The sequence below is a fragment of the Mustelus asterias genome, chromosome 4 (genome assembly GCF_964213995.1).
Source record: "Mustelus asterias chromosome 4, sMusAst1.hap1.1, whole genome shotgun sequence".
NCBI lineage: Eukaryota > Metazoa > Chordata > Chondrichthyes > Carcharhiniformes > Triakidae > Mustelus > Mustelus asterias.
This window is the reverse complement of record NC_135804.1, coordinates 96,507,619-96,579,707: the sequence shown is the minus strand read 5'-3', so window position 1 is coordinate 96,579,707 and position 72,089 is coordinate 96,507,619. Positions and strand designations below refer to the sequence as shown.

Below are 72,089 nucleotides of genomic sequence, written 5' to 3'. Positions count from 1 at the left end.
CTGGAGCTGTGAAGCAGCAGTGCTAACCACTGTGCTACCGTGCCGCCCTTTATTTTTGCTACCAAATAAACCTGTTGGACTTTAACCTGGTGTTGTTAAACTTCTTACTCTCATTAGCAGGAACAGGCAGCTGTACTTAAGATACACTAGTGAGCACAACAATCATTTGGATCAGGTGTGTATACATTTGCATTTGCCTACCTCAGTGTGAATGGACATGGGCGGGTCATGAATCGCAAACCCATTATTTGCTGTGAGGTTTTGGCATTACAAGGTTTATTAGCTACGAGTAGCAGAATTTATTCAGCATGCACAGCTCGGTCGACCTTTATCTCTTTTTTTATATTTGTTTGTTTAACATGGTTTTTCAGAAGAATCTTGGAGGTGAGACTGATCAGGAAACTGTGGCTGTGCGATTCTGAGAAACCTGCTCTAAATTTATTGTGTGCAAATACGACTGAGGGTGGTGACCACATCTGTTCTCCTTGGGACACACAGTTGATTTTGTTCAGCTCCTAAATTTCAAGGCATTTCATAGAATCATAGAAACCCGACAGTACAAAAAGAGGCCACTCAGCCCATTGAGTTTGCTCTGACCACAATCCCACCCAGGTCCTTCCCCCATATCCCCACACATTTACCCACTAATCCCTCTAACCTACACATCTCAGGACACTAAGCGCAATTTTTAGCATGGCCAATCAACCTAACCCGCACATCTTTGGACTGTGGGAGGAAACCGGAGGGAACTCACGCAGACACGAGGAGAATGTGCAAACTCCACACAGACAGTGACCCAAGCCGGGAATCGAACCCAGGTCCCTGGAGCTGTGAAGCCGCAGTGCTAACCACTGTGCTACCGTGTCGCCCCTTTCCTTTAAAGTGTCCTTTCTTGCCATGTGATTAAGTCTCTAGAACCTGATGTGAGTTATGATTCAAGGGGTTATTGCAAACAAGAGAAATTTTTTTAAAACACTTATAGTATGCCGTAGAACTGGATTCCAGATGATGTACTCATTAGCAGGAACAGGCAGCTGTACTTGAGATACACTAATGAGCACAACAATCATTTGGATCAGGTGTGTACACATTTGCATTTGCCTACCTCAGTGTGAATGGACATGGGCATGTGATTTCCTTTCCAGAAATTTCCTTTCTAGGGTCCACAGGGTAGACAGAGAAACAGTTTTTCTACTTGTAGGGAATTTAAAAACCACGACCATAAGCATAAGATAGGCACTAATAAATCCTATAAGGAATTCAGGAGAAATCTTTTGACTCAGAGTGGTTAGAACATGGAACTTGTCACCAGAAGAAATAGTTGAGGCGTCAAGCATAAGGTCATTTAATCGGAAGCTGAGGAAGTGTCAATGCACTATTATCTGAATGGCTATAGATTGAGAGAGTGGAGACCTTGTATCCTTGTGCACCAGTAACTGAAAGTAAGCATGCAGGTGCAGCAGGTGGTGAAGAAGGTAAATGGTATACCAAAAGAGAAAATGCTGGAAAATCTCAGCAGGTCTGGCAGCATCTGTAAGAAGAGAAAAGAACTGACGTTTCGAGTCCAGATGACCTTTTGTCAAAGCTAAAAGGCATTGAAAGTGGGAGATACTTATTCTGTTGGGTGAGGGAATGGCAGATGAGTCATAGCCACAAAAACAAGGAGAAAGGCTGCTAATGGCAGTCTATAGAGAGAATAAAAGGTACAAATGGCCAAACAATACCCTACAATATATATATCGCCCACTTTCAATGCCTTTTAGTTTTGACAAGGGGTCATCTGGACTCAAAACGTCAGTTCTTTTCTCTCCTTACAGATGCTGCCAGACCTGCTGAGATTTTCCAGCAATTTCTCTTTTGGTTTCAGATTCCAGCATCTGCAGTAATTTGCTTTTATCCAAGCTAAATGGTATGTTGGCCTTCACAAGAGTGGATTTGAGTACAGGAGCAGGGATGCCTTGCTATAGTTGTACAGGACCTTGGTGAGACCACACCTGTAATATTATGTGCGATTTTTGTCTCCTTATCTGAGAAAGGATTGTCTTGCTACAGAGGGAGTGCAGTAAAGGGATGGCAAGGTTGACGTAGGAGGGGAGGTTGAGTTGGTTAATATTATATTTGCTGGAATTTAGAAGAATGAAGTGGAAGGGGGGGTGTTTCTCATTGAAACCTATAAAATTCTAATAGGACTAGACAGAGTAGATGCAAGAAGGATGTTCCTGATGATGGGCGAGTCCAGAACCAGGGTTCACAGTCTAAGGATACAGGGTAAAACATTTAGGACTGAGATGAGACATCTCTTCACCCACGTGAGCCCGCGATTTTCTCTACAACAGAAAGTAGTCGAGGCCAAACATTGTGGCCGGAATTTTACCATCCCACCCACCACGGGAATTGGAGCAGGCGAGGGACAGAGCGTGGGAACGTCTGTTGACCTTGGACGGGATGTTACGATTTCAGGACATGTGAGGCCATAAAATCCCACCCTGTATGTTTTCAAGAAGGAATTCGATATTGCTCTTGGGGCTAAAGGGATCAAGGGATTGGGGGGGTGGGGGGCGGAGTGGGGTGGGGGGGCGGGGGGGGGGGCAAGCGGGAACAGGCTACTGAGTTGGATAATAAGCCATGATCATAATGAATGGCGAAACAGGCCTGAAGGAATGAATGTCCTACTCCTGCTCCTATTCTTTATGTTTCTATGAAATGTATAAATGTTTTATTATTGTGGATTAGGTTCACGGACCCACCCTACACAGGTAATGTGAATACATACAACCAACCTATATAAACATGTGCATCTTGAATCGACAAACCCAATGTTTTGTTTTAGTCCCAAAAGAGAAAATGCTGGAATGTCTCAGCAGGTGTGGCAGCATCTATAAGGAGAGAAAAGAGCTGCTGATGTTTTGAATCCACATGACCCTTTGTCAAAGCTAAAAGGCATAGAAAGTGGACGATATACTGTAGGGTGAGGGAATGAAAGATGAGTCATAGCCACAAAAACAAGCGGAAAGGCTAAGAAGTGCGAATAGCTGTCCATCGGAACAAATGCGACGGAGGCGAACAGGCTGAGAGAAAGGGATGGAGTCCTTACAGGATGTAGGGCGTGAAGAGCTGTAGTCCAGATGGCTGTGGGAATTAGTGGGCTTGTAATGAATGTTGGTAGATAGTCTATTGCTGGAAATGGAGACAGAAAGGTCAAGGAAGGGAAGTGTCTGAGATGGACCAGGTGAAGGTGATGGAGGGATGGAAACTGGAAGTGAAGTTGATGAATTTTTCCAGGTCCGGACGAGAGCATGAAGCGGAAGGGGACCCAGGTAGGCCTGGAACAAGAAATGCCCCACATACCCCATAAAAAGACAAGCGTAGCTAGGACCCATGCGGGTACCCATTGCTACACCTTTGATTTGGAGAAAGTGGGATGAATTAAAGGAGAAATTGTTTTATTTTAGTTTCTGATTGTACTCATCAAGGCAAAGAACTGTGTGATGAAAAATATAAAGTCTCTCATTTCAGCACAGCTAGATTTGGTTTAAATCTCCTTGATAACATCTGTCAGAACCTAACCTTCCAAGAGCAACTTGTGTTTTTTTTGTGCGAGATTTGAATCCACATGCTATATAGATGGAAAGTCAATATTTAATTCATGGTATCACCCATTTCCATATTCATCTTCATGCTGGCATTGTGCCAGCTGTTAGCTGCATACCCACCACTGCACCAGCTTGGACACATTATCAAAACAATATATAAAAAGCAAAATACTGCAGACTGTTTGTATCTGAAATACAAACAGAAAATACCGGAAATACTTAACAGGTCCAACAGCAACCGTGGAGAGAAAAACAATATTAACATTAAAGATCTCTAACTTTTCATCAGAACTGGGAATAATTAGAAATGTAATAGGTTTTGAGCAAGTGGAAGGGGTGAGGGTAGGAAGAGAAAGAAAATGTCTATGATAGGGTGGAAGGCAAGAGAGATTAAAGAGATAAAGGGTTTCATAGTACAAGGCCAAAGGGAGTAGTGATGGGAAAAGAAAGGAAGATGTGTCGAGGTTTTGTGGCTTAGAGGTGATCTTATAGAAGTCTATAAAATAATGAGGGGCATAGATCAGCTAGATAGTCAATATCTTTTCCCAAAGGTAGGGGAGTCTAAAACTAGAGGGCAAAGGTTTAAGGTGAGAGGGGAGAGATACAAAAGGGCCCAGAGTGGCAATTTTTTCACACAGAGGGTGGTGAGTGTTTAGAACAAGCGGCCAGAGGTAGTAGTAGAGGCAGGTACAATTTTGTCATTTAAAAAACATTTAGACAGTTACACGAGTAAGATGGCTATCGAGGGATTTGGCCAAACGCGGGCATTTGGTACTAGCTTAGTCGTTTAAAAAAAGGGCGACATGGACAAGTTGTGCTGAAGGACCTGTTCCCATGCTGTAAACCTCTGTGACTCTATAACTCTGAGATGAGGTGTGAATGATGGATCCTGGTTAACTGCTGTCTAAAAGCAAAGTAGAAGAACGAGAGGCTATTTGAGGGCAAATCCACACCTGGCATGTGGGAGGCTTTTAAAGGCCAGTCAATTAAAGAGAGGAACAGGTACTTTCCCACAAAATGAAGGATAGAAAAGGCAGGATTTGGGAACAATGGATGACAAGGGAAATGGTAAGCTTAGTCAATAGGAAAAAGGAAGCATACAATGGTTCTCGGCAACTAAAATCTGATGAAGCCCTTGAGGAGTGTAATGAAAGTAGGAAGGAACTTAAATGCGGAATTGAGAGGGCTAAAAGGGGGTCATGAAATGTCTTTAGCAGACAGGGTCAAGGAGAATCCCAAGGCTTTTTATGCATATATTAGCAGCAAGAGGGTAGCAAGAGAAAGAGTAGACCCAGTCGAGGACAATGGAGGGAAGTTATGTGTGGAGCCACAGGAAGTGGGTGAGATCCTTATTGAGTACTTTGTATCAGTATTCACCAAGGAGAGGGACATGACGGATGGTGAGGTCAGGGATAGGTATGTGAATGCTCTAGAGAATGTCAATATATCAGAGGAGGAAATGTTGAGTATCATAAATTACATTATGGTACTCAAGTCCTCGGGACCAGATGGGATCTATCCCAGATTACTGCAGGAGGCAAGGGAAGAAATGGCTGGGGCCTTAACAGATATCTTCACATCCTCTTTGACCACCGGCGAAGTTCCAGAGGACTGGAGAATGGCCAGTGTTGTTCCCTTGTTTAAGAAAGGAAGCAGGGATAATCCAGGAAATTAGAGGGTGGTGAGCCATGGGGAAACCTTTGGAGAAGATACTGAGGGACAAAATATATGCACTTTTGGAAGAAAATGGACAAGTTAGTGACAGGCAGCATGGTTTTGTACGGGGAAGTTCATGTCTCACAAACTTGATTGAGTTCAGTGAAGCGGTGACAAAGATAATTGATGAGGGAAGAGCTGTGGATGTAGTTTAGTAAGGTGTTTGACAAGGTCCCACATGGAAGCCTGGTGCAATAATTAAAATCACATGGAATTCAGGGTGGGCTGGCTAGGTGGATACAGAAATAGCTTGGACATAGAAGGCAGAGAGTAGTGGTGGAAGAGTGTTTTTCAGAATGGAGATCTGTAGCAGGAATCAGGTATCTCTGTTGTCTGTAGTATATATAAATGATCTGGGGGAAAATGTGGGTGATCTGATTAGTAAGTTTGCGGATGACACGAAGATTGATGTAGTTGCTGATAGAGCTGGGAATTGTCAAAGGATGCAACAGGATATGGATAGATTGGAGACTTGGGCCCAGAAATGGCAGATGGAATTTTATCTGGACAAATGAAGGGGATACATTTTGGAGGATCAAATTTAAGTGTGAATTATACTGTAAATGGCAGAACCTTTCGGAACATTAATATACAGAGGGATCTGGGCATGCAGGTCCACCGTTCCCTAAAAGTAGCAACAGAGGTGGCCAAGATGTTTAAGAAGGCATATGGCATGCTTGTCTTCATCAGCCGGTGCATTGAGTACAAGAGTTGGAAAATCATGTTGCAGTTATATGAAACTATGATTAGGCTGTATTTGGAGTATTGCATGCAGTTCTGGTCCCCACACTACCAGAAGGATGTGGAAGCTTTGGAGAGAGTGCAAAGAAGGTTTACCAGGATGTTGCCTGGTCTCAAGGGCTTTGACTATGAGGAGAGGTTGAATAAACTAGGATTATTTTCACTGGAAAGACAGAGGCCTACAAAATTATGAGAGGCAAACACAGGGTGGATAGTCAGAGGCTTTTTCCCAGGGTGGAAGTGTCAATTACAAGGGGCACAGGCTCAAGCTGAGAGGGGGAAAGTTTAAGGGAGATGTGCAGGGGAAGTTTTTCATGCAGAGAGTGGTGAGTGCCTGGAACATGCTGCCAGAGGAGGTGGTGGAAGCAGGCACATTAGCAACATTTAAGAGACATCTGGAAGGGTACATGAATGGGGCTGGAAAAGAGGGATATGATCCAAGTAAGGGCCGAAGGTTTTATTTTTAGTTTAATTAGGGCATCATGATCGGCATGGGGTTGGAGGGCCAAAGGGCCTATTCCTGTGCAGTACTTTTCTTTGTTCTTTAAGACGGAAGATAAAACTAACCAGCAAGGAAAAGCAAAACATGAGTAGGGGTTATGATCGAAAATTGTTGAAATTAATGTTGAGTCTGGACGGCTGCAAAATGCCTCAACAAAAGGTGAGGTGCTGTCCCTCGAGCTTGGGTTAAGCGCAGAAGGCCAAGGACAGAAAGTTCTCTACCTTGCTCCCATTCTGAATTGAAAAGACAAGCAGTTGGAAACTTGGGGTAATGCTTGGTGACTGAACAGACATGTTCTGGAAAGTAATCACCCAATCTGCATTTGGTCTCCTCTGTTTAGAGGCGAATAAACCGTGAGCAGCAAATACAGTATACAAAATTGAAAGAAGTACAAATAAATCACTGTTTCACTTGGAAGGAGTGCTTGGGGCCTTAGACAGTGAGAAGGAAGGAAGTAAAATGACGGGTGTTACATCTCCTGTTGTTGTGTGAAAAGGTGCCATAAGGAATGGCAGGGGATGTGTTGGGGTGACTGAGGAGTGGACCAGCTTATCACTGGTAATATGAGGAAAGAGGAGAGGAGAATATGTGTTTGATGCTGGCATCAGGCTGGAGATGGCAGAACTGGTGATGTTAATCCATTGAATATGGAGGTTGGTGGAGTGAAAGATGAGGACAAGAGGAACCCTATCATGGCTCTGGGAGGGAGGGAAAGGAGTGAGAGCAGAAGTGTCTGAAAAATAGATCAGACAGTGTCGAGGACTCTGCCAACAACGGTGGCGGGGTAACCTCTGTTGGGGAAATAGGAAGACACATCAGAAATACTAACATGGAAGGTTGCATCATCCATACAGATGTGAATGAGAAGGAGAAGCACAGAGACTAGAATAGAGGCCATACAGGTAGTGCGAGATAATATCAGCCTTGACAAGTATTCTGCTAACCTGGAGCTATATTCCCACCCTTACTCGGCATGTGTTTACTTGGAGCTGCATATCCACTCTTGTACAGACATTGCGTCATCCTACAGATACATTACTATTATTGTGTCAGGGTGGATAGCAGGGAACAGTGAACTCAGGAGGAAAGTAGGGTGAAGAATGGGGTGAGGCACTTCTAAATCTCTGTAATTGTAAGGCAAAGTTTGTCAGTAAAATCTCAGGAATGTAAACTAATTCCAGGGTGGAAAGGGCAGGACTGCCTTAAAACAAAACTGTAAAACTGAATTCAAGTTACAGCCTGGTGAGTTCGTTGAAAACTCATAATTATTATCACAAGGTCATGTCCCAAGAACCATTGTTTGCTCAACCATCTTAAAACTACTCCTGTTGCTGTATCAAATTATTTCTTAAAGTCATTACATCCATTTAAACTGGTCAACTGTTTCAAGTGTTGATCTCTTTGTTTGAAGAGCTTCCTGATATCAATTCCAATTACCTTTTGCTAGTTTAAATCTGTGCCCTTTTGCTCATTCCCACAACTTAAACTATACTCTGACTTTACTTTTGACATATGGTTTGCTAACTTATACATCTCTATAAGGTCACCTTTCAGATGTCTCCTCTCCATTGCTGTGGATCTGGATTCACATGTAGGCCAGATCAGGGATGGATGGCCAGACATTAGTGAGCAAGACGGGTCTTTACAACAATGGTTTCACCATTAGACTTTTCAGATTTTTATTGTGTACAAGAATTGGGAAATTATGTTGCAGCTATATAAAACTTTGGTTAGGCCCCATTTGGAATATTGCATGCAGTTCTAGTCACCAAACTACCAGAAGGATGTGGAAGCTTTGGAGAGAATGCAAAGAAGGTTCACCAGGATGTTACGTGGTCTCGAGGATGTTGGTTATGAGGAGAGATGAAAAACATAAGAATTGTTTTCACTGGGAAGACAAAGGCTGAGGGGAGCCCCAATAGAGGTCTACAAAATTATGAGAGGCATAGACAGGATGGATAGTCTGAAGCTTTTTCCTCGGGTGGACGTGTCAATTGCAAGGGGGCACAGGCTCAAGGTGAGAGGAGGAAGGTTTAAGGGAGATGTGCGGGGGAGGTTTTTCACACAGAGTGCGGTGAGTGCCTGGAACACACTGCCAGAGGAGGTGATAGAAGCAGGCAACATTTAAGAGGCATCTGGATGGGTTCATAAATAGGGAGGGAATAGAGGGATACAGAACGAGTAAGGTCAGAAGTTTTTTCTTAGTTTAGTTAGGGCATCATGATCAGCACAGGCTTGGAGGGCTGAAGGGCCTGTTCCTGTGCTGTACTTTTTTGTTCTTTGAATTCAGACTTCAGTATCTGCTGTGGTGGGATTTGAACCCTGGTCCCTCGAGCATTACCCTGGGTTTCTGGATTGCTAATCCAGTGACAATATCATTGTACTAGTTTTCCTGAAGACACTGTTGATCATTGTTGTTTAATTAACATTTAATTAAACCATTTAATCATTAATGTTGAGGAGAAATATTTCAGTTGGCTTAGAGCAATGATTTTCGATTAATCCTTAAATAGGTAGATGACACTTTCAAGCGTATATTTTAGCCCCAATGAGGCTACAACTAGAGTATTACATTCAGTTCTGGTCACCAGATTTTAAGTGACCAGATATTAGGGTCCTTGAGTGGGTGCAGAGGAGATTTACCAAAATGGTTCCAGGTATGAGGGATTTTAACAACAAGTTTGGAGCCAACAAAATTGATGACAGTTTTGATCGAGGAGTACAAGATTTTATAAGTTCAGATGAGTGGAACAAAGAAAGCTGTTTCTATTAGCTGGTTGTACAAAGACAACAAGACACAGATTTAAGGTATTGAACAAGAGACAGAAGGGAAATGAGAAAGAATATTTTATGCAATGAGTTGTAATGACCTGAAACTTGCTGTCTATGAATGAATGGTGGAAGCCAAGACAATGAGTTGAAAAGGAAATTGGATGGGAAGTTGAAAACTTGCAGAGCTATGGAATGGGATAGAGGGATAGGACTGACTGGTTACTCTGCAGAGAGCTGGCATGGACTTTATGGGCCTATTAACCTCTCCCTGTGCATTTATTTGTGAAAGATGTAACTGGCATAGGATTTAGATGCCCACAGGTTCTGGACACCTTGAACATTCTAATAAGGTTTGCCCCATGCATGCTTCACTCCGTTTTTCGAGGTCTACCCCAGACCCAACCAGCAGTTCCTAAAAGGGACTGCTGGTGTCCACTGACAAAATGCAAGTAATTAAATATGGATCTTTCCTTCCTGTTTGCATTCCGTCTCTTCATTGTCTGCCATCACCCCGACCGCCCAACAGGATCTACCAGGGGGCAGACATTCCAGGTGCGCAGCACATTTCATGCTGCTGTGTGGTGTGAAATTTCTCAGCCATTATGTCTTCACAGACTCTGGTGTAACCTTTCACCATCAGTTCTATAATTCCACAATGCAAATATACAGCTTCAGGTAAACTCTGTCATGGGCTTTGCTGAAATGGAGTCAGATATTAGATTAGGAACAAAATTAACAACAGACCGATAAGGAAAATTAACACGAATGTAGTATCATTATTAGATTCTCACCCTGTTCCCATGATGGAAACATTAGATTAAGGCAATGAAATACTTCCACGTAACAAGTTTGAAAAATTTAGCAATACAAAGTTACCCACCCATGCTAATTATCTGCATAGAATATTTTTTAACCATAGTTTTCTCTCCTCTCATGAAAAGGTTGACTCATAATGGAACAAATGCTGACATGCCTTCCAGGGAGGCTGTTGTTCATTTGCAAGTCTACAAAGTTGATCAAGTTTGGGAGGGAATGATCATAAATCTTGTCCATATCCTGGTGTTTTCAGCATTGGTTCACAACTCACAATCGGGAAGTAATGGACAATAAATAAAATGGTTCTACCGTGAATCTCATTAAAGGGGGCAAGTATTGCTGGGGGTGGGGCCAGAAAATCACCCTGACCTTACAAAACTGATTTATAAAGAAGTGCACGTACTGTTTTCAGAGTGACTTCTAGCAATCCCTTTGAAGACTGTTGGTTTGGATACTCTAACCTAATTATCCTAATTATTGCCATAGAAGACCAAAATTACATTGTTCTAAACAGATCATAGGACATTGACATCATTAAAACATTAATAGCAAGATACCATGGATGCTGAAAATTTGAAATATAGACAGAAAATACTGGAAATACTCAGCAGGCCTGGTAGTATCTGTAGAGAGCAAAACAGAGGGCGAAATCTATCTAGAAAATGGCAGTGTGTTAGTTCTGGTGTGAAGAATGAAGTAATTCCCATCAACGGCACCAGCGAGATTTTGGACTGAATCTTATGCCTCATCGGTAATAATTTTTATGCCCACAAGAAGTTCGCCATACCTGTGGACTCTTCCGTCTGATTTGTCCAACCCGCAACAACTTTACCTCTGCAATCACTGGTGAGCTCCATATAAATGGCACTCCAGCACTCCCCAGCACTTATTCCAGATCTGTCATTCCTCAAGTCTCAACTGAGTAATCAATGTTCCCTTCATTTTCCCTATAATGAACTGATGCCATGTCCCTTCTCTGGCTGGCAAGTAGCCGAACAGGCTGAACCATGAACATGCAGGGTCACGTGGGTGCAGTCAATTAAACCTTGCAACTGGGGCAAGCCTGCTAAGGTGGCAAAGCCCATGGCCCTGGTGTCTTGGCTCGTCTGGTCCCTGTCCAAGTTGATATAAATGTGAGCCCTCGCATAAAGAGCAACTGTAACCTTGCGGTTACATTTGTGTGTGGCTGACTGAGAGATGCCACAAAGGTCGCCCATGCTGCCCTGAAATGAGTAACTCGAGTAGAAATTCAGAACAGCTGTGAGTTTCAGAGCCTCAGACTATGGCTGTCCTCCCATTCCATATGGTGCCAGCTCCTTCAAGATCACCATCCCCCAGGACTGACGCAGCCTTCCACGGCGCTGAATCTCTGACATTTCCAAGTACGTTGATGGCCATTGGAATACCCTCAGCCGATACCTACGAGGTGCATGCTTCTGTGGTGCTGCTCCCAGAAGAGTGACAGGCCCAGCCTCTCCCTTGTCCTCAGGATGCTGTTCCTGGCCAGGTGCCATGGCATGTCGGTGTCTCTGCCACTGCTCTGTGGCAATAATTAGGATAACCAACTGGACTGGCTCTATGATTCTCCAGACCATGAACTGTAAAGAAGAGAACACTAACGAAGAGAAGTGAACTATAAGGGTTCAAGACAGAGTCCCAACCCTCATCCCCCAATTTCTCTGGGACTACCACCCAATCGCAGCACATTCAGTAAGTGCCCTCACACCCTCTATTCTGATGCTATAGCCATATCTCCACATTTGTCCCGGTCAACTCCAGCAGGATGCAGCAAGGAGACCCACCAGGGTCTCAGTGGCACCAAACGCCCGCATTCCCCCAGCCCCCCAAAAAAGACTGGTATCATGTTAGCAGGCAGTCGAGGGGTTGCATGTGACCAGTGTTTGAATCCTGATGGGAGACTTCGCCAATACACCCCGTCATGAGAGACATTGATGAGGGACATCACCATCACGCCTTGCATAAGGGTGCATATCAGTGTTATCTGTGTGATGTTGCATCAGAATGGAGGGTGTGAGGGCACTTACTGAATGTGCTGCAATTGGGTGGTAGTCCCAGAGAAATTGGGGGACTCTGTCTTGAGCCCTTATAGCTCACTTCTCTTCTTTAGTGTTCTCTTCTTTACAGTTCATGGTCTGGAGAATCATAGAGCCAGTCCAGTTGGTTATCCTAATGTTGCCACCTTTCTGGGAATGTCAGCTCAATGCTTAGTTCATATGCTTGCAAAGGGTTAAAAAGTGGCCTCCACGAAATGGCTTTTCTGTTTGGCTGCATAGCATTTAATGGCATAATCACTCGTAAAGGGAGGTTAGGGTGGCTATTCAGCCAAGTGTCTGTCTCTTGAATCATGTGAGGCCAACAATTAACATGTCCAGTGCATTCCCATAGGGCACCCTATTTCTCCCAGGTCACAAGAGGTCAGCCTTCCATGACCCAATGAGATCTACATGAGATTTACACGCAATCGCACCTGACAATTGGATTTAGACTTCCGGGCAGCTTCTCCCCTTTGTCCTCACACTGCTGCCTGCAGTCATTCTCCCCCGAGTGTGAGGCCCTTCAGGCTGCAAGAGGGGAGACGCAGCCCATTCCTGAATTCCCCCCACTCTGCCCTGACAGCCTGGATTCTCGGGACCCTTCCCAGGTAACTCATAGTCACCCCCTGTCCTCCCACCCTCTTGCCAGCCCCATGAAGGATGGGCACCCCCTCAGCTGTGATACGGACAGGAACCCAGGACAGAGGACATAGGAAGCATTGCCTGCATACCAGCCTTTACAACCATTTAAAGCAAGGGACACCCCCACATGAAGGGAGGGTAAGGCTTGCAAGTGACCCCTCCCAACACCTCTCCCTGATATGGCAACTCTGGGACCCCAAAGTTGCACTTGTCTGTTGTCCCCTCCGAGTTCTTTCTGGTGCCCCCTGAACATCCTGGAGGGTGATGGCTGTCTTGGTTCTCATCTCCGAAATCTCCCTCGGAGGTGAAGGGTCTGGGTTCACGCTTATGTAGAGCTGTTGTAAGTTGCTTGGGACACTGGGGGCTTTGCAGGGAATTGGCTACAGGGCTCATGGTTCCGGGGATGGGGATTGGAAGGAGGGGGGGGGTACAGGGCTTGTCATTCCGGGGATGGGGATTGGAGGGGGGCAGGGGAGGGAGGGGGTGCAGTAGGTGGCAGGGAAGGATGGATGCACCAGAGGCGCGATAGCACTGGGGCTGTCTCGGGTGGGGAAAAGTGCATTTGTGGGTGTGTGAGGGCAGAGGCATGGAGGGGTCAGAGGGGCAATGGCCTGTTCCGCAGAAAGGGAATGGTCAGGCCCTGAAGTGGGGGGAGGACTCAGGGATGAGAGGGGGCATGGCTGTGAGTTCATGACTGAGCATGTTAACTGTAATAGAGACATGGTCATTAGCAAACCTTGGCCCACCAGATTATCCCTTTTCTGTTGAATCAAATAATCAATTCCTACCAAATTACTGAGCCACTAGTCTACTAACATTCCTTTACATTGACAGCTAAGCCAATTATGCCCATAACCACCAATGTCTGTGAGTGCCACTGATTACAGTTCACCCTTTGTGTGCTGACCTCCCCATTCTCTGAGTGCCATTGTTTCCCTTCACCAACCATGGAGTGGGCGAGCACATACACCCTCCCCAACAAAGGGCAAAGGTTCAGCAGATCACCTTGCTCCATTAGGTGTCAGTTCTGCAGCGTTCTTACAGCCCCTCCTCCCACCACCAACAAGGTTGCACACAGGGCCTTACAGTAACCCGAGGGGCAATGTCTGCACCAAACATGAGAGCACAGGAGAAGGATGGTTTCCAAAGTTGTGACCACTTGGTCAGGCTGACTGGGGAAAGGGTGGTGTGAAGTTCTATCCATTCTGGGAGACGGTAAGAGAATGGTCCTCAATGTGATGGCTAGCACAGTAGTCAGTGACCATCAAGGCGCTACTTCCGGGTATGGATGGTCAAAGGGTCAATTCCTCAATGCTCTCACTCTCTCTCCCCTTACAGTCAGTAGCACTAAAGAGAGCGATGGAGTCTGTGGAACTGGCTAGCATTCTTATAGTGCTTTGAGAAGTGAGAAAACGTCAAACGTCCCTTGGTTGGACTCAGGTGCCTAGTTGGTGGAGGTACTGGGCTCCTCCCCTGAAGTGCTTGTAGGAGAAGTGACATGTCATTAGTGCATGGCAGGGGCATAAGGATAGAAGAGGAAAGAGATGTTAGGCTGTTGTGATGGATCCTCATTCTGCTCATGTTGTGGGTCCTCATTTGGCACCCACCTCACTGTTGGAGCAGGAATTGGTCTTCTTTCTCCCTGGCTTGCTGGAGGGCTCTTCTTTTGAACTGAGAGAAGATTTTCACCTCAGGCATCCCTTCACCCACGTAGGAACTCTCCTATTTATTGTGAGCCAGCTTGTCCTGCAAGAAAGCAGGCCATGTGCCAGGGCAGATGGTAAGGAGGCCTGGCATGTGTGGTTGGTGATTGGGAGCAGGGAGATTGTGAAGAGATGAGCTGAGGGAGAGATGAGGACGTGTGTGTGAGAGTGAGTGGTGGTATCCCTTGAGACAGCAATTAGTGAACTCCCTGTGAATGTGGGATGAGTGATAACAAATGAGGAGAGTGACTTATTCCGGCTGAACAGAGGAGACCATTTTTCATCCTCTTGTAGCAATGGATGACCATCCTCCTCTGCAGCAAGCTGGTGTTTACCAGTGCTGCCACTACTGATAGTTGATTGTCTCCTCCCCGTACAAAATGTACCACTCTCCTCCATGGCATCCAGCAAAGGAAGACGATTCCAAAATTGCTTGAGGCAAACCTCAGGTGGCAAATGGGCAATAGTTCATTTTTAAATATTTGTTTTTCCACTGTCCCAGTCCTGCTGAAAAATGTAATGATGTTGAGGTGAGAATCACCTCAATGGACCTGATCACTTATTCAGTTACATGTTATGGGTGGCACAATGGTTAGCACTGCTGCCTCACAGTGGCAAGGACCCGGCTTGGGTGACTGTCTGTGTGGAGTTTGCATGTTCTCCCCATGTCTGGGTGGGTTTCCTCTGGATGCTCCGGTTTCCTCCCACAGTCCAAAGATGTGCGGATTAAGTTGATTGGTCAGGTTAAATTGCTCCTTAGTGTCAGGAGGACTAACTAGGGTAAATGCATGGGGTTATGGGGATAGGGCCTGGGTGGGATTGTGGTCATTACAGACTCGATGGGCCAAATGGCCTCCTTCTGATAGTAGGATTCTATGATTCTATGTCAGGGTGGATACAGCACGATTTGTTTGCCCTAACTGCAGTAGTACACAAATATGTTTGAACAGGTTGAAATGGTTTAAAACTTGGCTACCAATAAGTCCAACTACTGGTGCAGAGGTGTCTGAATGAACCTATTGTCCCAAGCTATACATTGATATTCATATTCCCTATTTTGCCTGTATTGTGATATCTGATTTCAAATCGAGTAGAGGAAATAATGTAGCATTGTTGCATCAGCAGATCACTTCCTGCAGTTCTGCCGAATATCAAAAATGAACTGATTTCCTCCAAAGTGCAATAAGTGGTTACTATGGAGAATGGTAATTTCCTGTTGTTCTTATTTCCGTATTTCACACTTTCACTCACAATAAACATCAATGAATGTCCTTTAAGTCCTGTTAGGTATGGGATTGAATTATTCTCAATAGCGTTGGTATGGAATAACAATAAAAAAAATATATTTGCATTTACATAGCACCTTCCACAACCACAGGACATTATAAAACACTTTGCAGCCAATTAAGTATTACTGTTATAATGTAGGACATGATGTGGAGATGCCGGCGTTGGACTGGGGTAAACACAGTAAGAAGTTTAACAACACCAGGTTAAAGTCCAACAGGTTTATTTGGTAGCAAAAGCCACACAAGCTTTTGGAGCTGCAAGCCCCTTCTTCAGGTGAGTGGGAATTCTGTTCACAAACAGAGCATATAAAGACACAACCTCAATTTACATGAATAATGGTTGGAATGCGAATACTTACAACTAATCAAGTCTTTAAGAAACAAAACAATGGGAGTGGAGAGAGCATCAAGACAGGCTAAAAAGATGTGTATTGTCTCCAGACAAGACAGCCAGTGAAACTCTGTGGGGGTTACAAATAGTGTGCCATGAACCCAATATCCCGGTTGAGGCCGTCCTCGTGTGTGCGGAACTTGGCTATCAGTTTCTGCTCAGCGACTCTGCGCCGTCGTGTGTCGCGAAGGCCGCCTTGGAGAACGCTTACCCGAATATCAGAGGCCGAATGCCCGTGACCGCTGAAGTGCTCCCCAACAGGAAGAGAACAGTCTTGCCAGGTGATTGTCGAGCGGTGTTCATTCATCCGTTGTTGCAGCGTCTGCATAGTTTCCCCAATGTACCATGCCTCGGGACATCCTTTCTTGCAGCGTATCAGGTAGACAACGTTGGCCGAGTTGCAAGAGTATGTACCGTGTACCTGGTGGATGGTGTTCTCACGTGCGTCAACACCAAATTCATCAGCCACACTCACAGGACAGCCCCGAACATCACCCAAGCACAACGTAACGCCATCCACGCTCTCAAGACCAACCGCAACATTGTCATCAAACCAGCAGACAAAGGAGGGGCCATCATCATACTGAACAGAACGGATTACTGCAAAGAAGTGTACCGACAACTAAACAACGAGGAACACTACAGACAGTTACCTGCAGATCCGACCAAAGAACACACCCGTCAACTCAACACTCTGATCAAGACCTTTGATCCGGACCTTCAGAACACCCTCCGTGCTCTCATCCCATGTACTCCCCGCGTTGGAGATCTCTACTGCCTCCCGAAGATACACAAGGCAAACACACCCGGCCGTCCCATCGTATCGGGCAATGGGACCCTGTGCGAGAACCTCTCCGGCTATGTCGAGGGCATCCTGAAACCCATTGTACAAAGAACCCCCAGCTTTTGTCGCGACACGACGGACTTCCTACAGAAACTCGGCACACATGGAGCAGTTGAACCAGGAGCGCTCCTCGTCACAATGGATGTCTCGGCACTCTGCACCAGCATCCCCCATGACGATGGCATTGCTGCAACGACCTCAGTGCTCAGCGCCAACAACTGCCAGTTTCCAGATGCAATTTTACATCTCATCCGCTTCATCCTGGACCACAATATCTTCACCTTCAACAACCAGTTCTTCATCCAGACACACGGAACAGCCATGGGGACCAAATTCGCACCTCAATATGCCAACATCTTCATGCACAGGTTCGAACAAGACTTCTTCACCGCATGGGACCTTCAACCAATGCTATACACTAGATACATCGATGACATTTTCTTCCTTTGGACTCATGGTGAACAATCACTGAAACAACTCTATGATGACATCAACAAGTTCCATCCCACCATCAGACTCACCATAGACTACTCTCCGGAATCGGTTGCATTCTTGGACACACGCATCTCCATTAAGGACGGTCACCTCAGCACCTCACTGTACCGCAAGCCCACGGATAACCTCACGATGCTCCACTTCTCCAGCTTCCACCCTAAACACGTTAAAGAAGCCATCCCCTACGGACAAGCCCTCCGTATACACAGGATCTGCTCGGATGAGGAGGATCGCAACAGACACCTCCAGACGCTGAAAGATGCCCTCATAAGAACAGGATATGGCGCTCGACTCATTGATCAACAGTTCCAACGCGCCACAGCGAAAAACCGCACCGACCTCCTCAGAAGACAAACACGGGACACAGTGGACAGAGTACCCTTCGTTGTCCAGTACTTCCCCGGAGCGGAGAAGCTACGGCATCTCCTCCGGAACCTTCAACATGTCATTGATGAAGACGAACATCTCGCCAAGGCCATCCCCACACCCCCACTTCTTGCCTTCAAACAACCGCACAACCTCAAACAGACCATTGTCCGCAGCAAACTACCCAGCCTTCAGGAGAACAGTGACCATGACACCACACAACCCTGCCACAGCAACCTCTGCAAGACGTGCCGGATCATCGACACAGATGCCATCATCTCACGTGAGAACACCATCCACCAGGTACACGGTACATACTCTTGCAACTCGGCCAACGTTGTCTACCTGATACGCTGCAAGAAAGGATGTCCCGAGGCATGGTACATTGGGGAAACTATGCAGACGCTGCGACAACGGATGAATGAACACCGCTCGACAATCACCTGGCAAGACTGTTCTCTTCCTGTTGGGGAGCACTTCAGCGGTCACGGGCATTCGGCCTCTGATATTCGGGTAAGCGTTCTCCAAGGCGGCCTTCGCGACACACGACGGCGCAGAGTCGCTGAGCAGAAACTGATAGCCAAGTTCCGCACACACGAGGACGGCCTCAACCGGGATATTGGGTTCATGGCACACTATTTTCACTGGCTGTCTTGTCTGGAGACAATACACATCTTTTTAGCCTGTCTTGATGCTCTCTCCACTCCCATTGTTTTGTTTCTTAAAGACTTGATTAGTTGTAAGTATTCGCATTCCAACCATTATTCATGTAAATTGAGGTTGTGTCTTTATATGCTCTGTTTGTGAACAGAATTCCCACTCACCTGAAGAAGGGGCTTGCAGCTCCAAAAGCTTGTGTGGCTTTTGCTACCAAATAAACCTGTTGGACTTTAACCTGGTGTTGTTAAACTTCTTATAATGTAGGACACACAGCAGCCACATAGAAATGGCTCAAAAACAGCAATGTGACGCTTATTAAGTACAGTGACCCCCTCCAATGCCAATACTGGTCTGCACATGCACACTTATCCACACATGCATACTTATCCACACATGCATAGAAACCAATTTTCTTGTGAAAGCAATCCTTGCTTTATCCCTGTAGCTATGCAAATCTTTTCTCTTCAGATTATTCCATCTGAGAGGACACACAGAGCCACAGTTTAGCATATCAAACCATTATACAAAATCACCAAGAATAGTTGCTTTAATCTCTATTATAGGTAGTACTGGATGCTGTGAAGGCAAAATATTGGATTGCCATGCACATCCATTAATACAGCATTCCTTTGTTAGCTCTGTAAGGTGTTAGGATCTCAATAAGGCACTGCAAAAAAGGCTACTTAATAAGATAAGAGCCCATGTGTGATTGGGGGTGATATATTAGCATGGATTGACTAATAGGAGACAGAAGGGTAAATTTTACTGTCCCGCCCGCCATGGGAATCGAAAGGTGCGTGGACGTTGGGCAGAATTTTCCAGTTTCGGGGCGAGTGAGGCCAGAAAATCCCCCACAGAGTGTTGTGTTAAGAGGGGCATTTTCAGGATGGCAACCTGTAACTAGTGGAGTGCCATAGGGATTAGTGATGGGGCCACATTTATTTACAATATACATTAATGACTTGGACAAGGGAAAGGAATGTACAATTGCCAAGATTGCGAATGATACAAAAATAGGTGGGAAGGCAAGTAGTGAGGATGGGGAATGGAAAGGGACTGAGGAAGGGAATGAGGATAAGGCAGGAAAGTGGAGTTGAGGATTATCATATCAGATCAGTCACGATCTCATTGAATAGTGGAGCAGACTTGATGAACCAGATGGCGTACTTCTGCTCCTATGATTTGTGGTCTTATACAAACCAGTAACTTATTTAAAATAGAAGAAATATAAGATCCTAGTTATTTACTAAAACAATACAGCCTCAAGATTCCATGGTTTAAAACAGAATTATTGTTCTTACTATGCAGGAATCAATAAAACAAACACTAAATAATATCAATCCTGTATGCTAACACACAGAATTAGCATAAGCTAAACATGAATTTATAGACAAATTTTGGTCGGAAAAACTATAAATTTAAATGGCAGATGCAACTAAGACTGACCTTACAAATTAGCTCAGCAGTCCACTCAGATTTTTGCGATCATTGTGAGACACAAAGTTATTCAATCCCTATCTTCCTCAGGAGGAAGTTCAGCTCCTCTCCTTCTAGGAGCTGATCTGATCCCCAGACCACAGCAGTGGACAAGCAACCCAGGTCCCACAGGCTTGGTCTTCATCACAAATGGCACACATCTACAGAACCTGCTCAATTTGGTCTGGATAGTATAGTTCCACCAAGTTATTTTCATGTAACAGAAATAGCTGAACAACTTATTCCTTTGCTTATGCTCAGCTTCTGGATCTAGCCTCTTCTTCTGGAGTCTCCTTCTGCTTGCCAGTTCTGCTCCAGTAAACTCAACAACTGCTACTGCCTCAGTTTGAAATGGTTTGTGTCCTTTAATATATTTCAACAAGTTTTTTTTTGATTTCCCAACCTCAGTTTGCTCCTGATCACCTTAGAGACTTTGATGTTCAATTTCATTTCTGTGTTTACCTGTTCTGCTTCCTTTTAATTTCAATTCCAGTTAGCTTCTGTTTTGAGGTGCCTCAAATCATACAAATCAAATGTGTTCATTCATTTACGGGATGTGGGAGTCATTGGCTGGCCAGCATTTATTGTCCATCCCTAGTTCCTCTTGAGAAAGTGATGGTGAGTTCCTTTCTTGAACAACTGCAGTCTGAGGTGCAGGTTCACCCCAATACTGTTAGGGAGAGAGTTCCAGGATTTTGACCAAGCAACTGTGAAGGAACGGCAATATATTTCCAAGTCAGGATGGTGAGTGACTTGGAAGGGAACCTTACAAAGTTTAGAAAACTGTTACTGGCAATATTTATTCGAACAAGCTACATCTCCATGAAAATATCATAAAGGAAAGTGACATGAATGCACTAAGTATCCCTCTATTAATATATCATAAAATCTCTACAGCCCATCGAGCCTGTACTGACAACAATCCCACCCAGACCCTATCCCTGTAACCCCATGTATTTACCCTGCTAATCCCCCCGACACTGAGGGGCAAGTTAGCTTGGATAATCCACCAAACTTGCACATCTTTGGACTGTGGGAGGAAACCGGAGCACTCAGAGGAAGCCCATGCAGATATTGGAAGAATCTGCAAACTCCACACAGACTGTGACCCAAGGTTGGAATTGATTAGCAATACTAATCACTGTGCCACCATGCCTAGCGAAAAATTCTGTCATAGCATTGAAAGGAAGAAATCTATTTTCTTAGATTCTGCAAAGACCAAATGAGACTGGATTTCGTTTTTTAGCCAATTTATTCAGGTATGTGGGGGGAACTCATACCCATTCAAGATGGAGTACAAGTTCTCCCAATCAACGACAATACATCATTCTTATAATGTTATTCAGATAATAGTTCATTTGCATCCACTAATCACAAATTAACATGATTTGCTGCTTTAATACAGTTACCCAATCAATATATTCACAAATGCAGTGATTATACTATCATGTTTACACTATAGCTTTGACCTTCAACACTGAGTTACAATGAACAAAGCAGCATCTTGTATCTTTTTCAGAAAACTCCCACCTTTCTCATTTCTCACAGGATCTTGCAACTGCGTCTTGAGTCCTTGTAATATAATTTTATCTATATTTTCTTATTAACCCTTACTTTCCCTTTTCATCATTCTTTGGGCAGCATGGTGGCACAGTGGTTAGTATTGCTGCCTCACAGCACCAGGCACTTAGGTTCGATTCGTGGCTTGAATCACTATCTGTGCAGAGTCTGTACATTCTCCCAGTGTCTGCATGGGTTTCCTCCAGGTGCTCTAGTTTCCTCCCACAGTCCGAAAGACATGTTGGTTAGGTGCATTAGCCATGCTAACTTCTCCCTCAGTGTACCCAAACAGGCACCGGAGTGTGGCAACTCAGGGAATTTCACAGCAACCTTACTTTAGTTTCTTCTCTTTACTCAATTATGTCTGTTTACATACAGGCAACTAATTTGCTTCATTACATTCTAAGCATGCATATGTGATCATAATATCCAATCACTACTGGGGGTGTATGGATAATATTCAGACTCTTTTCTACTCTAATTAACACGTGACTACTTGTGGTTTGTCCAGACTACTCCTTAGTCCATTGTTTTTGTCTTTTTCTTTTAACCCCTTCAACATTTAATTGATTTGAACTCCATTCTGGGTTTCATTTAATATAGACCTATTTGGATGCAATGGCTATAAACTGCATTAAGTAGTGTCAAATAATGCTAAACCCCATTAGAGTAGGATTGTTATTAAATCAATTAGATATAGTAGATTATGTGTTTCATTTTTATAAATCTGTTTATATATAATGGATAATGAGAAATATCATTAAATATATTATTGATTTACTATGAATTTCATTAGGCACAGTATAAAAGAGAGATTTTGTTAAATTGATGGCCATCTTAGCTTTTGTATTATCATGAAGGTTTGGCTTTGATTTGCATATCTAACTACACGAGAAAAGCGGTTTCTCCTTTCCCCCTTCTTTCATGTGTAAACAATCGACAGACCATTCCCATTTACCTGTTAGATTCCCACTGCTGCTGCTACCACAAATTCTGCAGCCACTGCTATCTCACCATTGTAAGGTTTAAGTACCCCAAATCCAGTGTGTCCTGTGAATCCTGATCTTCCTTTTTCCGTGTTACCCAATTTCCCTGTCAGGGTGAAGTTCGCTTGCTGCTTGAAGTTGGAAATAAACAATAAAAAGAGGCATCAAGGAAAGGAAGATGCAATACACAGGAAGCCCAACTGGAAAGAAACATAGTTTAATACAGAATGCAAAGTAAAACAACTAAAGTGGTGTACACACAGTAGTCCCTGCCTGGGACTACAGTTCAGCAGGCCCAGTCCTGGGCCTGCCTTATAAAAGGCTCAGGTAATGAGTTCCAGCTGGGCAGACCATTGCCTGTTACCAGGGGAACTCCTACTCAATGAGCCCCGCAGGAAGAAAAATCAGTGATTCTCCATGTACCTTGTCGGGGTTAATGCAGAAAAAGGCTAAAAAGATAAACAAGACAAAAGTGTGAGACAAAAAAACTCCAACATTAGAGAGATGACAAGGAGTATACTAAAATTGACATGAACAAAGTTCACAGCAGTGAGAAAAAAAATTACACATCAAAACAAGAAGTACAACTGAGATGGCCAGATGCATAGCAATAGGAAACCAGAAAAGTAAGAAATTTTTATCCCTGCAATGACTTCACCAACAGTCCAGCCAGACAATGCAAGACTCCAAGATCAATGGCCATGAGCCTCCAGTTTCACCAAACTCAATAACTGCAGGAAAACACTCCAGCACAACCCAACATCCAAGGAGAGCCACAAATATCATCCTAGCAAAAAGTCTAGCTTAATGAAAATGCTTTTCTTATCCTCTGCTTCAGCAGCCATGAGAAATCTCAATTCAAAGCAAATATATCTCCCTCTACCTATTTTAGTTGCTGCCTTTCAAGATATTGGCTTAATAAATTTGTGTCTTGCATTGTCAAGCTTCAAATTACCTCTGCAGAAAGAAAATGCTGTGAATATGTCTAAAATGTTTCCTGCTCCCAAAATAGGATTCAACCTGCCTAATTTTATATTTCAGATACTATTATAGGAAAGTCCAGATTCCACTAGTTGTGGCTTGATTGCCAGCTCACTAATTGTTGGCTTGGATTTGAGGCCAGAATCTAGCTCTTCCAAATCCAAAGCACAGATTAACATTCTTACATTTATCCACATTGAAAAGAATCAATCCAATTATTATCGCCAGATTATCCTCTACCAGCAGTTAGTCATAAAATCCATGACTCCCACTTGGAACAATATCATTGTTTTCAGATCAAACACTATACTGCAGGGTACTGCAATACTTCACAACTTCAGCACCAAGCTAGCCCATTTTAAGCTTCTCGCTTACTCCTCAACAGCCCCTAACAGAGGCATTTTCACCACGCTTGCCCAAAACTCTGCTTTCTAAATTTAAAAAAACCACAGTGTCATTCACCCAAATTAAAAATAATTAATCGAAAGTATCTCTTGTTTAAAAGGGCACAAAAATAAACACTCAAATTATAAAACAAAACAAAGGAAACTTATAAAATTAGATTATAATGGTATTTTAATGTCAACAATGCTCTCCAGTTCCCTGCTGCCCATCGTTGCAGAAAGCCTTAAAGGGCTGCTTAGATTTTATCTTTTTCCAAATTCCATTCACTTCTGTCATCCTTAAGCAACATCGGCTTCACATTCCTTTTGGCCTCCAATTTCAGGTTGTCATCATCTTATATAAATCTCTTCATGACTTCACTCTTAGTTACCTCCGTATACTTCTCCAGCCTTACATTCACAAACGTTTTATTTCTCTCATTTTAACCTTGAGCAACACCCTACCTTAGTTCCACTCCTTTCCTTCACCATATCTTAACACAAATCTTCAGCCATTGAGGCCATGTGTCATGGATCTGCGTAGCGACAGCAGTAGCCAAAATTCAAAGGGGAGGATGAGATGTGATCTTTCCCAGTAATGAGATTGGAAGACAGAATCAGGTGTAAAAATCTATCATCATGAAACAGCTTACCTAAAGAAATCAATGGAGGTATACAGATTCTAAGTTTGAGAGTCACAGAATGTGAGAGATGCAGACAACCTAAACACACAAGGGGGAAATCACAGAGAACTAGGGTATAATTGCCAGCACCTGCAGAAGCAGTTTATTTATTTATTATTTTAAAGTTTGTTTATTTATTTATTAGTCACAAGTAGGCTTACATTGACACTGCAATGAAGTTACTGTGAAAGTCCCCTCGTCACCACACTCCGGCGGCTGTTCTGGTACATTGAGGGAGAATTTAGCATGGCCAATGCTAGTTTAACACCTCACAGCCGGTGGTAAGTTTAACATCTAACAGGCAAGAAGGCACTGTAACACCTAAAGAACTGGAGAGGCACAGAGTCTGATAGTCCATTTTAATATCTAAGAAGTCTTGGAGCCAAGATAGTGCAGGAACATTTGAAAAGGGATTTAAATATCTTCTTCACTGGCTCAGGACAAGATGTTTCCCAGACTCAGTTGTTTGCCTTGTATTCTGTGGTAACTATAAGCTGGATTTGACTTGTAGCTTTATTTAATTTGGATGTTGTTGGGAACAGTAAGTATTGAAGAGTTCAGGGATTGTAGATATTATTTGGAACAAGGGGTAATTTCTATATAAACTTGAGTGTGTCTACTAGTTCATATGTTTAATTATATTAGAGTGTTATAGCCCCAGTTGTGCCTATTTGTCTTTTCTTTTGTTTCATGAACAGTCTTTAGTAATTGTTACATGACAGGATTGTTTCTTATCACTGGGGGTTTCGCATGATTGCTTATATTCCAAAACAAAACTATACATCACACAAACTAGTGTTTCAGGTTGAGATGCCTTTGTAGATAACATCCACGTGGTTTGTGACGCCATATGCTCTGTATTTCTCACTGTCAATTCTGCCATGTTTCCAAATCCCTCTCCTTAAAAACACTACTAAAAATCCACATCTTTGATCAAGCAGTCATGCCAAAGTGCCTAGATGTATTAATGCACACCTCCTGAAAATACTTTGTAATCAAAATATGCAATGGTTTGATAAAATATGTGTGTATATTATATATATATTTATATATGAAATTGTGAACTTTTATGAAATAAAAATGAATATAAATCTAAATGCACAATTGTTTCAAATATATATGCTTACTCTTAATTACAGATTTTCACAATAACTTCATTGCCTTGTTACTGTAAGTCTACCTGTGACACTAATAAATAAACTTTTAACTTTAAACTTATACAAAGACTTATATATATTTGTGTAATTTTTGGAAATCCAATAAAATATTAACTCAATTCAACAGTGTCAATAACTGTTTATTTGTTTTTCAGTTTTAAACTCATTAAATACAGTATTGGATTAAAATACACATTGTTAGACTGCATTGTTACAAACTCACTCCAACAGTACTGAACTGGTACAACCCCCAGCTAAGCTTCCTCCCACACATGGGCAGCCCAAACTGCTTTCTTACACCGAAACAAAATTCTCCACCAGGCGCTATCCTAGACTTACTGCGAGTAAAACCTTCATCCATGTCTTCATCATCTCAAGGCCTGACTTCTCCTGTATCTTTCTAGTGACAACCATTCACCACCTCCAATACTTTCTAGAACCAATGATGCTGAAAATACTAGAACACCTACAACCCAGAGGAAACATTGTATGATTGACAACCCTGGCTCTCTCATCTCTGAAGTCAATTTCACAATGTTTGTTGACATAAGTTAAGTAGTTTCAAGGGTTTGTGTTTTTGAAGCTTCAAAGGACTGCATGATTAACACGTTTAATTAGCTTGGAATCTTTTTTAAGATTAGGAGAAAGTGGACTACTTTTTTTCAAAGTTGTTTTTTCACATATCACCATGGACGTCATTGGTTCTAGAAAGTCCACAGTGGGTCAAAGAGCATGCAAGTGCCATAACTTGTCATATGGGACCTGAGGGACCTGTGTAGATAGGGCAGAACTTGGCATATGGAACACAAGACGCCTGAGGTTATTGGTGGTAGGGCAAAACTTGGCATATGGGGTGCATGAGGTCCATGAGATGGAATGGATGGCGCAAAGGAGTGTTTGGAGATATGAAGTCATTTTGTTTTTTCTCACTGGGACAAAGTCCCAAGGCACCAAGGTGAGCCTTTTAAACAGTCTTCCTCCTCACCTCACAGCCCCTGTAGCTGACTTCACACTTTTCAGGTGAACCCAACACCAGCCTGCATCCAACTCCCAGCAATGAAGATTCTGCATTTGCAGGCATTTTCTACTGAGTTTTGGATGGAGGGGAGGTGTTGCTGAGGCAGGATTTTTTCCGACTTCCCCTATCCAAGTTGAGGTTGAAATTTGAGACTGATGTGTTTCGGATGAGATTTTAACCTGGATGCCCAACTGCTTGGGTGGATGTAAAGACAATTTCAAACAAGAGCAGGGAAGTTATCCTCAATGTCCCGGCTGATACTTATCCCTCAACATTTTGACTTGATTTGATTTATTATTGTCACATGAATTGGGATACAATGAAAAGTATTGTTTCTTGCGTGCTATGCAGACAAAACATACCATTCATAGGGTACATAGGGGAGAAGGAAAGGAGAGAGTGCAGGATATGGTGTTTCTTTTTATGCATTCGTGGGATATGGGCGTCGCTGGCTGGCCAGCATTTATTGCCCATCCCTAGTTGTCCTTGCGAAGGTGGTGGTGAGCTGCCTTCTTGAAGCGCTGCAGTGCACGTGCTGTGGGTTGACCCATAATGCCTTTAGGGAGTGAATTCCAGGATTTTGACCCAACAACTGCAAAGGAACTGCGATATATTTCCACGTCAGGATGATGAATGGCTTGGAGGGGAACTTGTAGATGGTGGTGTTCCCATGTATCGGTTGCCCTTGTCCATCTAGGTGGAAGCAGTCCTGGGTTTGGAAGGTGCTGTCTAAGGATCTTTGGCGGATTTCTGCAGTTACCAATGGGCTGCAGAGAAAGATCAGCTTAATATGTGGTAGGTCACATCATGAAAACAGTTCACCCAGCCAGGGTGGCACAGTGGTTAGCACTGCAGCCTCACAGCGCCAGGGATCAATTCTGGCCTTGGCTGACTATGTGGAGTTTGCACATTCTCCCCGTCTCTGTGGGTTTCCTCCGGGTGCTCCAGTTTCCTCCCACACTCCAAAGATGCGCGGGTTAGATTGATTGGTCATGCTAAATTAACCTTTATTGCCAGGGGGATTAGCAGGGTAAATACGTGCGGTTATGGTGATAGGATCTGGGCAGGCTCAGTGGGCCAAGGAGGGATTCACTGAACTGCAGGGATTCTATTTATTTGCGGTTCCTGGGAGCCTCCTGCGGGGAAATTGGCTCCTGGCTGCTTTTTCCTACATTGCAACAGTGGCCACACTTCAAAATTGGCTGTAGAGATCTTGGGGTGTGGGGGTCGTGAAAAATTGTGATACAACTAAATGCAAGTGGTTCTCTTCTGTGTCAGTGGGTGGGATGTGCAGAGAGCCCACAGGGTGTGTGTTTCCCCTGCTGTAATGTCAGTGACAGATGTCTTTAGCCGTGACGCGCGCCTCTTGCCCGAGCAGCAGCAGCAGGGGGAGGAGGTTCAGTGTTTAGACAGAGGGTGACACAGAGAGGAGCAGGCGGACTCAGCTTTACTCTCCACGTTGTCCCTGGCTACTTCATCCTCAGAAAGCAAACAGTGAGTTTTTGGCTTATTAAAACCTTGCGATCGAAATATTCTTCATTCCCTTTTTTGTTTAAACCCCTGGGCTGTGTGGAGTGAGATTTAAACAGAACTGGGTGAATGGATGGATGGCGGTCGGTTACTACTAACAAAATAGGCTTCTTGTAATAAAAAACATTTACACCGGACTCCCGATTAAAACACCGCTTCGTGCCCGGTGACAGAAAGCCACGATTTGTGTTTAAAAAACAAACACAATCTGAATGAATATTAAGTTTTGGAAAGTCACCGCGCGTTTGGCGCCTAAATGTTTACCTTTTTGTTTTTTTTGGGGGGGGGGGATTTCTTTCCACTTGTTATTTTAAAAAATATTTTAAATGTCTATTTATTTATCGGTCGAGGGTGTTCGGTTTGTAAAAGAAAGTGAATTGGGTCCCGTCTGGGGGATTAAAGAGGATTAAACCCAAAAGCACACGAGATTTTATTTTTTAAAAGTAGGTGGCGTGGGGCAGGAGCCGGAATAAAATGCGCTTTGTTTTTGCGGTATTGGCGTTTTAAATGTGTATTTGTGAATAAAAACCCGGATAATGTGTGTTGGGGGGGGTAATAAAAGCTGTTGTTGGCTGGGTGTCGGTGTGATTTGGCTGAGGTATTGAGGGTTGTTATGGAGGCGCGGCCCAGGATGTGCCTGTTGCATCAGCCAGTCTCAAAACTTTGGCCCACTTTCAGCGTTGCCAGGAACAACCAGCCTCCTGTGGCTGTGATATTGGGGCAAAACTCAGCCCCCCCTCACACCCAAACTCTTTCAAATTCACCCCTCTGACTTCAAATTTAAACCTCCTTCTCCTCCCCCCCCCCCCCAAAACAAAACCACACCCATAAGTTTACAGGTTGTGGGGGGGAGTTTTGCATTCGCACACAGTTTTCCAGCACATGGGTCTCATGCAAGAGATGATAACGCGTCAGATGCCCAAATATGGCCAAAATCTGAAATGGTTTCTTTCCTACCCGGCTTTTTTAAAGAAATCAATCCATATGTGAGGAGGGGAAGAGGAAGAGGAAGCAGGTTGATCTCACTGTTATAGAATTGAGGGTCTGGAATTTCCTGCTGGTCCAAGAGGTGGAAATTGATGCCCAAATTTACACAGACTTTGTGGTGCAGAAATATTTTTTTAAAACAGGCCATTGGGGCCCAATTGATCTTTGCTGGTGTATATGCCAATCTTTCTGACAAGTTTGATGCTGAAATTCGCTGAGAATCTTAGCAGATGCTGGAATATAAAAACTGACATAAGACGAGCAGGATTCAAAGTAAGCAAGCAGGCCAATGAAAGTGCTGAATGTATATTACATTCCTTCTTTATGCATGGAATTTAATACCATCAAATCAGCATTGACACACATCAGGGAAGGCATGTTTAAGAAAATGCAATTGTGGAAATTTTTCCATCTTTAAGGCAAATCATTAAAATGCCATAAAATACATCTAGAGTTTCACTCAGATTTTTAAAAAATGGTTTTAGAAATTGTCATGAAGAAACAAAATATGATCCTGGGTCCTGCTGCATTTTTGCTTGGTGATGGAACTATTTTAAGAAGTGGCAGAGGGTCGCACAATTTGCTCTGCTGAATCAATGCAAAAGATCAAATAAATTTGAGTGTAGAGTAAGAGAAAGCATAAGGCGATTGATTAATGCCTGACTTTCCTCAATCATCTGTAGCACATTATGCCATACATGTTGTTTCAGTGTACATTTCCAGCAATTTCCAGGCCTATGTTTTTAAAAGGTTTAGGAAAGAGGGGTGAGGGTAGCAAGGCAAAGTGTTTTGGGGAGGGTTTCACAGTGCAGGGCATCATTAATAAAGGTTTGGCTTCTGATATGCAATGGGAGGGGAGGGGGGGTGCAGGGTGGCGAGCAATAAAGTGGAGAATATTAAGGATTTGGGCTTGAACAAACAAAAATAATTTAAAATGGTATATGTATATTATATGTTTATTTAAGCTCTGCTTATTGTATTGCTTGCCTACCTGTACTAACAACTCTGTTGTTTGTTTTCCTCTCCTGTTAGTGATATTGACAAATAGTTTTTTAAAATTGACTCCCCCAAAAAATAACTGAAACTGCTCTATGATGTCACTGTCATGATGTTCTTACTTGGTATGGTCAGTGGTCACCAGGGAGCAGTAAACAGTGGTTATTCTGAATGATAGGTGGTAAAAGTTTTTTATTGTATGGGTTCTGTAAGTATTGAGCTTTTGGAGCCCAATACTTACGGAACTTAATTTAAATCCATATCCCCATTAATATTCCATACATTTCAAGTTTCCAATACTATCAGTTTTTTTATTCATTCGTGGGACATGGGTGGCGCTGGCTGGGCCAGCATTTATTGCCCATCCCTAGTTGCCCTTGGAGGGCAGTTGAGAGTCAACCACATTGCTGTGGCTCTGAAATTACATGTAGGCCAGATCAGGTAAGGATGGCAGATTTCTTTCCCTCGAGGACATTAGTGAATCAGGTGGGTTTTTCCAACAATCGACAATAGTTTCATGGTCATCAGTAGATTCTTAATTCGAGATTTGTTTTATTGAATTCAAATTTCACCATCTGCCATGGCGGGATTCGAACCCAGGTTCCTAGAACATTAATCCAGAGTTTCTGGATTAATAGTCTAGCGATAATACCACTCGGCCATCGCCTCCCCTAACAGATCTTGGTGTTCTGCTGTAGGATTTATCCCACCAAGGAACAACAATATAAAAACAGCTTGTTCATCACCCCCAGGCACTTAACATCAAAGAGGACTAATTTGTGAATAAAAAATGTAGCATGTACTTTGAGAGCTACAAAAATGCACAGTTGATTATAATCCGTAAAATATTTCCTGTTTCCCAAGAATAAACTTAGTTTGCTTTTGAATGAATATGTTTATATTTTTAATTGAGATAATTCAGCTACAAGTGTCATTTTATAGCTATGTAATTGGTTTGGAGTAATAAATATTTGATTAGTTTGTGACATGAGTACTGTGGGTTACAGTTCCATTTAGTCATGTCATATTAGAAAATTCACGGGATATTTCCATAGTTTTCACCATTATAATTCCCAATTTTAAACATCCCTTTGTGCCTCTGTCTCAGTCACAAACCATTGTAGAACTTTGTTAGCTCTAGATTAAACTATTCCAGTTCACTCCCGGTTGTCTCCCACATTCTACCCTCTTCAACTTGAGTTTGTCCGAAATTCTGCTACCTAGTTGTGCCCTAACTTACAATTAGTCCCATTCACCCATCACCCTTTGCTTGCTGACCTACATTAGCTCTCCCAGTTAAGCAACGTCTCAATACCTCCCCTGCCTCATTCCTCTCATTCTGGCTGGTCTCTTGAGCATCCCTGATTTGAATTGCTGCATCATTGGCAGCCATGCCTTTAGTTACCTTGGTCCTAAGCTCTAGAGCTTGCTCCTTTAACCACTTTGCCTCTCTATCTCTTTTGTCACTCCTTAAAATCTACGTCTTTGACCAAATTCTCCCAACATTGTTTTATGTGGCTTATCATGCTCCTCTGAAGCTCCTTGGGATGTTGGACACTATTATAAATGCAGGTTGTTGTTGCTGCTGCAGATTTTCTTGACCTGTTTCTGAAATGTGGGTCAGGATATTTCATTGAGCCTATGATTTCTGTTGGTGCAACAGTTGGCCACAGTGCCTTTTGGTCAGGGAAGAGGGCAGCATGGTGGCACAGTGGTTAGCATTGCTGCCTCACAGCACCAGGGACTCGGGTTCAATTCCCGGCTTGGGTCACTGTGCGGAGTCTGCACATTCTCCCTGTGTCTGAGTGGGTTTTCTCTGGGTGCTCTAGTTTCCTCCCACAGTCTGAAAGACGTGCTGGTTAGGTGCATTGGCCATGTTAAATTCTCCCTCAATGTACTCGAACAGGAACTTAAAAAATAATTAGTCATGATTCCTGCTACCATTGATTACTATTGAGTAAGCAATGAGTTTCAGCTGTGATAGTTTCCGGGTGAATAGTCTGCCCATGCTCCAGGAGGACTCTTGTGCCCTCACCCTGTGGTGCGTTATTCAGACTGGCAAGTGGGGATTTCACCATCTTCTTGCCTCCACCCCCATTAGGCCCACAGCAGGAATTCCCCTGCCACCAATTGAGGCCCTTAAGTGGGCAATTAATGCCCACTTAAGGGCTGCTGTTATGAATGTATGAAGGTGCCCACAATGTGGGGAGCATGAAAAGCAAACCCTGGCATGTTTGCTTGCAGACTCCCAGGGAAACCACAGAGAAGGTAATAGAGATTTACTGGCTATCCACACAACTGTGCCACCCTTCTGTGACCAGCTGATCTGTGAACTGCCAGAGATCAGCCTCTCAGTTGGGAATATTACTCAGCTCAAAGAGGGATGAATGTAATATGATGTGAGTAGAAGTCTATCAGCATCTGAAAAGGAAAAGAGAGTTCAGTATTTTGTGTGAGGAACATCTCTTAGAAGTCAGATAGTTTATGTCTAGATAAATAAAGGAAATTGGTTTGGTCCATCTAAATTCCTACTAGGGCCAACTATGAATTCCATTTTCTTTCAGTTTTCTCTCACTTTTAAGCTTTTTCTTCTGATGGTGCTGACTCATAATGGGAGTTCTGTCAGCCTCTGATACTTCAATTGATCATTCCCCACAGGAGCACTCAATTACTACCAAGCGCAGTGTGCGTGTTACTGCTTTCTAATGAGATATTAGTTGCAACAAGAAATAATGTGGATTTCACGTTGTGGCAGAGAGCTACTGTAATATAGTGGCTTACAAGCATTTCTAAATTAAATGCAGCACTTCAATTAAAAAGATAACTTATTCAGAGTCACGGACAGAGAATGGATAAAGTCATTTTCTCTGCATTAAATTTCTTGGTTTTAAATTTACTTCAGTAACATCTCCCACAGGATTGAAATGATAGTCATACTGTTTTCTGTAGTACCAGTATTGAGTTATGGGTTTAATCAGCTTGGTAAGCATTGATCGTGTTTTAGATCACAATTAGCACAACAACACATACTTTAAAGTTTATTTATTAGTTTCATGGGTAGGCTTACATTAACACTGCAATGAAGTTACTGTGAAAATCCCCCAGTCGTCACACTCCGGCGCCCGTTCGGGTACACTGAGGGAGAATTTAGCATGGCTAATGCATCTAACCAGTGCATCTTTTGGACTGTGGGAGGAAACCGGAGCACCCGGAGGAAACCCATGCAGACATGGGGGGGGAAGTGCAGATTCCGCACAGACAATGACCCAAGCTGGGAATCGAACCTGGGTCCCTGGTGTTGTGAGGCAGCAGTGCTAACCACTGTGCCGTCCCGTATTTGCGGATAGTAACATTGGTCTGGATTTTAGCCTGGAGCTGTTTTCTGTGAGGGGACGCAATTGTGGAATCCCAGAAGAAAAGGTTTCCAAAATGCCTTATAGAATTTAACTGTAAGGCTCCTTTAAGTGGGATTCCCACACACAAGAAGTCCAAAGATGTGCGGGTTAGGTTGATTGGCCAGGTTAAAAATTGCCCCTTAGAGTCCTGAGATGCGTAGGTTAGAGGGATTAGTGGGTAAATATGTGGGGGTAGGACCTGGGTGGGATTGTGGTTGGTGCAGACTCGATGGGCCGAATGGCCTCCTTCTGCACTGTAGGGATTCTATGGATTCTATGAATGGCTTTTGGTGGGAACCCTACTTCACAGGGCTGAAGCCTAGAAGGACAGGTTGGTGTATTGGAGAAGTGAGGGAGAGGCAGATACCGTGATGGCCCAGGTGTCCCGAACATGGGGGAGAGTTGTATGGTAGTTGGGGGTCTTGATTGCCTGAGAAGGGTCAGATGGTGGTTCCTGAGTAAGGTTGGCAGACAGATTCGGTGTGGGGGATGAATGAGCACGGAGGTTATTAGGTTACAGCAAACTTGTCCAACCTTTTCATCTGAGGAGCCATACACTTCAATTTTTTTCTCACTCAAGGGACTGATGAGCAAATTGCAGAAAAATTAATTTTGAAATAAAATTGATACATGATACAAGCAAAATATCAAGCAATAAATTGATCATTTTATTTATAGAAAAGAATAATTCATAAATATGACCATTAGAGTATGAAAGGATGAGAATGTGTGTCTGACTCACCCCCAGTTTGAGAGTGCTCACTCACATGCAAGCTCTCTCTCTCACACACACACACACTAGGATTTTCTGGCCTTTCCTGCTGGTGGAGTCTTCCAGTCCTGCCAAAGACGACCCCCTTGGCATGTGCCCAGGCAGCAAGGTGGGCGAGCCATACAAAGCACCGTGGACTTCGGCAGGAACAGAAGATCCTGCTGGTGGCCCAGGGGAAGCCGCCTCTGTCACCAGAAAACATACTGGGGGTGTGTGCACTTGGTGCAGAAAATCTCAGCCACTGTCACTCATTCGTTCACCTCTGCTGGGCCTGGGGTGATTTGGAGGTTCAAACGGAGAGGAAAGATTCAGGACAGATATCTTTCTTCCCATCCTGTCTAACACTCCAGCTGTCCTGGGTCTTGCTTTTGTTGCAACCACTACTTTGCCATCTTGAACCATGTAGGGGACCAAGCCTACCAGCAACAAATTTGGGAGTGAAATGGCCTGTGATTGAAAGAGCAGTTTATTGAAGAATCTTGGACTTCACTTACCTGCGTTTTGAACATTGGCTCAGCAGGCCAGATAGTGGCCTGCTGACTGTGAGCTGGACAAGTTTGTGTTAAGAGGACAAAGAAGCGATTTGCTGTAGTCAGGCACTTTATGAAAATCTATTTTAATCAATAGATGGTTGTATTGTTGAAACAAAAAATAAAAGTTTTATCATGGATTAGATACTGATGAGAGATACCAGTTGCAATACCATCAACACTGGCTTTGTTGCTAAACTTTTGGCAGAATTTTATTCAGAAAGTTGTTAATACAAGGAAATACCTGATTTACACAAGTACATTATTTAGGAGAATAGTTCCAACTTTTACGGTATGTGTCTTTGCTATGTCATTCTATGAACAAAAGGCTGTTTGGGGTTCACTCCTCCCATCATTCCATATCTAGTGACTTCACACAGGCATTTCCAAGATTACAAAATACCCTGAACTGTTGAAGGTGTGCATTTTACCGCACAAATTGTTATTCTTATCTCAATTTCTCTTCCTTAGGGAAGAAACATTGTAAAAAGTTGACATTTCACCGAATGACTTAGAAGGTTAATTCACCACCAAATGCGTTGATGAATTGTGTAGACTATGAAGTCATTCATTTAAATCCCAGTTAACTGATCTTGCTTTAGTTTCTATGTTTAGGATAGCGGGGCCAGGAATATCAGCCAGTGTTCCTGCTCCTGATTGGTACCCAGTGCCTCGTGTTGGTGCTGAGGGAGAATAGAATCAGGGTTGGCTGTGCTATTGTATACTTCTGTCCCAGTCAAGTTGCCTATTGACATTTTATCTGCAGAGTGCACAGGTGAAAAATGACCACCAATGGAAGATTGTGGAGAGAGAGAGTTAATTCTCTCTTTAAATGGGATTAATAAGGCATTTGGGATCCTTGACTTTATAACTAGAAACATAAAGAACAAAGGCAAAAAAATTATAGTGAACCTTTGTAGAACACTGGTTCAACCTCAACTGGAACATTGTGCCCTATTCTGGGCAACACAACTTTAGGATGACTGTGAAGGCTTTGCAGAAGATGCAGAAAAGATTTATGAGGATAGTTCTAGAGATGAGAGCCTTCAGTGACGTGGATAGATTGGCAAAACTGGGACAGTTCACCATAAAGAAGAGAAGATTGAGAGGGGATTTGATAGGCGTGATCAAAATCATGAGGGGTCTAGACAGGAGTAGATTGAGAGAAACTTACCACTGGTGGAAGAGTCAAGACAGTAAGAGTTTTAACAATACCAGGTTAAAGACCAACAGGTTTATTTGGTAGCAAATACCATTAGCTTTCGGAGTGCAGCTCCTTCGTCAAAAACCAGAAGACACAGATCAGGCGATTGGCAAAAGAACCAGAGATGACATGCAGAAAAACCTTCTTATGCAGCGAGTGATCAGGATCTGGAATGCATTGCCTGAGAGGGCAATGAAGACAGATTCAATCTTGGCTTTCCACAGGGAATTGGATAATTGTTTGAAGAAAAAAGATTTGTTGGACTCTGGGCAAAACAGAGGTATGGATCTAACTGAGTTGCTTTCACAGAGAGCCGGCAAGGATATGTTGGGCTGAATGGCCTCCTGTACTGTCACCATTCTTTGATTCCATGATAGGGATCAACGTGCAAACAAGAAAGTATAAAATTCCTATGGCACTAGATCAGTATTAATGTAGTAACAACAACTTGCATTTGGGTAGCACTTTTTAACAGTAAAACATTCCAGGCATGTCCGAGGATCAAAACAGAGAAAAAGTGACATCAAGCTAAAGGAGGAGGCGTTAAGGACCGGTGACTAATAGCTGTGTATCCCAATGACTGTTTTAGACTTATGTAAAGAATAGCAACTTCACTGTTTGCAGTGAGCAATTGGGCCATGACTTTGAGGCCCTAATGATGGGAAAGTGTTTAAAAATAATGCTGCTGGCTGGCATGCTGGTTCTCCGGCTCCATTGTTCTCCCCTGCAGAGGCAGGATGAGAGGTACGGTCGGCAGCAAGACTACTCACCAGCACAGGTGGGTATCAATTTGCTTATTAAGAGCCAATCAAAGCAGCCAGACTGAAATGTTCCAGTCAGCCTCCAGGTTCCCACAGGCAGTGGGGTCAGTGCTGGTGCCTGGAGGTAGCCTCCTGGTGACAGACTGGGGGAATGGGAGGGGTGAAGCATCACTCCAGGCAGGCTTTGAAGCCTGTCCTCTCTGCTGTGTCCAGGGGGTTCCACAAGCCCACAACAGTGGTGGTCTGGCTGCAAAATCAATATTTTAATTCTAAAAAGTTGTAGAAATGGCACCTCTTTTGGGCTATCCTCTCCTCTTACCCTTCATTGCAGACAGCTGCATATTTGAAGTTGCAAGACTTCCAACTTCGAGAGCCTGTCCAGTGTTGTAAATTAAGCGACAAACCCCGCACCCCTCCCGTGCTGGGGGCCTGTGACCCACATTTCAGTCTTGCAGTGAGTTATTTTTAATATATATTTCCTGCTTCTCTTGGCTTCCTTCAAGTAATTGCAGAGTCACAGCCCCAGATATTTTCATGATTTCCTCAACATGTGTAAATTCCGTGTAATATGAAGAACTGACTTTTCCAGTTTTTCCTTTGGAGAGATCTCAGACTGCTATTTTGCATTAATTTTAATAAATAATAAAATAAAATCTCACGCTGGCAAAAGTTACAATTGCCTTTATTTTATGGGATGCCCATTTCATCTAAATTTCTTGACAATGGCTAATTTAGTCAAGTAAATCAGTATATCAGTCTGAGTCGTCATCACTAGAGGAGAAAGAGGAAGGGAAAAATATCAGATTGCAGTCTTAGCTGTAATTGAATGAACCTTATTGTGCAAGTCCAACTATAATTGAATTTCTTGTTACTGAATGCCTGAAACATTTTTCCTGTATTGCTTAAACTGTCTATCAATAAATTAGTCATGGGAAGAAGGAAGAGAGATAATTTAATCAAAGACTAACAGACTTCAAAACAAGTTGGCATTTGCTTATCTGGGCATTCGTATTACCCCTGATTTTTGGCAGCTTTGTAAAGTGGATTTCCTCCATTATTGGCCTCTATTAAATGGGACCTACATTGTTGGTCATCTTTATCGATTTCCTGGTTGAGTAAAATTGCTATGATTAAGAGGTTACTTCATCCTCTGCAAATGCTACTTATCCTGTTGTCCGCTAAGGTCCTTAAGGAAATTTATGAGTCACATAGTTCTTTGCAACAAGAAGAAGCCTCATTTAAGGTTGGCTAAGCTGCAGTTGCCTGGTTCTAAAGGAGGGCTAGGGATGCAAAATATTAAGCTGTATCTGTTATCTTCCCACCTTAGATTTATACGGGTGAATTGGTTAGGGGACCCTTCCTCCATGTGGCTTGATTTTGAACTGATCAGTCCTTGTAATCCTTGCAGTAACATTTATTCCTTAGGGATCCTGAGATGGTGTTAGATAAGTATCATTAAACAATTATTAACACTCCAAAGGCTTGGAGGATGATCCATGAGTTGGAAGTGAGATCTAATTTGACTTCCGTTCTTTCTCCGATTCAGAGTATTCCTGATTTCCTGCCAGGTCTTAAGGACCGCGGTTTTGATCTGGGGGGTAGAGATCTCTGTAGACTAGGAGACATGTTTGATGGCGGTACCCTGTTATCTTTTGAACAGCTGTGTCAACAGTTTGATATTCCAAAACACTCCTTTTTTTAAGATACTTGGAATTTAGGGACTTTATCCTTAATAAGGCAACTCTTTTTTTTCTGATGCTAAGATTTCCCCGATGGAAAAAATCCTGCTGTCTATGAAACGCAGACCTTTTAGTAAATTTCAAGACACTGTGCTCTAGGAGTTTGCACATTCTCCTCGTGTCTGCGTGGGTTTCCTCCGGGTGCTCCGGTTTCCTCCCACAGTCCAAAGATGTGCGGGTTAGGTTGATTGGCCAGGTTAAAAATTGCCCCTTAGAGTCCTGAGATGCATAGGTTAGAGGGATTAGCGGGTAAATATGTGGGGGTAGGGCCTGGGTGGGATTGTGGTCGGTGCAGACTCGATGGGCCGAATGGCCTCCTTCTGCACTGTAGGGTTTCTATGAGATCTTGTGATAATACATTGTACATTCAGCGGTCTTGGGAAAGGAACCTCGCAGTAAATATTGACGGAATGTGCTAATAAGATCTCAGTTTGTTGTATCCTTTTATTACTTGTGTGGTGGGAGGTGCTGGATACAAAGAATAACTCAAACCAACTGGATAATTTTCTTCTTTCTCTTCCTACATGTACTTGTTTAAAAATGATCTTGCTGTACGGTACCAATTCTTGAGTGTTTGTTGTGTTATTTGTGTAAAATGAAAAAAACTTCTATTAAAAACATTTTTAAAAAACCCTTCAAAATGTTCCTTTAATGCTGCTGTTCATTGTCAGGGAAATGAATGGCATGTAGTCAGGGAGCTTGTGTGGAAAATACTTCTTTTGAAATGGATAAATGTGTTTTCGTGTTATGCATGGGTTTGGAACTAGGTTTGTTTTGAGTGTAAAAATATACTCAGCATTTGCTTCAAATTTGGATTTAATCACAATATTTTTTTCTTCTTTCCTATAACAATCTTCCTTTTTTGTATTGCTGTCAAGTTATTTTATACAGTGCTCTGAGACTAATGATTCATCATGTAGGCAAAGAAAATGCTAATTTTGGAAGACTGAATTGGGTCCAAAATGGGATACATATCTGATTCATAGCTGATGATTTGGGGGTTTAAAAAAAAGTGCAACCGGAATATATGTCTTGATATACAAATGTACCTTCAAAATAAACCATTAACATTGAATCTGATGGATGTGGGTGAGAGTCCATTCATTGCCTGCTTCTTATCCATAACTGGGTACAAAGACCTGTCCTGCATCCTCAGAACTCTTATATTAAAATCCAATGAGGAAGGTTTATGATGGAGATTTTTAATTAATCTTCCTGTGGGCGTGAATTGCTTCTTTTAGATAGTCCTTTTTCATTCCCTTATCCAAATATTTGTAAGCTGGCTTTATTGTGCTGTAAAGTGTTCGTCAGTAAATAGAACTCAGCAGGGTTGTAATAGTTCATTAATTATGTCTGGCTTCAATGCAGGACTGCTGGGCACACATGCAACTGCAAGAGTTAGCACTTTGAGGGGAGGAGGAGAGGTGTTTTAGTGGGGAGAAAGAATTACATAACTTTGCACCAATAGCACTAGTGTTCGCACAGTTTTTAATGAGTTTGTCACAGATCAGGACAGCTCAGAAATAATAGTTGGCACCATGCTAAGAGATGTAATCAATGGGCAGCATGTCTTCTCTTTTATGACCTTGGGGCACAGAGACTAGGGAAAACAGTTATCAAAGAAAGTGTATGTAATGTGGGTGATTGAAAGTTACAAGATGCTGCTTGAACATTCTGTTCTTCCGGGATTTACTGGCTCATTTCTCAGAAATCATAAGCCTACTGAATTAGCCATTGCACGAGGAAGGGGGCATGTTCTCATGAGTTACAATTTTCTTCCAAAGTTGCCAAACATTTGACTCTCTCTGATGTTTTTATGACTCATGGTTCAATTTAGCAGTGCGAAACCAGGGGAAATCACAGCAAGTCCCAGACACTGCTTTGACTTAGAATTAATGAGCATTAGGAGATCATGCATGTAAAACTGACGCATTCACGTCCTCTATGTGGATGCCGGTAGCATGCTTGATAGACGTTCACCGAATTAGAGTCAGCCACTAATAAACACAAACTAACCTTTGTCCTTGAAGCCTCTGCTCCTATTGCAGTGATGCGGAATAGTGAATGATCATCAAGAGTCTTGTGTTGCTTTCACATCATCGTTGAAGTGCTTTTGCTGCCTGGTTCCTTGTGTATGAGTTTAGCGTGGCCATTGTTTGCCAGGTGTTGCCAGGAGCTGATTCAAGACTACCGTCCCGGTCAGGAACCAACAGCACAAGCACCTATCTGGGGCTCTGTTTCGAAACAACTTTAAAAGTGTACCAATTATCCATCAGAAGAGCTCCTGCTGTTTAATTTGTGTTTTTTTTTTACAAACCATTTCCTCCCTGCACCCCCGCTCTCCCCCATCTCCCCTCTGTGGCGAACATAAAAGATCACATGACACTTTTGAAGAAGAGTGAGGGAGTTATTCCATTGAATTAGCCAATATTTGTCCCTTTATCAATACCACAGAAACAAATTATCTGGTCATTACCATTTTGCATTTTGTGGGAGATTTCTGTGCACAAATTGGCAACAACTTTACCGACATTCCAACAAAAAGCACTTTGAGACATCCTAAGGTTGTGAAGGTGCTATATATTTGCAGGTCTTTCGAATCTTCCTTTCTTTTGTTGGCTCTCCCAAGGCTCATTTAAATGTGTTGCTAAGTCTATGCCGTTGACCACAAAAGAGAAGTTAACATTTTTTGGGTGAGAGGGTCTTGGTCCCAGTTGTTATCCGATGCATCTGTGTTGTTTCCCTGTTTAGGATAGGATCAGGTTCGGCTGTGATTCGTCCCCACCTTGGTCAAGTATCCTGTTAGCACTCTCAGGTGGTTGGATAACCTGACACCATTAGCCTCAGGATGATGGTGCATTTCTATATATGTGGAAATACTAATTCTGTGATCATGACTTTCCGCATGTGATGCACACAATGGTGAACTCAAACTTTAAGTTTCCTACCTAAGTAGTGAAGCAATATGAGATTACAACACTTGTTCTTCCTTTTAAAATGGCTTCTATAATGATAAACTGGAAAATTCTCGTATATAGCGTTGCTCAACAATTACTTACTTAGACTGAAAGTTGAAGTATCAAGACCAGCCTGCATTGATCTGTACTCTTGGCTGTTGCATAACCCTGTGCCAGCAAAAATATCCTGCTTTCTGTTTGTCTATTTTTCTGAATGTTTTCTCTGGTTACTGTAACTCAGAGAATTGTGATCACTGTCCTTAGCAAAATCATTATGTCTTAACAGACATGGTAAAACATAGTGACTGGAGGATCTTCCGCTCCAGTCTCATTGTGTCAAACTTCTGTCACAGACATGCATTGATTGCACCTCGGGCGAGTTCCAAACCTTGTGACTTCTCGACAAACAGGCAGACTTCTCCTGGCCTTTGACTGCCCAGAGGGCACGAAGCATTTTACCAGCAAGATCTTCATGTGTGCTGATGATAGTGATGTCTTATCGGAGACAAATATCAGAAGATCCCAGTGGGCATGCTGTGCTGTTCACGATTTTTCTAATTCGTGCTGCAGGCAAGCAAGGCACCCTGCGCTGTGGAAAAACCTTGGTTAGAAATGTTAAAACTTTGTCAGCATAAACAGATTATTAATTTTGCTGTGAGGCCTATGGAAATAAAACAAATAATCAATTGTCTTGCCCCTTCTCAAAATAATAACCTCCCAGTATTATTTGACCTGTTAGATTAAGTCAGTATTAATAATTGAATAAAACCTTGACAAATAGTCTGGCATAGCAGGTTTTGTTACAATAATGGGGTTAAATCGATATGGAACTGTCGATCATGCCCTGTCGTCATGTGTTTGTGGTATGATCTTTTAAGTAATACAGTGTATTCCTTGTTGAAAGGTCTGGTGGCAAAGCTGTTTCTGTGTAATCGGATCTAACTAACTGTAGTATGTTGTTGAAGGATTAGGAAAGCTCTAAGATGTTTTTGAATGAGTTCAGTGTTCAGTGTGTATTGGGTCACTGATTGTGGAAAAAGGGAAATTCTAATGAGTCAATACTTCCTTCTCCTTCTGTAAATATAAACACTAGAAGCCTCTCACATTCCTGTTACTTTGGAGGGTGAAGGTAAGAGCAAGGAACTCATGGAAAGCAATATGACATATGAGCTGGTTATGAGATGATAGAGAAGATTTGAATACTGCAGGTGATGTGTGCTTTATTCGTGTGGTAACCACAGTAAGAAGTCTCACAACACCAGGCTTAAGTCCAACAGGTTTATTTGGCAGCACTAGCTTTTGGAGCCTCAAGCTCCTTCAGGTGAGTGAGGGCTTGTATTCACAGACAGGGCATATAAAGACACAAACTCAATTTACAAGATAATGGTTGGAATGCAAGTCTTTACAGGTAATCAAGTCTTAAAGGTACAGACAATGTGAGTGGAGAGAGGGCCAAGCACTATATTAGTGTGGCAAGCAACAACTGGTCAGTGCAGGCTGTAAGAAAAGGCTCCTCATTTTGAAATGGGGAGGTACTACATATCCTGGCAGGATCAAATTGACAGTTGTAGATTTTTTTGAAATCATGAACAGTACAAGGAGACCAAGACAGTCAATGTTCAAGTCCATATGTTTAGATGCAACTTGAGACCAACTGATCACATCAGCAAAGAAGTTCCACGCTCAGTGTTTGAAGACTGGGCGGATTGTATTCTCCGTATACCAAAGGACAGCTTTTTTCCTATGGCTGAATGAAAGAAATGGTGTGAGAGCATTGAAAATTCACAGAGCATTCTGTAGCTCTGACATGGCTGAGGTGAGGTGTGCTATAATGTAATTGCTCTTACTGGATTCGCAGTACAAACATGTGTAGAGGTTATTTTTATAAAATGGATTTTTAAAAAATATTTCTTACGAAACATCTTGAGCAATTAATGCTGAACTATGCAAAATTAATGTTCATATGGTGATAATTGCTTAAGAAGCTGATCTTTTACTCATTTTCTTGAAAGATATTTTGGGCATTTGCTGCTGGGCTGGCTTCAATCAGCACAAGATCTATGTGTATAAACTGTTGGGCTTCTCTGGTTTCTCGCCTTATAATTGAATGCAAGTGAAGAGCAGAGAGGGATTAGAGGACAGCAACATTACATTGTTTCTTTAAACTGGTCGCTACTGCAAAGAAAGGGGTTTGAATTGCAGAAAGGCTTTGTCAACCCTGTATAAGTTATGATCTGGTACTTGTGCCCTTCAGATTTGGCTAGAAGAATGTAAATGTGGAGCAGTGGTTAAGATGTAAATGTGGAACAGTGAGTAATTTGATTGGAAAGGTGCCCTTGAGTACTGCCTGTACAGAGAAGTTTCTTGGTCTTGGTTACTGTGCAGTTGGAAGGCTGGTCAGATGCCCAATTTATAAAGAGCTGGTAAATATCAAATCCACTTGCTAGTTCACATCTGTATTTGAAAATAAATTAGCTTTGGGCACTAGCATTTGTCTTTGTTTTTAAGTGTCTAGTTACTGTCATCCAGTATCTTCTGCCCTTCGCATATTAATAATTAATTAGAAGCTCTACAATGCTTTCGGTTGCTCTGCAACCTGAAGGTTTTGACTCTTGCTGTTTGTAGTTAAACACTTGCATTCCCTCTGTGCTGTGTTGAAAATAAACAGATTACCAACTGCATTCAAACAGTACAAACTGGAATTCCTGTGAACTCTGCAGACGCAAGGAATTAAAACATTGACTGTTAATTAAAACATTGATTGATGTCACGCAAGCAAGGTCTCTCACATTGAAACAATATATCAGAATGTGTGGCTCATCTTTCTCCTCTTACCATTAGTCAATTAGAAACCGACCTTGGTGTCACTTAATCGCTAGTTCTGATTTATCTTGTATTTTCTATTTTCAGATTTGGTGTTAAGTGTGCATTCTTAAATTAGATTTCTCAATTTAAAAAAATCTTTGATCCAATATGAATTAATCAGTAATCATGACTTGGTTTCTCAAGTAGTTGTGATGCCAGGGCTTCCCAAATAGACAAGATTTATTACCTGCTTGAAGTTTTCCTGTAACTAGAGATTTGTTTATGCATTATTTCATTCCTTCTCTTCTCTTTGACAGTTGGTATAGGTTTCAAAGTACGTTTCATTTTTAATGCCTCTGAAAAATACCCTCTCATTTCTGTCTTTGTCATGTCCAGTATGGTCTAGTCTTGATTTTTACAACTTCCTCATAGCTGCGTTGTTATGCAAATTTAGCTTAAAGAGCCCAGCCTGCCTTTTCTCATGTCTCATTTCCCAGTCTTATCAACCTGCAATACCTGTCCATCCTGCTTCAGCTCCCTTGGCAAAGAATCCTTCATTTACAAATGTGTCCATGATTGCACAGTAAGTAGTCTTATCACCTCATGTTTTGGACTCTTCTCTAGCCTCCTGCTCCTCCTATCACCTACAAAATAATTTCTTAAATCCACCTGCTCGATCATCTCTTGAGTAACCTTACCTAACATCTCTAGTTCTGCTTGCTTTACAACTAGCTCCTTTTGTGAAGCACTTTGAGATGTTTTATACATGTTGTATAAGTTTGAAACATTTTATAATGGACAATTTTCTTTTAAATGCAGCACTTATATCAATATGGCAAGTAAGATGATGGAAACCTTTGGGAAAAAGTTGATTCGTAGACGAATTGTTGACTGCAACTCGGATGAAACTCGGTTTGTCAGATGCTTGACAACATTGGACCTAATTGCTCTTGGGGTTGGCAGTACACTCGGGGCAGGTGTGTACGTTTTAGCAGGTGAAGTAGCCAGGGACAAGGCAGGACCTGCTATTGTCCTCTGTTTCTTGATCTCTGCGCTTGCCTCCGTACTTGCTGGCTTGTGCTATGCTGAATTTGGTGCCAGAGTTCCCAAGACTGGATCTGCTTACCTCTACAGCTACGTGACTGTGGGCGAAATATGGGCTTTTATAACCGGCTGGAATTTAATCTTATCGTATGTACTAGGTAAGTTTGAGTTTAATTTTGTTTTAAGTTGGCCAAAGGGCTAAAACTTAGCTTTTTAGTGTTTCTGTTTCAATGATTTTGTTTTGTAGACTTGTCCCTTGAGCCAGGGATATAGATTCAAGCACCAATATTAGATCATGTAGGGATAGAATTTCCAGGGCAGATTTTCCCATCATCTTCTATAGCTTCAGCAGAAACTACATAAATTGCCATTTATTCAATTTCATCAAAGTTTCTGCCAAAGTTAACGGTAGATGATTAAGAGAACCCCAGTGGAAATTCTACTCACTTGAGATGTCATATTTTAGGTAAACCTTTAAACTGGGATGTGTCAGCTTTTTTGGATGGATATTAAAAGATCCCAAAGCAAAATCGGAAGAAGAGCAGGAAGCTCTCCCAGCATCCTTACCCAATATTTGTCATTTAATTAACAGCATCAAAATCAGATTAAATGGTTGTTTGAGACTTTGCTGTATGGAAGCTGGCTGACACCGTTGCTTTTAAAACAGCGATAGCTAATAACATATTTAATTAGTTAGAAAGCATCCCAACAACATGAAATGAAAACAAATCAACTTGCATTTATAATCAAATCAATGGATGTCCAACACTATTTTTAAGATGTAGAGTCAGAGAAATGCAGAGAGTTTGACCATATGTTCCAAGGGGTTCTAGTAAGTTTGTACCAAGCACTGACTTGCTCCATTTGGTATAATGGCTAGTTAAGAGCCTCATCCTGCCACCATTGGAATTTAACTGGCAGTGGAAGCGGCTTATGCCAAATGCCCAGCCTGGCAGGTTTCTCTGTGCAGGCTGGTGGTGGACAGGAAGAGGTGGTACCTCCTTAATGGGCTCTCTGGGACCGAGGCTCGTCATTTTCCCCCCTCCCCCCCCACACACACCCGTGACTTCCTGTTCCTGACGGGCAGAAATCCCACCTCAATTTAGTGGCCAACCGGCTGTTTGTTTAATGCGGGGCAGCTGTCCCATGCAACAGTAGGGCAGACAGCAATTACAGAACCCAGTAATATCTAGCCCCAAATGTTCGGATTCGAGGCCAGAAGGGGGTAAGTGTGCAGACAATTTAGATGGATTTAACTACTTGCTATAGAGGACAGTGGATGTTCAAATAATTGTCTAAGAAAACAGCAGAGACAGTAATGTTGCAATGTGCTTGACCTGGCAGGATAATTAGTGACAAGTGCTTGAGAAGTCCAGGGCTCAGAATTTTATGACCCTGCGTTATCTAATCCTGTCAGTACATTTCCTTATTCGGCAAAGAAATGATATGCCATTTTAAAAGGTAGATGGAACATTTTTTTCTACCTCTGAGTTCAACTTTGTAAAATATATTTTAGTAAGTATGGTTTAGAACATGATTTTTGTGCTATTCACTCAGAAAGAAGAGTATTGGTGCCAGCAAATGGAACACTTCACCATTTCTGTTAAATGCCCAGAGAAAGTGGTCCCAGGTTTAGTTCAACATTAATAAGGAGGGAAGCAAATGGAATTGTTCTCTGCTCTGTCCCAACTGAAATCTCTCTCAACTTAAATTGGTCTTTAATTCTCAGGCACAGCAAGCGTCGGTCGAGCTTGGAGTTCTACTTTTGACAATCTCATTGACCAAAAAATTTCTAATTTCTTTGGAAACTACCTGAATATGAATTGCCCTGGTGTGCTTGCAAAATATCCAGATATATTTGCAGTCATCTTAATCTTGCTTCTCACAGGTAAGCTACCAAATTAAATACATCCTGGTTGCGAAAATTAACCAATCAGTAGAGTCTGAATATAAGATCATTTTGATCATTTTAAGAGCATAAAATGGAAGTTAAATTAATAATTTAGTAGTGTAAAGACCTGATCCATCTACACCAAATGTTTGAACCACCGTTAAACAGACCACTGTTAAATTAGTCTATATCTTCTTAGTCTGCTGCACAGACCTCATTTCAAATGCAGGCATTTAAATGTGTTTACTGCAGTCTGAATATTGTGTACATTGAGCTAGCTGGCATTTCTGGGTTCTCTTCGCAGCTGCTCAGAAAAGACCCAACAACTTGATAATCTTATAGAGTCAAAAAGAACAAGAGTGCTCCTCCTAAATGCAGTAAACAAGTAACACTGATATCAGTCAACTCTCCCCTAACCACCTCACTCCTCTCATTTGCGCACGAACGCACACTCACACACACATTGTTCGGCACACTGGATTGCCACTTGCAGCTTGCCTCATTTATTCTGTTGTGGCCCAAGGAGCATGTGCTTTGAAACTTTTGTTCCAGTATGTCACTTGGCACTGCCAGAATCACACACTGTTTTTGGATGCCAAGAAATGTAAGCTAAACAATTTCTTAATCAGCTTTCTAACTAGTCAGAACCTGAAATTATAATAAAACAATGCTCAGCTTGCTTTCTGCAAGAAAGCATTAAACTCTCATGTGACCTGGTTGAAATCTGTAAGAAATTGAATTGCCAAAATTGGTGCAGACATACTTCTTAAGTGTTGTGAAGGCTTCAAATACCATGAACAAAAGTAAAATTCAGAAAAGCAGTGGAAGTGAATTGGAAACATCTCCCCTGGCCATCATATAAACAATTACAAAACAACATCATTAAAATTGCTGCATACAAGCTTATATAATGATTTCGAATTTTCCATCTAAGGTAACAACACTGAGCACGGACCTTTTCAAAACCAATGATTATACCTACAAATAGAAATTGTTGCACTGCAACTTTGAATAGACCCTCCGTTCTCATTTTAGACATCCCAGCACAGTATAATGCTATGCTACCCTCTTCAACAGCTAGAAACGCTAACTCCTAGGGAAAGAGAGGGTAAAAAAAGGAAAAAAAAAAGAAATTTCTTCCCAATTCCATAAGGTCAGCAAGCAAAATCCCAAACCGAGGTCACTTATGGTGCATCACTGGGAGAATTTGGCTAATCAACATACGCTGTATTGTAATGCCTTCCTCATTCACAAATTTGTCACGCCCACAGAAAATAACAAGGAAGTCAATATTGTAATTATGTTAAACAATTTGAAATGGATGGAGAAATAAAATGCCACTGTAACTGTCTTGTGTTTGTATTTTAAAGGTCTTTTGGCATTTGGAGTAAGTGAGTCAGCATTAGTGAATAAAATCTTTACTGCCATAAACCTAATAGTCCTGTGCTTCGTCATTATAACTGGCTTCGTGAAAGGAGACGTCAAGAACTGGCAGCTAACAGAGTCTGACTACAATGAAACTTACATCAACAGGTGTGTATGTGAGTTCTCTCTCAACCCTGTCCGCCTCCTTTGCGTTTGAAAGTGCTGAGCTGTTTTTTGAGAATGGTAAACTGGGAAGCCCTCATCAATGTGGCTTAAAATTTCCAGTCAATGTTATTTAAATTCTGGCTTTAACATGTGTATTTCAAAATGAATTTTGTTTAACTAATACCATTCAGAATATTTAACTATGCAGTGACATTAGATGAAGAAAGCATAGCTGATGTCTCTATATACACATATATATTTCATATTCGATGTTTCCAGCAGGAAGCACTAGATACAATCCGAATTCCTTTTCCCTCTCTCACTAACACAGGATCTGAGTTTGATCAAATTTACCAACACCAGATATACATTTGGTTTGAGAGGGCTAAATTTAAAACAGAATTATGTGCAATAAGATATAGGATGTTAGCGATAAGGTTTGACACTTCAGATGAAGAATGAAGCTCCCTCAGTTGTATCAAAAACATGTTTCAGGATGTTGTATTGGATCAGATCTAGGCTGAGCCAGAGGGGTGAGGATGGAGGGGGCAGCTAGGTCAACCAATCAATGTCTGTAAAGAGGTAAGCTGGTGGGACTGGAGGAAACACTTTTGCTGCACCTGGCTTTCAGGCAGTGTTTTAAAACTTGCCTTATGGATTCGGCCTCTCAGCTTTTTTTACCTACCTTGTAAAATACCTACCAAGCAATGGATAACTCAGCTTGATATTAGTTTAAAAATAAAAATTATATCAACATGAGTAATGCAGCCTCCTGAAAAGGTTTCAGTGATCAACCTGTCTCCTGAGAGTGGATTGGTTGTATATTTCTGTTAAAACCAGAAGTGGGCAGGGTAAAGGACAACTTTATGTTTCTGAATTTTCTGTTTGTTTGGTTAGACAATATTTGTTAACTATTCATTTACATGTATTATGTTTTTGTCTGCCTCAGTAGTGAATCTGGAGCAGGAAAATTTGGTTCTGGAGGATTCACACCTTTTGGATTTTTTGGAGTTTTCACGGGAGCTGCAACTTGCTTCTATGCCTTTGTAGGATTTGATTGTATTGCAACGACAGGTAATGAGAAAGACTTTTTGAAACATAATTTTAAATTTCTGCCTTTTCTTGAAAGTACTTATTCTTTTCACAATATTGTTCTACAGGAGCGTGTCAGCCTCTAGTATATCACCTAAACATGGTTTACTTTGTCTTTGTCCTCAAGAAGTGAGGCTACATTTGTAACCCATTCCTAGTTGCTATGAGAATATTCAGGTGGACCACCTTGAACTGAGACAATCTACGTGCTGATGTTCCCCACAATTATGTTAGAAAGGGAATCCCAGGATATTGATCCAATGGTGATGAAGGAACAATGACTTATAAGCCAAAGCAGGATAATCGAGAGGAATGTGCTGTGGAGAGGAGTTTGAAGAAGCTAGTGTTTCCACAACTTTGCAGTCCTTGACAGCCTTGTTAGTAGAGATTGCAGGGGAAAGAGTAACCCCGATGATTTGCATTCCACTCCTGTCGGTTGCCTGGTTGTTCACTATTCTTGACTGGTTGTGTTAAGGCGACACCTGTTCTGCTCTGACCTGTTCATTGTGAGACCACTTAACTCCTTTCAGTGATTAGCATTCAGGTGGCTTGGTTTCATTATGTTGATGCATCATTTTAAGGTGTGCCTAGTGCTGCTTTAGCATGTCCTTCTACACTTTGCATTGAACCAAGATTTGTCTCTGGTTTCATGGTGATCAATGAGTGGGGTATATGCTGGACTATGAGATTACAAATTGTGGTTGTATACAAATCTGCTGCTGATGGCCCACAGTACTAGACCAAGGCCCAGCTTTGGGTTGTTAGATCTGTCATTAGTTTTCTCCATTTGGTGCAGTGTAGTGTCACAATACACAATGGAGGGATTCCTCCCAATGAAGCCAAGAGTTTTTTTCCACAAGAACTGTGTGATTATCACTTCTAACTATTGTTATCCTAGACAGCTATTAACCTAGTTGGTACTTGTTGGCAACCTGATTGATCATAGAGGGAACTGCAGCTGAGCTCAGCTTTGCCATTTACTGGTAGCCACACTAGTCACCTGCCAGCTGGAACACTGAAGAATGATCCAAGCAGGAACCCCAGGCTGATTTTCTATGCCTTCTTCAGAGGCAATCATGTTCTATCCCGCCCTACCCCACCTGAGATCAGTTAACTCATTGAGTCATAGAGGTTTACAGCATGGAAACACACCCTTTGGTCCAACTCATCCATGCATTGCCATTTTCAATACTGCTATTTTTTAATTTAAATTTGTGTTTACTCTTGGTTTCAGGAGAGGAAGCAAAAAATCCACAGAAGTCAATTCCTATCGGAATTGTGGTTTCCCTGCTGGTCTGTTTTGTGGCCTACTTTGGTGTTTCTGCTGCTCTCACACTCATGATGCCTTACTATTTACTAAACAAGAAAAGCCCACTGCCCGAGGCCTTCCAATATGTTGGCTGGGAACCTGCACGCTACATTGTGGCTGTTGGCTCGCTCTGTGCTCTCTCTACCAGGTATTTAGAGCTTTTATTTCAAGGGAATTCCATGGTAAATCTTTTTTAAAAAACTTTAAATAAGCTTCTGATGAGGACTGCTCAATTAGGAGTTGAATCAAACAGACCGGCAAGGTTTTAAAAATTTAAAGTTTATTTATCAGTGTCACAAGTAGGCTCACATTAACACTGCAATGAAGTTTACTGTGACAGTTCCCTACTCGCCACACTCCGGTGCCTGTTTGGGTACACTGAGGAAGAATCTAGCATGGCCAATGCACCTAACCAGCACGTCTTTTGGACTGTGGAGGGAAACTAGAGCGTTCAGAGTAAACCCATGCAGACTGCACAGATAGTGACCCAAGCTGGATATCAAACCCAGGTCACTGGTGTTACGAGATAGCAGTGCTAACCACTGTGTCATTATGCTGCCCCATGGGTTGAGTTGATGGTGTTTAGCTGAATGTTAAAAGGCACACAACTTCTCGGGCTAAGATTGTGCAGAAATCTGACAAGACTTTCTGCTCCTAATTTACTATCCACAGCTCTCCTGTCCATTGCTGAAAATGCGGCAATGTTGGTATTATAAAGATAGGATTGAGCTAGACTGATATCCTCTCTTCAGTTATGTAGCTTGCCATCATCACTAGGCTTGGCTTGCATGTGAATAATAGGCAGTTATTTGAGAATCTTTGCACTTCAGCAGGGCTTAGTACCTTCAGAACAGATGGGGAAAAGTTACAAAAATAATTTGTTTTTACAATATTAAAACTTACATTTATAAACTAGAGCAGCTAAGTAAACATGGACAATTTATCAACCATCTCCAAATAATGCTGATAGCTGTGATTCCAGAACATCTGGTATGAGTAATTCAGATTGTACACATGGAATCTAAAGCCAACAGGTTTCATAAATCCCTCTGCACGATTAGCACATGAAGAAAAGTGAAACTAAGTGGGTTGGGTTCTAATCAATTGTTTTCTTCCCTTGTATCTAGCCTGCTGGGCTCCATGTTCCCTATGCCTCGTGTCATATACGCAATGGCTGAGGATGGATTGCTTTTCCGTTTCCTGGGGAACATGCACAAAAAAACCAAGACACCAGTGCATGCCACCATTGTTTCTGGCATTGTTGCTGGTAAGCATCATTTATGACTGATGTAGGTAGTTATTTTATTGAAATGGTCTGGCAATTTGTCTCATTGTATTCGCAAAATGATAAAAGCTTTTAACACAAAAGGAAGCCACTCAGCCTATCATTGCTGTGTTAGCCCAAAAGAGCTATCCAACTATTCCCTCTTTCCAGCTCTTAGTCCATAGTCTTGAACGTTACGACGCTTCAAGTGTATATCCAGCTATTTTTGTATTTGCAATGAGTGTTTCTGCCCCTGCCACACTTTCAAGTGAGTTCTAGACCCCAAACATCCTCTAGATGAAAACGTTTCTCCTGAACTCTCTCCTAATGCGTCTACCAATCAATACCTTGTGCTTATTGTCAGTAACTGCTCTGAGCAAAGAAAGAAATTAATTGAGTTTGGGCATTTTTTTTGTGTACACCCAAAGAGTTTTAGAAAATGGTTTTATATGAAGGGCAGAAAGAATAAAATTAATAAACTGAACGGCAAACCTAGCTTTCCCAGTGGACTGACGAGTGTTTTCGGAAATTTAGTTGGAAGTTGAATTGAAGTGTGATGTCCCTGTGAGTATATTCACAGTTTTTGTTTTTTTTACCCAGCTATCATGGCTCTGCTGTTTGACCTGGATGTTTTGGTTGACCTCATGTCTATCGGTACGCTACTCGCCTATTCCCTGGTGGCAGCTTGTGTTCTTATCCTCAGGTGAGCAAAATATCTTGATGATTATTATTGTCATCCTTTACCAGCCAGGAACGCAGGCTAGCAAGATATTGCCATGATGCTGCTAAAGTCATATTCGGGTTGTTATGCCATGAACTAGGGTCCAGTAGAAACAGAACTGAAGTTGCATATTTGGTCAGATGGGATTGTGGAGTTTCTTTTTCTGTTCCTTTGTAAATTTGGAATATACTAATACTGCTGAGGGGTATCCTCGAGTTGATTTCTCCTCTACCTGGCGTAAGAAATGTTATTTTCCACATGTATAAAGAACCGAATTGATTTTATCAATACATTCCACTATACTTCCCCAAAAATAAACTTGGCTGTATTCTGTTTGCAGATACCAACCTTCTGAGCACCTCAATTGTAATTTGTACGAAATGACTCCATTTGGAGAAAACAAAAGCAGTCTGACAAGCCAAATGAACAATGAGGATTGTCAGGCTGAAGAGAATACCTCAATGAGCTTGAAACTACTGTTCTATCCAGAACAACAACCTCCCACTAAATGTTCCGGATTAATTATTTATATTGGTGTTGGAATCCTCTGTAAGTATCCTGGGGCAAATGTACTGTGACATAACTTTTGTGGTGTGTGCAATAGACACTATGTAAATGGTTACTCTGGTAGTGGGCAAAGTTGTACCTTTATAATAGGATAATTGCCAGAGAAAGTAACACCAATTCCTTTATTGATCAACATGTCCTCCTTTCAGAATTACTTGCCCAAGACCTTTTGAGAAAACAGTGGTAGGCACTGGTAACCTAATCAGGAAATTTGATGAAGTGCACAATGGGAATAGCTACAGAGTGAAGGGACAGTTAAAATAAAATCTGCCAACCCACCCCCTGACATAGTTCAGTCTTACAAAAATTTTGCAGCCACAAACAAAACCAGAAAATTCTGGAAATCTCAGCACATCTGACAGGTCTGTGGAGAGACCACAGAGTTTTAAATCTGCTTAATTCATCTGGACTCAATGTTGGCTCTATTCTCTCTCCACAGATGCTGTCAGATCTGCTGAGATTTTCCAGCATTTTCTCTTTTTTGTTTCAGATCCCAGCATCCACAGTAATTTGCTTTTAAAATATTGCAGCATCTTGGTTGGTAGTGGTCCTATTGAATATGCTTATGACAAATATACCCCCATTGTGGTTATGCACATGTTGGAATTGATATGAGCTATAAGTGGGCAGTTGTGCAGTGAATATGGAGCCTGATTAATGAGCATTTCTTCATGGTAGGCCTTTACAGCTGCCTGTGCATGTTACTGCTCACAATTTGAAGTTTCCATCCAAAGCTGTAAGATCTTTTGGAGCGGACTTAAACTATACCTACTATTGTGGCGAGGATAGAAATTAGGGTTTGAGTAGAGGGAATGTAGCTCTGTGTCTAACATATGTCTTACTAGACAGGGGAAACTTTCATCCAGTTAGTCTAATCTAATTCAACATGAGGTCTGTTACTATTTTCCATCAATAAAAAACAGTTCCCTTTCACTTCACTAAAGTTTTCTGTTTTTTATTCCATTCCAGCGATTGTTTTAACCTGCATTTGCATTCTACTGGCAAAATGTTATGAGCAATTATCTAACGGACATGCTATCTTGGTGGCGCTATTTGTGATGCTGTGCCTGACTGCCGCTGTTATCATTTTCGTTATGTGGAAACAACCACAGAACAATATGTCACTAACTTTTAAGGTAAATCTTTTATTTCTGAATCAGTAAGAACAGCGGAGGATATTTCCATTTCTCTTTCTCCTAAAAGAACTAATTTCTACAAGGGTACAAGTGCACAGCTGCTAGGTATTCTTCACTATCTCAAGTCATATAGTGCTCCAACATGCTTTCTTTCTGGTCAGGAGTGTATAATATGCTGTGATCAACATATTTTATTATGCTCCTACACTTTGCTTAATACTTTAAACCTTTTTTTGAAGTTACTACTTATTTATTTTGGGGTGGAGGAGAAAGGCATTTGAAGAATAACCAGTAAGCTCAAAACAACTTGAGTTGTGCACTCCTACCTGTCCAAGTATAGAATGCCAATGTATTGTCCCACAGGCTGTACAAATACTTCTAATTCCCAGCGCATGGGAATGCACAAACATTTGAAATGATTAAGGATTCTGCATCACTTTAAGTGTGCCTACTTGACCATATGTTCCAGTAAGCTAGCAGGTTCTGAAGCAAAATCATACAGACTCGAAACATGAGCTGTGATTTTGCACCTGCCCCCCGCCCCTCGAGTACCAATGGTGACATGGTCACAAAATATTGCAAGATTCACAACCAAGAATCTCATTGGTGAGATCTCATTTTCCGATTCTCCTCACCCTTCACTGGTGACATAATAAGGTTCCTGCCCAGGGAGATCAGGAACCTCATTTTAATAAATTTAAAATCAGTGGGCTTCCCCGCCATATTGCCCCCCCCCCCCCCCCCCCCCCCGCCATATTGGCCCCCCACATTTGGAATTCCGCCCTCGCTGACAATGTTTCCCTGTGCACATACTGCGGGAGCGGAAGAGGGATATGCCTAGGCAATGCCTCGGGCAGTGCTAGTTGGGCCCTCTAGGGTGCCTCCATTTGGGGGTGTTCCCCTTGTGCGTGTGTTTGGGGGGGCACGGTGCAGTTTCCCTATGTCTGTAGAAGCACTACGGGAGTCTCCGTGTGCGGGTGGTTCTTTTTTTTTCTATCAAGAGATTTTAAAAAGGGGCCTTGCCTCCACATTTTTTTCTTTACAGAATGCTGGATTATTTGACGAGAAAATCTGGCACTTCAGCCTGTGAGCTGCACAGATTTTCTCCTCTAGCACGCATGGAAAATTCCACCCAATAAAAGTCTGTTTCACTGTCCACAGATGCTGCCAGACTTGCTGAGTTTTTCCAGCATTTTGTTTTTCTTTTGGTTCAGTCCCTTGTTTGATCTCAAGAGCAGCAGTTGGTACCTGAGTAGGGAGAAAAAAATTCCAATCATGATCACCCTTCACCAGCTCCGACTGGCGACTGCAGATTTCAGGCGATGTTTGGATCAGTGTCGCCTGTGATGGTGAACAACCTGCCAACATTCAATATTCTGTCTCATGAAAAATGGCCACATGGAGAACTGTCACATGATGGGTGGGATTTTCCTGCCCTGCCAGCAGTGGGCACTGTTGTGTGCAGGGTAGGAAAATCTAGGGAGCATTTTCCCATCCCGTCTAACAATGCCCTCCACTGGAAAATCCCACCCTATGTAACTGCCTCATAGCAAAATTTAGTGCCTTTAGGAAAATTGAGGGGGGAAAATATTGTGATTTTTTTTTAATGGATGACTGACAGAACAAAACATAAAATGTGTTTTGTAACATAAAACATACTGATCATTTTTTCTTCACAGGTACCACTCCTTCCCTTCCTACCTATTGTCAGTATCTTTGTAAATGTTTACTTGATGGTGATGATGGATGTGGGCACCTGGGCCCGGTTTGGAATTTGGATGTTTATAGGTAAGTAGACCTGTATAATTCTGGGCCTAAAAATAACACTGTGATAAATGTTTTTTTTTCAAAGTTTGTTAGTAGTTACAGTTAGTACAGCTTGTTAGTACAGTTAACGCCCTAGTTAAAATAGTGGATAAACATAAGTAAAATCGCAGAACATAAAGCCCATCTCTAGCTACAAGCCACGCACAATTAGTCTTGGATAACATGCCCCAAAGTCTCTCTTGAAGAAACATTTTGTATAAATCCAGGATTCCAAAAACGGGGAACCTTTTTTAATGAATCAATGGGTAGAACTTTAAGGATGGTAAGGGATTGACACTAGTGCTTGCCCTTGAGAGCTGTCAGCCAAGTGGCCAAAAGGAGTACTGCAGCGCCCTGCCCAGAACTAAGTAGAACTCGGTCCTGGGGTTCCCACTCTACCTGTACCTACTCCTTCCTTCCTAAAGATTGAGGCTGGGCGGGATAATGCCCTTCAGTGGCCATTTAAGGGTCTTCATAGGTGAATGGGAGGGTTTCCCACCCAAGGCACTGCCTGCCCAATTGCATCTGGGTTTGGGCTGGTGAGTTCCCAGGTGGGAATCCCTTCTATTCAATTTTAGCTCCCACCTCTGCCTCAGAATCCGCCTTGGGGCAGCATACAATTCTGCCCAATATTCTTTTACATAAAATGGTGCGCATTTCAAAATAGTTATCTATGCAGGATTGAATAACTTGCAGTCAAATGGCTTTAAGTTGCACACTATTTTTTGACTAGCTCTGTTGAGAATACCTTTGCATTTCAATGATGGTCAGCACTCGCATCCAAATTCTTGCTTTTTTGATCTTAATAAAAACAAAAGCTTTCTATATATATTCTCCCACAGAAACAGCAAATTAAGGTTTTGGGGGGGGGGGGGGTGCGGTGTTGGTGCAGATTGGAATTCCACACAAAAGTAATACTTTCTAACTTCTCTGGACTCCATGAAGTTCCACCAGGATTGGCCCTACATGGGCCTCATAAATGTAAAGTAGTCAACTGCTTTGTAGCGTTGGGTGGCACCCCTCTGCCTGTTCTTAGTTGAGTTATGATGATGAAGGGTGGAAATATGGCATGGCTCCTGCCATCTGAACCCCAACATTCCCCTATTAATGTGAAGTATTTTGAGACCTAGTCCTCTGGGGGGATTCTATAAAGATGTTACCAAAGAGTTACATTTATCTTTTAATTTCTCTAGGTTTTGTCATCTACTTTGGTTATGGAATCTGGAACAGCTCTGAGAACCAGAGATCCTCTTTCACTCCTGTGGGCTCAGGAAGTCAAGAGAAAATGGATAAAATGCTTGACTGCAACAAGTTACTTTCTGTGGAAAAAATGAAGGAAATATCAACAGCATGAAAAGGAAAGGATTGAAAGGAGGGATCCCAATTCCCATTGCTGAAATGTACATTTTCTTACCGGCTGTATTCATTAATACTTTTTTTTATTTCTGTGGGAGTGAATAAGGCTGTTACCAGTAACGCTGTTACCAATCGCACTGTACAAACAGAATTACACTCAGGCCAGCACTGATTCACATAACTGAACTTGGGGAGTCGACTGCTGGGAATGTTTTTCAAAGACTTATTGGCCAGTGGTTTGCCAGTACATTTTTTCTTTGATTTATTTTTAAAGATGACCTGTTAAAAAAAGAACATTGGCTTGTCTGTTCTTTAATCAATGTACTGTATATACAAGATAACACAATTCGCATTGTGTTAAAGGCATTGGCAGAATGTAAAAAGTTGAGATGATATATTTTGCCCTTTTATATTCCTGTGTTGCCCACTTAAACAGATAACACAACTGCGGGGGTGTGCAAGCCCCCACAAGGTGAGGAATTACTAGGTGATTTTATTCCCAGGAGACAAGGCACCAATGATGAAAATGGTAATTGACTTCCATTGATATGGCTTGACATCAGTGCCACCATTTTATTGTGACTAAGCTCTCATTCCACCTACACAAATTGGATTTTAACGTTGCAAACCATCGAGCTCCCCCGTTCTTTGGGAAAAGTTCAAGGCCTGACTGAACAAATTAACTGTGACTGTGCATCCTATATGCAGTGGATCTGGTGTATGCTGCATTGGTTTTGCAGTACACATGGGAAGATTGGAGTTTGTGACGTGGATGGATTATTAAGCTGAACAGTGTCATCTCAACCACTTTGTGTTACTGCCTTGAATCACATGCTAGAGCCTAGAGAAAGATTTCTTGCTATAAGTTGACTCCTGTGTTTTGTTCTTGTGATTCAACCAGCATGGATTTACTATTGTTAAATCATTAATACAGAGGAATGTCAGTTATTTTACAGTAATGTAAAATGTGGGTGTCTTTGTGAAACAAACTTGCTGCTTGATAAATATTCACTGCCAAGCTTATATATTTATACTCAGTCAATATTCTGTCTGCCATGACTATGCTTGCTGTAGTAATAGTAAGTAGTGTGGGAGAGGGATGATGAAAATATCGTCAACTTTTACTGTAACTCAGACCTTTGACCTGCTCCATATGGCTGTTTCCTCTTTTCCAGTGATTTTTTTTTAATGCAGACACCAGCGATGTTGTTTATATTTTTATGTAAATATCCTGTTATTTTATAAATGTTATCTGTCACATTGCAGCCAAAGACTTGTGTGGGGGGAGCGGGGATGGGGAGAGTAGTTGGTTTTCTCCAAGTGTCAAGTCTAAGGCTGGGGGTTAAGAAAGAATGGGGAGATTTTGAACTTGCTGCCAGAATGTGAATCTGGTGTTGCAAATCTGTTATAGAATCCACCCAAGCTAAATAATTAGAAATTAAAATTAGGGATTTTCATAATGAACAAATAATTAGCATTGCCAATTTTATGCCTGGACAGCAAACTGAAAATCTATCCCTGAAATTCCAAAAGTAAAGAGGTGATGAGTTGTGACTGTTGTTTAAAAAATATATATTTTAAATAGAATTTTGTAAATGAAATGAGCAAATGGGTGAAATAGTTTTCATGTTGGCTGAATTAACACAATAATATACCTGTGGTGGAAAAGGGGCTGTATTTCAGTGTCCATGCAGGACAACATTTTACAAAGGATTCACCATGACATGTCATCCTGTGTCCTTCATTTTGAAATATTTCTTTATTTATCTCAATCCAACAGATTTCATCCAGAGCAAGTTTACTCTTAAGTAATGATACTTGATCATAGTTGCTTTCAATGTGTATCATCTACATTTTTCAATGCAATTTTTAAAATGAGAGAACATAGATGATTTGAAAAGTTAATTTTGCTAACCTTGAATAACAGCAGGTATTACATTTCTCTTAATTTAGCCTTCACTAAAGTGGATGCGCTGATTAAAAAGGAAGGAGCTTGTGATGGTATTTCTATATCTACACCGTGACCAAAGAAAATATTATCAAATGACAATTTTACTTCTTTGGAATATTTTGTGTATCAAATTGTGTCTTCCATAATAGGCTGTTTGCTTAATGATTTCTTCAATGATTTTCTCAAATTTAAATCATAATAGATTATGTTTTATTAACTTGAGGGAATGATTTTTTAATGGTCGTATTTAAAATGGGAGAAATTAACTGTAAATATTTCATGGTTTGTGTTTGTATATAACTATTTGTCATTGTGCATAACTTGTACATACTGTTTTTGTAGTGTCTTGTATCAATAAAAATATAAATTCATTTTTTAATCTATGAATTTGTTTATTAAACCAACCCATTTGTGCATTGTTTTGAAAAATGATTGCTATTGTCTTACATGTGGTGATTGTCATTATCCAGTGAAGCAACAATTTGGCATTACTCCAGTCACACTTGTAAAGAAGACTAGCATCCAGACTTCATCTATTATATAAACCATTCTCATCCAATAATAATGTTTTGGATTATTCTGGTCCTAGAACTAATAGATCAGTTTTCTTTACCAACAGGACAGTAATACGAGCTCAAAGGGCTCTGTAAAACATGGAAGTTTGTCAAGGCACAACTATGTTTAAAATTTATTTGCACTGGTCTTTCCCCTTCTAGCTTGGCACTTTTTTGGAAGAGAAAACTATCATCTTGGTGGCTACAGCTTACGCAGTCACCCATTTTTAAAAGTATAAATGTACCAATTTGAGTAGGCTAAATGAATGGAGTGCATCACACTGACACTTGCCTTGTCCTCATTAATGAACTACATGCACACTATAACGAAATGAAATATGATTATGAAGGAATACCCTCCACTTACCTAGATGAGTACAGCTGCAATATAGCAACTTGGACTTATGTAATGTCTCATGTAGTAAAATATCTCAAAGTGCTTCACTTATAGAGCACCATGAAACATAATTTGGCACTGAGATATTACGCAAGATGATCAAAAGCTTGCTCAAAGAAATGCATTTTGAAGTTGGAAAGAGGCAGAGATTTTTAGGAGGTAATTCCAGAGTTGAAGGTTTTGGCAGCTGAAAGCATAACTGTCAGTGATGGTTGATGCAGGAGGCCAAAATTGGAGGAGTGAAGAGGGTTATATGGATGAAGATGATGACAACAATACTGACGATCATTCAGGACAAAGCAGTCCACTTGATCAGTATCTCAGCCCAAACAATGACCCCCATCGCCACTAGCATACCATAGCTGGCTTGTGCACATCTACAAGATATGAACCAGGGTTTCAATCATAGAATCCCTACAGTGCAGGAGGCCATTCGGCCCATCAAGTCTGCACCAACTACAATCCCACCCAGGCCCTATTCCCATAATCCTACACATTTACCCTGCTAATCCCCTTGACACTAGGGTCAATTTAGCTGAGCCAATCAACCTAACCCGCACATCTTAGGACTGTGGGAGGAAATCGGAGCACCCATGCAGACAGAGAATGTACAAACTCCACACAGACAGCGACCCAAGGCTGGAATTAAACCTGGGTCCCTGGCGCTGTGAGGCAGCAGTGCTAACCACTGTGCCACCATGCTGCCATCACCTTTACCTTTGTGTGTGAGGTGATCTTTACCATCACCTCACAAACACACAAACTTCACTACTGACAGGGTTATGGATGTATCGGAATGTTGAAAAAATACATGCTTTGAAGCTTTATATCTTGCACTCATTGGAAATGTTTGCAAGAATACCAATAGTAAAAGGAACACCAATATATACTGCATTAAAAGAGAGTGCTGATTGGTAGAGGTGTTGCCATGAGTTTGAAAGTTAGCCTCTAATGCTCATCATAAAAACCCATCTGATTCACTAATGCCCTTCAAGAAATGAAATCTGCCATCTTTATCTGGTCTGGACCACATGTGACTCCAAACCCACAAAATGTGATTGATTCTTAACTACCTACTGCCCTTGAAATGGCCTGGCTAGACACTCATTTCAAGGGCAGTTAGGAATCAGCAACAAATGTGATCTTGCCAATGATGCCCACATCACCGATTAGGAGAAACTGTATTAAACAAATGTGCTTGATTCTAGAAAATGCTGGATAATCTCAGCAGGTCTGACTGCATCTGTGGAGAGAGAGAATAGAGTCAACGTTTCATAGAATCCCTACAGTACAGAAAGAGGCCATTCGGCCCATCGAGTCTGCACCGACCACAATCCCACCCAGGCCCTACCCCCATATCCCTACATATTTTACCCACTAATCCCTCTAACCTACGCATCTCAGGACACTTAAGGGGCAATTTTAGCATGGTCAATCAACCTAACCTGCACATCTTTGGACTGTGGGAGGAAATCGGAGCACCCGGAGGAAACCCACGCAGACACGAGGAGGATGTGCAAACTCTACACAGACAGTGACCCAAGTTTCAAGTCTGGATGACCCTTCGTCAGATGCTGTCAGACCTGCTGAGATTTTCCAGCATTTTCTGTTTTTGTTTCAGATTCCGGCATCTGCAATATGTTGCTTTTATCTGCGTTTGATTCTAGTCTGTTCCGAATTAGCTGATCTGGAATAGATTCGCCCTGGGTGTGTTACATTGTAGAGAAAAAAAATCAGTGAGCATTCTTGTTCTCCTGATCGTCACCCAGATGCCTGCTGGAAGGTGTACACATGGACATTGCAAAGATAACATCAGTCACAGCTTTGCTGCTTGCAAAGTTGAACAATCCATCAGAACACTTGGTCTGAATTTATGCCGCAGCAAATAAGGTGCACAGGGTAGCTGCACCCATAGAATCATACTTCAGCATTAGTCAATAACCTTTAGAAGTTAAAAACTAAAGGAAAATAACATTGTTGGGATACAATGAGATGGTAATGTGCCAGCTCTCTAACAAGGAAGTGGTCAACTACATCATGGAATTACCACCCAAATTTGACTTTATGTAAACAAAAAGAAAACTTATTTGTTGCAATTCAAACAATATACCCTCACTTCAGGCAATATACTTTCACAGTTTAGGCTGAACAGAAAAGGTGTTTTATTCAAATTTGGCAGTTACAATACCATAAAATCTGAAGGTGTCTAAAACAAAATCGGTGTTTTAAGTGAATACAAGAGTCAGAAAATTGCAGCTTCAGTGAAAACTGCATGAATATGTGGGGGAAATGTTAGCAATTTCCACACAATGATTCACTGGATATACAATTGAGTACTGCGCGATATAAACAACGAAGGTTCCAGCTTGATAGCTACCGATAACAATTGGCTAATTACAATTAACTTCTCTCTTGGGTATAGGGGACAGGAACTGTTGGGCGTAGCTCCTACTGTGTGGACAGATCATCCTCCCACTCACTCAGGTCCTTCAAGAGTGGCCAGTTGAGATACTAGAGTGTGGCTGGTACCCTAGCAGCGAGGCAAAGAGGGCTGAAAACAGTTGAGGAAAATTAATATCATATATTTGTTTTTAAATACAGAACTTTAATAGTCCTGACACAACCTTCTCTCCCCAATAATTTGTAGCAGCTTATGTGAAAGTTTTGAACATTATTTCGATTGACATAAGATACACAAGATAATTTACATTCCTGTTGTGCCATAAAAGTAATAGATGACCCCAGTTAAATAGAGCCTGACAAGATATTTTTACTTTCAATTCCCAAGGAAGGTAAACCTCTCGTACAGCATTTATCGTCGGGTTTTATGCCTGTTCCTCCTTTGGTGTCTATCTTCCTCTTTATGTCGATCTTCATTTCTTTGTCGTTTATGATCTCTTTCCCTGCTTCTGTGTCGTTCTCTATTTCGCTCACGTTTTTCTCTTTCCTCGCCTCTCTCCTCTCTTTCTCTTCGCCTTTCCCAGTCACGACCTCTCTCCCACTGCCGGCTATCCCTTGATAGCTCTCTGGAACTTGACCTATCCAGTTTGTCTGCTTGCCCCTCTGTGTAAAGTTCTGCTTTCAGTGCTGGGAGACTGATAGGTTTTCTAAATGGACGATCTCGCCCACCAAACCGTAGCTGACCAGATTCTTTTTTACCACCTAATCCCCCTCCAAGTCTCCGTGGGACCCAACCTTTCAAAGTGCGCTCCAATTCAAAATCCACAAATATTTCATTCTGGTCCACTACTAATTTATTGCTGTCCCGATGCGCCTTCAATAATGAGCGCTCGTCCTTGTATTCGATGAAGCCATAACATTTGGAAAAGCCGGTGACAATGTCACGCACAAGTCTCAGTCTGCGAATGTCCCCGAATCTGGAAAAAGTGTCTTTCAGCTTCTCCTCAGATGTCTGAGGATTCAACCTGGCAACAAAGAGTGTCAGGTGGGGGTCTCCTAACACTCCCCTGTTTGGTCTATACTTGGCCGCAATTGCCCTGGAGACAGCTCGGTCATGGGGCTCCTCATCCGTGCCATCGATGCTTCCAGCTTTTAGTGGGTTGTACTGCTTCGCAATCGGAGTCCAAAGCTCATTCATCGTCCTGAAACACAAACAAATCTTGAATTGAACCTTAATTCCTTCGCAACAAATTTAACACTATTACTGGTACCACACTCAATCACTCCTCTACTCACAGGCTGGGTCCCAGAAATTGCTCAGACAAATGCAGCAATCAGCATCAGTGCAGGAGTATTCCCAGGGTACTGTATTAATACAGCAATCATATATCTGAATAATGAACCTGGAGCCAAGCACGGCTTAAGTTTTACAGCTCAGACTAATCTTTTTCTCATGACACCAACATGCAGTCTAGCCAGATGGTCACTGTAATAACCATTAAGCGGGAATAATGGCCATTTTTTTCTCCTCCGTCACCCAAGGACAATGTTCAACTGCAGCATCCAATCATTAGCCCATTTACAATTGGACCAAAGATCAAACCTGAGACATCCTTGCCCTCAGCAATTCAGTCTCCCACAAACTATCAGGACCAGGTTCAAATTGTTTTTCATTGGTTGCTATGCTTGGAAGGATACTGATTGTTTTGAGTTCACTGTGCTGTTGCATTCATTATTGGCTATGAGATTGCACAAACTGTTACAATTTACACAGCTAAACATGGATGCAGCATTGTTTGAGAAAACATAGAAGACAGACTGAACAATGGCGTCAGATATTTAACACATTTATTGTGGTCCTCTAATCACAACTTCCATATTTTTATCTTAATTTTCTCATTTTTAGTATATTTATTTTTAACTTTATTATTTTCTTTTTTATTTGTGATTTCAAATTGACCTTCAGTCACTCAAGCCACCATAAGCTGAATCTGTCAAAATTAATGCTTGGCATTAGATGGCACTACCACTCAACTGACAGCAATAATCACGGCCTCTCATCCAGTTCCAAAATACTGCAGGCTTCAAAATCTGACATTAAATGTTCGTATATATCTCCAACTATTAAAAACTACAGAAAAATAATTCTCAAAGATGTAGTGGTACCTCATATTTTGAATGTTCAATGATGCAATGTTTGCTGATGACACTAAGATAGCTAAGAAAGTAAGTTGTCAAGAGGAGATAAATAATCTTCAGATGGATATGGATAGATTAAGTCTGTCGACAAAAATCTGTCAGATAGGGTGGGAAAATGTGAACTTGTCCATTTTGGCAGGCAGAATAGAAAAGCAGAATATTTATCAATGACAAGAGATTGCGGAACTCTTTTTACAAAGTTCTTTACGGTGGATGGTGGTCACTGGCGAGGCCAGCACTAATTGCCCTTGAGAAGGTGGAGGTGAGCTCCATTCTTGAACTGCTGCATCCATGTCATGTCAGGGCACCTACAAAACTTTTACAAAGGGAGTTCCAGTTGTCCTAGGAAGTGGTAGAGGTCACGGATTTTGAAGGTGCTGTTGAAGGAGCTTTGATCAGTTGCTGCAGTGCATCTTGTAGATGTAGTGCGTTGATGGTGGAGGGAGTGAATGTTTACAATGATGGATGTCGAACCAGCCACAGAGTGATACAAAGGGATCTGGGTGTCCAGGTACATGAATCACAAAGTTAGTATGCAGATACAGCAAGTGATTAGGAAGACAAGTGGAATGCTGGTGTTTACTGCAAGGAGAATGGAATATCAAAGTAAGGAAGTTATACTTCAGCCAAATAGGGTCTTGACAAGCAGCATAGTGGCACAGTGGTTAGCACTGCTGCCTCACAGTGCCAGGGACCCAGGTTCAATTCCGGCCTCAGGTCACTGTTTGTGTGGAGTTTGCACGTTCTCCCCGTGTTTGCGTGGGTTTCCTCCGGGTGCTCCAGTTTCCTCCCACAGTCCAAAGATGTGCAGGTTAGGTTGACTGGCCATGCTAAATTGACCCTTGGTGTCAGAGGGATTAGCAGAGTAAATATATGGGGTTACGGGAATAGGGCCTGGGTGGGATTGTGGTCAGTGCAGATTTGTTGGGCCGGATGGCCTCCTTCTGCACTGTAAGGATTCTATGAAGACCACATCTGGAATACTGTGGACAGTTTTGGTCTCCTTACCAGGATATAATTGCATTAATTATAATTGCTGAGAAAGATCACTCGACTCATTTCTGGGTTTGTCTTATGAAAAAAGGTTGAACAAGTTGGACCTATGCCCATTGGTGACTTTATTGAAACATGCAAGATCACAAGGGGACTTGACAGAATGGATACTAGTAGGATATTTTCTATTTTGGGGGAGACGTACAAGCAAAAACTGAAGTGGGAGAATCCATCAAAGAAAATCGTGCAATGTTGGTCTGAGGAATCGGATGATCTCCTATGGGTCAGCTTGGAGTCAGTGGACTGATTAGTATTTAAAAACTCTGCGAATAGCCTGAGTACACCACTACAGTAACTGACTTCATAGTAAGTGTGTAGAAGACTGTGTGCCAAAGAAGCAAATCCATGTGTTCCCAACCAGAAATCATGGATGAACAGGGATATCCACTGCTTGCTGAGGTCCAGGTCTGAGGCGTTCAACTCAGGTGACACTGACCTATACAAGAAAGCCAGATACAATCGAAGGAGATCCATCAAAGATGCCAAAAGATAGTACTGGACAAAGCTAGACTCCCAGGGTAGCCACACAGACCCCCACCAACTATGGCAAGGTTTGCAAGGCATAACAGGCTACAAGATGAAGGCATGTAAAATCACCAGCTCCAACACACCCCTCCCTGATGAGCTCAATGCATTCTACGCCCGTTTTGAGCAAGAGGTCAGCGAGAGCATGCCCTTTACCCTGGAAGCCTTGGTTGAACCTGTATCAGAGGTCACCGTTGCAGATGTCAGAGCAGCTTTCTTGAAAGTCAACCCACGGAAAGCGACTGGCCCAGATGGGGCACCCGGATGAGCACTCAGATCCAGCGCGTGGGGGTATTCACAGACATCTTCAATCTCTCTTTACAAGAATCTGAGGTCCCTATCTGCTTCAAGACCATCATTCCAGTACCAAAGAAAAGCCAAGCAGTGTGCCTTAATGACTATCATCCAGTGGCTCTGACATCCATTATCATGAAGTGCTTCAAAAGGCTAGTCATGGCATGAATCCATTCCAGCCTCCCAGACTGCCTGGATCCACTGGAGTTTGCATACCACCACAACAGGTCCACAGCAGACGCCATCTCCCTGGCCCTGCACTCAACCGTGGAACACCTAGATAACAAAGACACCTATGTCATACTCCTATTTATTGACTAGAGCTCAGTCTTCAACACCATTATTCCTATGAAACTCATCTCCAAACTCCGTGACCTGGGAGTTGGCTCCTCCCTCTGCGACTGGATCCTGAACTTCCTAACCCACAGACCACAATCAGTAAGGATAGGCAACAACAACACCTCCACGATCATCCTCAACACCGGTGCCCCACAAGGCTGTGTTCTCAGCCCCCTACTATACTCCCTGTACACCTATGACTGTGTGGCCAAATTTGCCTCCAACTTGATTTTCAAGTTTGCTGACGATACCACCGTTGTGGGTTGGATCTCAAACAATGACGAGGCAGAGTACAGGAAAGTGATAGAGAATCTGGTGAACTGGTGCGGCAACAATAATCTCTCCCTCAATGTGAACAAACCGAAGGAGATTGACATCAACTTCAGGAAGCGTAGAGAAGAACATGCCCCTGTCTACATCAACAGGAACGAAGTAGAAAGGGTCGAGAGTTTCAAGTTTTTAGTGGTCCAGATCACCAACAACCTGTCCTGGTCCCCCCATGCCGACACTATAGTTAAGAAAGCCCACCAACGCCTCTACTTTCTCAGAAGACGAAGGAAATTTGGCATGTCAGCTACGACTCTCATCAACTTTTACAAATGCACCATAGAAAGCACTCTTTCTGGTTGTATCACAGCTTGGTATGGCTCCTGCTTTGCCCAAGACCGCAAGGAACTACAAAAGGTCATGATGTAGCCCAATCCATCACGCAAACCAGCCTCCCATACATTGACTCTGCCTCGGCAAAGCAGCCAGCATAATTAAGGACCCCACGCACCCCAGACATTCTCTCTTCCACCTTCTTCCGTCGGGAAAAAGATACAAAAGTCTGAGGTCACGTACCAATCGACTCAAGAACAGCTTCTTCCCTGCTGCCATCAGACTTTTGAATGGACCACCCTGCATTAAGTTGATCTTTCTCTACACCCTAGCTATGACTGTAACACTACATTCTACAAATTTCCTTCATCTTCTGAGAAAGTAGAGGCATTGGTGGGCTTTCTTAACTACAGTGCTGGCATGAGGGTTTAAAAGTTTATTTATTACTCACAAGTAAGATTTACATTAACATTGCAATGAAGTTATTGTGAAATTCCCCTAGTTGCCTCACTCTGGCGCCTGTTCGGGTCAATGAACCTGACCAGCACATCTTTCAGACTGTGGGAGGAAACTGGAGCACCCGGAGGAAACCCATGCAGACACGGGGAGAACGTGCAAACTCCACACAGACAGTGACCCAAACCAGAAATCAAACCCAGGTCCCTGGCACTGTGAGGCAGCAATGCTAACCACTGTGCCACCATTTCAAGTTATTTATTTCAAGTTTTACATTGATTTAAATTTCGCCATCTGCTATGGTGGGATTTGAACCCGGATCCCCTGGGTTTTAAGATTACTAGTCCAGCGAAAATACCACCAGGCCCCCACCTCCTCGACAATGATCCCAGCAGACTAAGCCACAAGGTCAGGCACTGTTCCTGCTCTGATCGCCGGGTTAAAGCCGGCTGCTGCGAAGAGGAGAAGGGGAAGCTGTGGCTGAAAATGTTTCCCTCTGTCCAAAGTCAGAGACTACGGGTGGCCGGGGGTGTGAGATCCCAGCGCCAGAAGTGGAAGAAATCCCACAATAAAACCCGACTCATTGCCGCTCAGAACAAATGAGATGGATCAGACAGAGAGAGAGAGAGAGAGGCCGACCTGCCATACGACACCTCGTTCATGAATTAATTATCGCTGTTTCTTTAAGGTTAAATCCAGTCTCCGTTACCGGTACCCCTGAAATTCGGCTGTTTCCGGTCCTTCCAGTTTAATGTTCCGATGCGCTGAACTTCCGGGCGGCCGCAGATGAGAGTTCCGGGTTTTTGTTCCGTCTCTCTTGGCCTGGGACCTGACAGCGAAGGGAGGGGGGTGAACCCACTGGCTTGTCCCAGGAAGAAATTCTGATCCCTTTACTGATCTCAAACGTTTCTTTTTTAATTGCCAGATTCCTAATAAAACTTAAATTAACCCTGGCTAATTTCCTGTAAACTTAGATCATAGAATCCCGACAGTGCAGAAGGAGGCCATTCAGCCCGTCGGGTCTGTACCATCCACAATCCCACCCAGGCCCTATCCCCATAAACCCATGCATTTTACCTTAGTTAATCCTTTTGACATTAAGGGGCAATTTAGCCTGGCCAATCAACCTAACCCTCACATCTTTGGACTATGGGAGGAAACCGGAGCACCTGGAGGAAACCCCCGCAGACACCGGGAGAATGTGCAAACTCCACACAGACAGTGACCCGAAGTCAGAATTGAACCTGGTCCCTGGCGCTGTGAGGCAGCAGTGCCACTGTGCCACTATTGTGTTTGTATTTTCTGAGCAAGTATCAATCTGTCAAAAACTTGCATTTTTAACATTTAAAACTTTGCAAGGTGGGTTTTCAAATAAAACTTGACAATGAGCCATTAAGATACTATTCAGGCAAATGACTAAACATTTGCTCAAAGAAATAGGTTTTATAGAGTGGCTTAAAAAATGAAAGGGGAGATTTTGTGTTGCAGTGGGTAGTGTCCCTGCCTTTAAGCCAAAAGCTCTGGGTTGAAGCCCTGTTTAAATGACATGATGACCATGGAAGATGGAACACAGCCAAATAGATTAATATCAACTTGTAAATCCTTCCAACACACCTATGGCAAGCAGTTAAATTGGGCTTGACTCTATGCTCGATTCAGAGCAGTGACCCTTAAGCAATAGGGCTGCTGCGCTAGAGAGAAAAACAAACTAGATAAAATAGACATAAGTATGTGGATGGTCAAGTGTGTCTAGATGCAGGAATCGTCTAAGTCTAAAGAAATTAAGAGGGATGAAGTATTTCCAGAGCTAAAAGTAAGGCATTTGAAAGCATATTTGCAGGAGACCAGACTGGGAGAAGAAACCCGAGCTCACCAGGGTGATTCCCCAATGGGTTTCCCAGGTTATATGGCCCTTACTACACAGATCGATCCTTAAAAGGACAATCACCCTCAGTGCTGCTGGTGACATTGTAACTACCCACTGGAGGAGATGTGCTGGAAATCAATGGGAATGGAGGTGGGCCGGGGACAAAGATACTGGCATCGTTTGGCATACCGATTTCTTGTGCCAATAAGTTTCACCATGGAGGGGAGGGAGGCTCCAGGTTGTTGCTGATCCACTAACGATGCCTATTAAGATTGTTAAGGAGCTCATTGAAGGGCAAGTTCAGACTTTGACTTGGGCACATGGGCTGCACGCTGTCCAGGGCAGAGCAGCTGAATGGAAGCTGATATGGAAGGAGCTAGTCATGACTACTCCAAAGACAATGAAAGAGTGAATGGCACACAGGGGGACAGCCATTGGACACAACTACCATCAACTCAGCACAATTTGCATAGAGTGATCAGCAAGTGCACGGAGGTTGTCAGCACCCTTGTGGCATTGTGGGAGCATATGAGGTGAGAGTAAAGGCTCCCAAACACAATTTGGGAAACCACCTGAGCACAAGGAAGACAACAACTGGCAATGGGAGCATGACTCTCAGATTTTGGGTTCAATGACAGAGCACTAGGCACAAATGGGAGTAAAGAAGAGGAACGAGGGGTTCATGGAGGCTCTTTGCATATGATCTATCATTGATGGCAGACCTTGAGAGGACTAGCAAGCAGTGCCACAGGAGCCATGACATTCCAGCCAGACAGTCACAGATCTGTGAGGCAGAGGCCTTGAATCCAGTGCAGAGCAGCCCTTTTTCCTGGATGCAGACCTGAAGGTCCTCCTCAAGTTGTTTAGGGAGAGGAGGGAGGTCCTTTTCATTGCTGAAGGTCTCACTCATTGCAGCACTGGTTGCCATGCTTTGCCAGTAGCTGTCAAAGTCAAAACCTTGTACTTCCGTCTCCTTTCAAGGATGAGCTGTGGATCCTGATAGCATTTTGCAAGCAGAAGCACGCCACTTCATCTCACAGGTTATTGATGCTCTTTTTGAGAGAGGTGGACAATAAACTCAATTCCAGATGGATAGGCCTTCAGAGGCATAAATGCAGTGGATCTCAGCTTCATTGCAGAATGGAGATGGCTGACAGTCAGAAGGAGTGCACACTCTCATACATTCTGACATCCTGCTCTCTAATTATCATCTTCATCATAGATAACATAAGAA

At 42.4% G+C, this 72,089-nt stretch overlaps 2 protein-coding genes across 7 annotated transcripts; one reads left to right on the top strand and one right to left on the bottom strand.

Moving 5' to 3' along the window:
• Nucleotides 1-28,219: 28,219 nt before the first annotated feature.
• Nucleotides 28,220-60,542, top strand: LOC144492874 (cationic amino acid transporter 3-like). Its single transcript, XM_078211420.1, has 12 exons — nt 28,220-28,322; nt 45,324-45,706; nt 47,278-47,436; nt 48,810-48,972; nt 49,919-50,043; nt 51,296-51,518; nt 52,498-52,637; nt 53,235-53,337; nt 53,696-53,904; nt 54,892-55,058; nt 56,738-56,846; nt 58,058-60,542. Exons 2-12 carry the CDS (start codon nt 45,337-45,339, stop codon nt 58,216-58,218), a joined length of 1,929 nt encoding a protein of 642 aa, XP_078067546.1. The 5' UTR covers nt 28,220-28,322; nt 45,324-45,336; the 3' UTR covers nt 58,219-60,542.
• Nucleotides 60,543-63,167: 2,625 nt separating this feature from the next.
• snrnp35 (small nuclear ribonucleoprotein 35 (U11/U12)) lies at nt 63,168-69,745 on the bottom strand. 6 transcript variants are annotated; one of them, XM_078211422.1, is made up of 3 exons: nt 69,628-69,725; nt 63,930-64,724; nt 63,264-63,673 (listed from the first exon to the last, which is right to left on the bottom strand). In XM_078211422.1, exons 1-2 carry the CDS (start codon nt 69,648-69,650, stop codon nt 63,935-63,937), a joined length of 813 nt encoding a protein of 270 aa, XP_078067548.1. In that variant the 5' UTR covers nt 69,651-69,725; the 3' UTR covers nt 63,264-63,673; nt 63,930-63,934. The 6 variants fall into 6 exon arrangements, with proteins under 6 accessions (XP_078067547.1, XP_078067548.1, XP_078067551.1 ...); XM_078211421.1 differs by having other exon boundaries at nt 63,168-64,724; nt 69,628-69,745; XM_078211425.1 differs by having other exon boundaries at nt 63,264-64,724; nt 69,642-69,745.
• Between the last annotated feature and the right edge of the window lie 2,344 nt (nt 69,746-72,089).

What these genes read in the sequence shown, in the direction of transcription:
- LOC144492874 (XM_078211420.1), top strand. Translation starts at nt 45,337, where the DNA reads ATGGCAAGTAAGATGATGGAAACCTTTGGGAAAAAGTTGATTCGTAGA. An exon ending in AATGAAACTTACATCAACAG is followed by an intron (nt 48,973 to 49,918) that starts GTGTGTATGTGA and finishes TGTCTGCCTCAG; the next exon opens with TAGTGAATCTGGAGCAGGAA. An exon ending in TGGAATTTGGATGTTTATAG is followed by an intron (nt 56,847 to 58,057) that starts GTAAGTAGACCT and finishes TAATTTCTCTAG; the next exon opens with GTTTTGTCATCTACTTTGGT.
- snrnp35 (XM_078211421.1), bottom strand. Translation starts at nt 69,650, where the DNA reads ATGAACGAGGTGTCGTATGGCAG. An exon ending in AACGAGGTGTCGTATGGCAG is followed by an intron (nt 64,725 to 69,627) that starts GTCGGCCTCTCT and finishes TTTGTGTTTCAG; the next exon opens with GACGATGAATGAGCTTTGGA.